We start from the raw sequence: 69,676 nt of genomic DNA on the forward strand, positions 1-69,676 counted from the left end.
GGGTTCTCTGTCATTCTCTGCTTCTTCCCTGTGCATTTTCTTAAGAACAGCAGGTTGAGGAGAGAGGAAGGGTCAGTCCCAGGCTCAGCTGTGGTCTTTGGTCAGCTGCAGATCAATTTCATGGGTAATTCAGGGGGGAACAAAAATGACTTGCTTTGTGACAGCCAGATCAAAACTCAGGATGACGTAGTGCTACCACCATAACCCCAGAATGTAACATAATTTTCGTAATTGGGAATTAGTGCTCAAGACACTAAAGTTAGAAACAGCCCCAACGAGTCGCTTTGCATCAGATTTACTGGGAAAATAATTTTTCATGATTCCTCAGTGGTCCCAGCAGTTACCTCCATTGAAAGTACGGTATTAATATAGTGGGGTCTTCAGCACAGAAGCGAAAATACCCTTAGCTTTGTCTTCTTTTTTACGGTTAGAGGTTTGCAAATTTTGATCAACAGGCAGAGATAGTAAGACTGCTTTAAATGAACTTTCAACAAAATGCACTGATATATTTTATCGATGCTCATTTAATGCATTATCGTTTTAGGAAATGATTCCAGCTCTATTTTCTGGTATCTGTGGCAACGAATGTGTGGATATAGCAGAAATAGTATTCGTTTGTATTAAAATATATTCCCCCCGCCTTTCGATTCCTCCCTGATGGAGCAGGCGTTTTGCACGTTGATATGTATATGGAATAACAATTTGTCCATTCTAGTAACAAAACCTTCCAAAGCCTTCCTTCTGCTCCCCTTATTTTCCAACTTGTACCCTTAGTACATAGTTTGTAAACATTATCGTCGAGGATTTAGGTGCTTTTACTGGGCCATCTAAAAGGATGGACAAAATTAACTATGTCCAAGTGACCACAGCAAGTCTATTTGCTCCCTTGGAAAATTACCAAGATGCTTGCCTTTCAGTACATTAGATCTGCAGCCACGTTTGTTGTCTCTGTGTCTTTAGATTTTGCAAAAGGGAACTGAAATCCAGCAAGTCGTATGAGGAGCCCATTCAAAAAATGAACAAAAAAGCAAATGAAAACAACCCAGAACGAGGTGGTGTATTTTTCACTTTGCGTTTTGTAGGCGTAAGTCCCTTCGTTATAATTTGCAATTTTTTCTGAGAGGTGGTGGATTTTCACTTCAGAGGCAAACAAAATCATGACAAGACAACCGCAGGAGCCTGCAACAAAAGGAACAAACAACATGTTGGGACAAATATTTCCTGATTGTAAGGAACAGGGAGGAGAGTTAATGTGCAAACTAAAGAAAGCCTTTGACCATCATCCTCATTTGCATTCTCCTGCAAAAATATACCATTTCAAATTAGTAATCATGAGCCTGATTCTCTACTCCATAGGTGGTAATGCCTAGGTTATGGCTCTAAGTGAGAGATTGTGGGGGGTAGGATCAAGCTGCTCTTTTAAAGACTGGGAGATGTTCCTCTTTGCATGATGAGAAGGCTGAATTGCTCGGCACCTTAAAAGCACAACGGTGGGATCAGGCTACAAAGCCGCCACTACTATGATGCAGCTTCAAGAGAACAAATTTCTCTGAACAAATTTCTCAAAATACTTCATAGGCCATGCAGGATAAATGCCATGATACAACCCTGTGTGGAAGGCCCTAGGGCATCTTTTAGAGAGTTACATGGCTCCTCCTCCACTCCAGCTCCCACCTGGCCACAGCTGCCCAGAGAAGTCTGAGCAAAGGGGGTCGTAGATAAGGTATTGAGGCAGAAAGTATCTGCTCTCCTGTTTGTAACTCGGAAGTTTTACCTGAACGTATGGCTACCTTGAATAAAGGCTGCATTGTTTGGCTGAGAGTGGCTGGGATACAGGGTAGAAAAGTCCCTTCATGTATGCATGTATTAGGGACCTGCCCTCTCTTTCCCCCTTTTTCCTGCAGCTGAAATATGGATACCAAGAATGGAGCTCCAAGGGACATTTCGGATCAGGCGGCCTCAGAAATGGAAGCCATGTATTATGGATAAACAAAAAGGGGGAATCTGCGTCCCAGACACCAGATCAACCCTGGACTTCTGCCTCTAGGTTTTTATGTGAGAAAAATGGAAACATCTATTTTATTTAATCCACTATTATTATTTTTGCCCCGTTTATCACTTGTTAGTATCCTGATCTAATTTTAACCGGTACAGCTGTGATCTGGGTGGAACCTCTGCAGGACAAGGCATCCATACTGATTGGTGCCTAGAAATACTGAGGATGGAGAATGGGGGACCCCCAGGTGGATGGATGGCAATGGGGCAGGAGCAGGGGCACAGGGGGTGGCTGGGATTCCCAGTGCTTCCACAGCTGGTGCTGTATCGCAGGCTACCATAAGCGGTGCCAGTTCATACAAGACCTACTGAGATGGTTTTCTGACTTAGGTCCAACCAATTCGAGTTCATAACCTGATCTCACCACTTGCTATGTGAAACTAGGCTGTTTTAATCACCAAATCTCGATTTCTTCATCTATAAAATGTGGACAGTAGAGATGATGCATGATTAGCCCTTGGCATTAGAATTGACACACATAAATGCTTACTAACTGGTAACTGTTCCTATGGTTTTTACGTATTCCTTTCTTCTTGAAAGTCCTTACCGTAATCTGTTACCCCACGAGACACCAAGAAAACCTGACTAGATCAGGTAGACCACCCAAAAGAATGTATTAGTGCCTTGTTCCTCCAAATACTCTCCCATTAGGCAGGTGACTCCTTAGGCAGGGGTAAGTGCTTTTTGTTCTTCAATTATAGTTCATTCAACTACCCTGGGAGCAGCAACATAGCGGCTTAAGTTTCCATTCATTAATTCACTCATTCATTTATTTAATTAGATTGATTACATGCTGAGCACAGGGATAGTGATGGAGATTTAAACATTAAAGAAAATGCGTGTGGTTTCTGCTCTAACACAGAGTATAACTGGGCAGGGAACACAGACACAGCTCAAACAATGATAAACTGGTCACAGTGAGTGTAAGGGAGGTACAGGTGGCTGTTACCGAGGGGGTGGACAGCATCATGGAAGGTGTCTGGGGAATAGCTGGGGCAAGCAAAAGAAGGCTGGACTGTGTGAGGAGAGCATGGGGGGTGGGGGGGAAGCAAACACAGGCCCCCATTCCTTTTCCAGAGGCCAGGTTTGTGCTGGGGTGAAGGTAGATCATGTGGGGTGGGGGACGGGAGTGAGCAGGAAAGGGGAAATCACATTTCTCTATTAGAATTTCACCCAGGACTGGCCCCATCCGCTGGATCATCATAATACACCCCCAAATAATCAAATGATGAAACCACTTCCCACAAGCCTCGGAGCGGTAGTTGAGAATATGCCTTTGTAAATTCTGTCAGCCTATTTTTGTATTCTGAGCTCTCCCCTGGCAAAAATGTATTATTCCTTTATTGTTAGATCCAACAAAAAAGGCTGCAATACTGTTTGCTCTGTATCTTTTATTTGAAAATTGTGGCGAAAATACCATTGCTTTTACCTTAAGAGCTTTCTTTGTCTGAGGAGGAGGTGAATTTCAGACAGAAGAGAAACACTGTACTTCCTTAGTGCTTGAAAGGAAAATTCAAGCTTGGTTTCCTTTTCAGGTTGTTAAATATTTTAAAGGTACTACTTTGTTAAGGAGACAGTGTTGTAGTGAGACTGCATTTCAAATTCCTAAAGTAGAAGTTTCCTGGGGTGTCTGAAACTCACAGCCTTTTGCCACAGCTAATACTTTCAGCGCACAAGCTCTCGAATCAGAGTGCGTGGTCTAGTCATTGAGAGGATGGTCCAAGATTCTGCTCTGGATTCTGGGCTTGGCCATGAGGTCCATTTTGTCATTTCCGAGTCAGAGCATAGAAACCCAGCCTGAATCTCTGCCAACACTGCTAAGAGATATGAAGGGAAACAATTCAGTGTGAATTTAGGATACTTTTGCTTTTCTCTGTAGATGGCTCTGAAAGAGACGTGAGAGCAGTATAACAGTTTATGACTGATAGGCCAAAAGAGACACACAAAGAGTTTGTTTTGGTGGCCTGGCTGCTGGGGACATGGGGAGAGGTGTGTAAGGGAGGTAAGTGACGGTGAGAACAGGGCTTAGCCCATTTCTAGTGTGGCCCTTCAACTCCAGCAAGGGGGCTTCTGCTATTGGTCCTACACTCAGAGGGTCCTGCTCTCTCTTCGGGAGAGCCCTCTCCCCATGGCGTGAGGAATCCTTGAAGTCCATGGGGCAGGCCCATCTGGAGTCCCTGACTCACATTCTAGATGTATTCCTAGGACCCAAACAGCCTGAGTGCTTTCCAGGGTCACACAGGTACCTTCCTTGGGCCAGCCCTCCCAAGGGCAGACTTCATAGCTGGTACACAGCCCGGAGGCCTGAAGGTGACCAAGGCACAGCTGTTTGGGGATGTGGTCAGAGCTCAGATACACAATGGAGTGTCCACGTATGTATGTATATGAGGGGGTCTTTTACAGAGTGGAACCAGGAGCGGGAAGGAAAGAGGACAGACGGGGCAGCTCTCCTCCCATCACCACATTCAAGGGTAGAATTCCCTGAGCTCAAGAATTCTAAATTTGCCTCTGGCCTTCCAGGTCCTGAGGGAGAGATGTTTGTCAAGGTAGCAGGGCAGAACATGGCTCTGTGAATAGCCTAAAAGTTATTAGAGTCTAACTTTTAACTGTTTAGACACAGAGCATGTGCCCTTTCATTAATACTCTTGCCCAAGGCCTTACAAATGTTAGGATCGGGCCTGCATGCTTCCCTCTTCCTTTGTCCAGTTTTCCTTGAATACCAAGAGCCCAAACTCAGCTGGGGCCATTTAGACAGATTGCCCACATGTCTGTCCATCGGACCAACACTGCTCCTGCTCACAAGAAAGGTTAGAGGACACGAGACCTAGGAAAGCGTGCCAAGCCTTGCTCAAGCCAAAATTTGGAATATCACCAAACCTAGGACTCAGGTTTTTCTGCCCAGTGTTTTACTCAAAGACCGGCAATTTTTCCTTCATGTTTTGATTTCCCCACCATCTGGCTGGTACGGTAGTATTTTTTCTTTTTTCTTTTAAGGACTTTGATTACTGAGTTAATTTTTGAGTGAATAGGATTGCTGAGTTAACAGGCTGTCACACCATGAATTATGTCAATTATCAAACATTTGTAATGTGCTAGACACGGCACACTCTTGACTCTCGCAGGCAGCTGTCTGGGGCTGCAGAACTGGGTACCTCTCTCCTCCGGTCCTTACAACATAGGAAACTAAGGTCACAGCCAACATGACAACTGCTTCTTCCTCGCTGGTTGGCCCCTGAGCGTGATTGTGCTTTCCTGGGTGGGAACCTCTTGCCAGGATCTGTCGGAGTCCAGGGTACCATGGTCTTGGTAGAAATGTGTCCTCAAAGGCGAGGAAAAAAAAAAAAGACGCTGAAACAATCTCCCATTATCACTGAGATTGTATTTGGGAAATCATAAATTAGTATTTCAGTCTCATTTAAAGTAAGGACCAACATTTACATTTCCAGAAAGCTAACACCACATTATCTTTAAACTCTCTTATAGGTGACAAATGTTAGAGGCATTCCATTTCCTCTACAGAATGATAAATCAATAATTTTCTTCTTTAAAGAGTCTTGAGAGATGATAAGTGGGGCTGGGAAAGCCACAACTTTGCAGGTGTCAGTGCTAATTTTCTGTGAAATGATGCAATCTCACTACAAAGTCATTTATTGGAGGTGAGATAACCTGCAGACTTCTTTCCCAAATGGAAGAGGTTCAGGCTTCCCACGGCTTTAGAGATCAATGTCTACCATCTAGAAAAGGGACAGAAGGACAGTAAAGCAAACTAATAACTATGCATAGACTGCGAGGTCGGAATGGAGAGCTATTTGGTCATGTGTTTCCAAAGAGCAGGTGTGGATGAAGGATTAACACCAGTTGGGTTCAACTTTTTCTCTTCCTCTTCTGTAAAGGACAGTGGAAGAGCCCGCATTTAAAGCCCGCTTTACAAGTGTCATGTTAGTGACAGGAGTTATTTGTGCGAAGAAGAAATGGTCTAAAAACACGCTCTTTTCTAATTTGAATTGATTTTTCAGAAAAGGAGAATGTCATTTGTTACCAGGAAATACGCAAAGCTGCTCCTACTGTTTGCTTACTTAACAAATATTTATGGGGTGCTCACTGCACTGTGGTGGACACGGGGAGGGACAGCACTGAACAAAACAGACAGAAACCTCTCTCTTCATGGAGCTCTCAGTGGTGGAGGCAGTGGAGAGAGGGGCAATAACAAGTAAGTGCATTCTATAGTTTAGTGGAGTGTAATATGCACTAAGGAGAATAAAATAAAGCAGGGACGGGGGATGACTTGGGGAGGCCCCAGAGAGAAGACGACATTTTAGTGCCCCTGGAAGGAAGTCAGAGAGTGAGAGAGTAGATATTTGAGTAGAGCATTTCAGGCTGAGAGAACAGCATGTGCAAAGGAACCAGGGGGTGAGAGCGCAGAGAGGAAGAGAGCCAGGCAGAGAGGAGTAAGTGGTGAGTCGTGTGTGTGGGTTTCAGGGGTGGGCACATCAAGTGCTGCTTTGAGGTCATAGCAAGGACTTGGGCTGTGACTCTAAATGAAACAGAAGGGAAGACACACGTGCACATTCTGAGCAGAGAAGGAGTCTCTTTGCAATTGTTGTAACAGAACAAAGTTGAGCATCTCCTTGTGTAAGGTCATGGCTGGGCCCTTTGCACAGTGAGTTAAACAGTCCTCCTACTGCATCCTTTGTCGTATGTGAGTGACCTAGAGTGCGGTCCTCTCACTACACTCCTGCCCCTTCAGCCGCTGCCTGCCTATCAAAACAAAATTCCTTGCCATTGCCATCGCGGGCTGGCTAATATTACTTCTTCTTCCCTTCTGTGGCCTCCTTTCTAGAGTCTGTGCTCTTCCTCTTCTGTGCTGAGAAACTATGAGAATATTTTCATTGCTGATTTTTCCTACCACAGATCCTTATCCTTCTTCAGGCTCCGTGGCTTTGATGCCGGGACACCCCTAGATCTCTGTCTTGGACTCTGAACAACAGCTCCTCCGTAAGGATTGAAGTGAGACAAGTTACAGACAGTTTTTCACCATCAGTTGCAGCATAATGTGCCCTAGACATATCACAGAGGCCATTATTGATACTAAAGCTGATATACCATATAAGCATTCTTCTATTTTTGTACTGCTCTTTATTTTCCTGTCTGCACGTTTCATATATGACTCTGCTAATGTATATTCCCTGCCACAGTTGTAATTATCATAATTAATTAGACCCATATTAGGAGCGTCCCCCTTTTGAAGGAAGGCAGTCATTTATTTGTTTGCCTTGCTTGGCATAACTCATAACATAATGCTTTATGTAAGAGAAGACATAATAAGTGTAATTTGCAATAGGTCCACATTTTGGACTTTTTCATCACCTCCAAAAAGCTTGAGCCAACACATTGCATATCACCCTCAGACGGTCTTCACTGAGCTATCTAGAATGTTCTACTGTTGACTCATGGCAAGTCTTCCACCTAGGCTGTTCTCTTTTACATGCAGGTCTGGGACCCTGCCATCAACTGGGAACCTTCTAGAATGGAAGATATAAAGGCATACACTCATATATCAGTGCTCCAGTGTGAAACTGTGCATCCAGTTGCTTCTATACTCAGCTCCCTCTTTTTTGGCTCTCTCTCTTTTTCCACCTCTTTAATTTGTGTGTGTTTCTCTCTTTCCCTTACTGGATTATAAATCTCAAGGGAAGTGTTTTTGACCCTATTTTCCACATTCTGCCTCCCCCTGCCACCTCCCTCCCTCCCCCCATTTACTCTCCCATTGACTCACAGACCTCAGTGTTGACTGGTACTCATGAAACATCCCCTCCTGCAGCATCTGGAATGCCGCAGCCTCCTGGTTTCCTTGCTCCCCTTCTGGACACAGCTAATCATTGTCCTCTGCTGGCTCCCTCTTCTCCTCAACCCAAAATTAACTGACGGTGTTCTTCAGGGATTGGTCCTAGGCCAAGTTTTCTCTATCTACGTTCTCTCCTTAGATGATCTCATCCATTGTCATTGCTTTAAATAATATCTATTTCCTGACTACTCCTAAATGTATGTCTTTCATCTCGACCTCTTCTTTGAACTCTAGACTCATATAGCCTACTGTCTACTGACATCTCCACTTGAACATCTCACAGGCTCTCAGACTGCCCCAAATAGAACTCCTGATTTCTAGTGCGAAGCTCCTCTCTCCACCTCTTTGTTGCCCTTTACTCTAAGCCGGTTGCTCCCCTGTCTTACTCATCTTGCTTAATGTCACCACTGCCTACTAAGTGCTCAAGCTACTTGCACAATATTTTAGACTTACTTTCAAGATGTTTTGAGTCTATTCATCTCTCTCCATCTCCAATGCAATAGCCTAGTCTTTCACCAGACATTTCTTAGAAGGTACATCATCCACATGACATCTCCTTAAAGTCTTCCACAAGCTTCTCGTTGCGATTAGAATCAATTCTAAAAGACTTACCATGGCTTTTGAGGTCGGACATTAACTGGCATCCACTGATCTGTCTAATCTGATATTTTCCCATTTCCCCCTCACCGCCTACTCCCTGGCCACATGGGCTTGCTTTCAGTTCCTGCTTTCCCCAGAGTCTTCAGGTGTGCTTCTCTCCTTGGAAAGTTCTCTGAGGGTCCTCAGATCTTCTGTATCTGTAGAACTCAGCTACTCGAGCGGCCTTCGCTGACCACCATGTCAGAACCCCGTCTCCTTCTCCCCTTCCTTCTCTTTCATAGGAGCCTCTTTATCACCCTAACTGTAGTTATTGTTTTATGTCATTATTTGTGTACACTTTTGTTTGACTCTCCCACTCTCTTGGGGGCTCTATCGGGACTGCGTGCCTGATACACCGTGGTATCACCAGTGCCTATTATAGGGGCACACAATGGGCATGAACTCAGGGTTTGTTGAATAAATGAAATGTATGCCCCTGGGACAGTGGTTCTCAACACTGGTCACACATTAGAATGACCTGAGAGAGCTTAAAAACATATGTACACCAGGGCCCAGGCTCCACCCCCTGAGACTCCAACTTAATTAGTGTAGCGTGGCACCTGGCATCAGTATTTTTAGACAGCTCTTCAGGTGATTCTAATGCACAGCCTGGAAAGAGAATCACTGCTGCAAATGAACTGCAGGGAATCATTAAGATATTACTAAAATCCTAACTAAGGGAACAATTTTTCAGACCTAGTTTATAATTAACCGGATAAGAAAGAGCAAATCGACTTGCCTGGATTTCATGGAACAATGATAGCGGTCAGACATGGTACACAGAGAAGACTGAGGAATATGATGAGCCAAACTGGAGGCCATGGAAAAAGCAAGGACCGTCTGGTCCAGGAGCGACAGTGTATGAGCAAGCTGTGGTAACTGAAGGCATTGGTGGCCGAATCCAAAGCATTGTTCCCTCTCTTTTCTACCTCCAGCGTCTGGCTGGCACCTTCTCAGGAGACATAAGGAGGTGCTCACAGCATTGTTATTCTGGGTAGTGTGAGAGGACTGGGGTACACAACACAAAGACCTCTCTTCCCTTCCTTTCTTTCGGTCTTGCTGCCTCAGGACGCCAAGCCTTGGGTCCCCATCCAGTAGGGGGGTAGACAGCTGAAGAAATGACCCTGGAAGGATATCAGCACAAGAAAAGGCAGACTCTAGGGGGTGAGTGAGAGAAGAAGAAAATGAGATCAAGGAGGAAGGAGTTTTCTCTGCCGATTGTGAGGGAGGCCACCTGGGCAGAGACACAGAGAAGGAAAGCCAGTAGAAGTGAGCTGCTCCCTGGGGACTTTCTCACAGTGGAAATAAAGGACCTCCTAATACAGGTTGTGGTCTGAGTGTGTGACTTATTCGCTCACACTTAGAGTGTTTGTGATAAGGGCTGTAAAGCCCCCACCCTTCTACCGTTAAGGTTTAGAACTACAGTTTTCATGAATATTACAACTTCAAATAAACATTTCCAAAACTCCAGGGGCTTCTGCGGACTGTCTATAGATTGAAGGGGGATGAGACAGTCTGTGATTCAGTAGCGACCTATTTACCTCTAAAGGTCACAAACTGTCAGTCCATCTGACCCTCAAAAATGTTTTATCGTCCTGCACAGATTTTTTTTAAAAAGTATTGAAAATTTTGGTATTTAAAAATAAGGATTTGGGACTTTAAACAACAACAACAAAAAAAAGCAGATGATCTAGAAACACTAGGCCTTTATCCTCTGCAAGACACAGATCTGGAGCTGGCTCCTTCTTTTTCTTTCTTCCCTTCTCTTCCTTCCCTCACCCGCAAACCTTTACTGAGCACCTTCTTTTGCAAGAAGTTCAAAGATAAATAAGCTATAGTGTAAGCACAAGGTCTGTGTGTTTCCACATATATTCCGTGCTCAGGTTTTCTTTGCGTTAGACTTGGCCAAAAGCCGAGCTAAGATCTGGGACTTGGATTAAATACTGCATTGTCTGAGTCACCTTGCTTTTCAAATCCCGTTAGTTTGGTCGTCCGTTAAAACTGTCAAATAATTTGTCTTCCAAATGGGCTGTTCTTCTGCATTTCATTCAGAAGCTGGAGTGTGAGATGGCTGTGCCAGCTAATAAGCTGTTGTGTCTTGGCTTCAAACCAGCTCTTCTTTCTCTGCTCTGTGATGCTGGGTCAAGACTCCCCAGACTCTTGCTTTGCCTTGTCAGCTGCTTCCCATTAGGCTCTGCCAATAGAGAGCCCTGGAGAGGGGGAGAGGCCAGGGGAAAGTCCGCTCCTTCCATTTGGCTGCAGAAAGAGCACTTCTCCCCACCGGTGTCAGCAGTGGGGAGTTCCCAAGCCCCTTCCACAATCCTAGAGCCGCCTCATGGGGTCCTGACAGTGCCATCTCCTCAAGGTACAGTGCCATCTCCTCAGTGGGCTGAGATCCAGCGCCCCAGGCCTTTCCTTAAGTCTCTAGGTTCTGGTAACCCCAGACTTCCCTTGGTTCTCTAAGCCCTGGCGACGGGAGCTGCTTTCTGATACTACTACTGTCTCTGAGTTTCCTCAGCGTCTCCTGTTTAATCAGTTCCCTATAACCCTGGTTCTCAAACTTGAGCTTGCATCAGAATCACCTGAACAGCCTTTAAAAACAGACGGTCAGGCCTAACGCGCAGGGTTTCAGATTCGGTAGGTCTAGAGTGGGGCCTGAGAATTTGCTTTTCTGTCAAGTTCCCAGGTTGATGTAGATGCTGCTGGCCTGGGGGCCCCACCTTAAGAACCACTGCTGAATGCTTTATTCCCTGTTAAAATAGCTTGTGTTCTGTTTTCTAGCTGACCCGACTGCTTCAGTGCCCCTCACTAAAATAGCACACGGTCCAGTTTGGTTTGGTATGTTGGGTGGGGGAAACCGTGGCAAAACCCACTTGTAACCTGGACCTTCCCGTGCGATTGGATCTCTGTCTCGGTCTGTCTGTCCACACCTGGTACCTGAGCTCTTGCTCTGCTGCCCTGACTGCAAAGCCCTTGGCCTTCCTTTACGATATTCCGTCCATCTCTCTCTGGCTCACGTCCCACCACCTCTGTGGGCCTGCTCTGCTGGTAGTTGTAAACCATTTAAATTCTGATTTCTCTAACCTCTACTGTACTAAGTGACCAAGTTAACGTCTCCTTCTGGGCTTGCTTTTTCCAGTCCACAATACATATTGAACTGTCCACTGTGTGCCGAGCCTCATGCTGGATGCTTTGGCTAGAGGTGCAAAGATGAGAAAGACTTGGACCCTGCCCTCATAGGGTAGTCACTGCTACACAGTTGAAAACAGTATTATCTGCTTGTGAAAGATCTGGAAAAAATATTAGCAGAACCCCCACTAGAGAGACAACTGCTTTGGATGGATGAGTCACTTGGTTGGCAAGATGTGCATGGGTTAAGGCCTGAAGGAGTGAGCTAGGGCAATAACCGCTACAGGCTTGAGTGCCTTCTCTGAGAGCGAGCCGCTTGGTTTCGTAGAGAAGGAGCCTATGCAAGTGTGTGGATGGGGTTGAATTATACCTAGGGAAGGGAGTGGTGTCAAGAACAAGAAGGGGCCTGGGGCCTGGTGACAGTCAAAGGGCAACTTCAAAGGAGAATAGAACATAGGAGAACGGGGATTTTCAATTCACTGTTGGCTGGTGTGAGTTGTAATCTCTCATGTCTCCATGAAATCTTTACTAAAACTGCTTGCTTCCTGGGAACATGACACAGTACTGAGTCTTCCTGCAAGTTTAGAGTGGGATCAAATCAAAGACGTTCTATAGAACAATGGCTACATATGAGTGATATACACAGTTTTTTATTTTCTCATCTTTTGCCTCCTTGTAAATATTTCCTAAGCACCCTATGGCCCTGATTGGATTTTATATTCTTTTCCATCAGCTCTGGTTATGAGTAGCACGTGTTTGTTGATGAACTAATTTCTGGGTTTAGAATTTATCCTTGCCCAGATCCACCTACCATTAGGCTACACAAAGTACCTACAGGCCTGAATATGGCAACTCATAAGGGTGGATGGAACACTGGCGCTTTGCTTGTTTTGATGGTTTTTATTTACTTATTTTTTGTTATGAGTAAATGCAAATAGTAAACACTTGTGAATATTAAAAACTATGAGAAAAAATGAAAATCACCCATAATTTCACTGCTCAGAGGTAACTGCTACTAACAGAATACTCTCTCTCTCTGTGTGTCTATATATATGCATATATATATAGATAGATAATCCTACATATATATAATCCTATATATGTATATATATAATCATACATATATAATCATATACATATATATATAATCCTACATATATATATGTAATCCTACATATATATGTATATTCCAATTAGGTCGATGTTTATAAAATCTTATATACTACTTTTCTTCACTTAACTTTTTGATACAAGCATTAATCCTTTTGATTATATCATCTTCAAAAATATAATTGAATGCAGCGTCACAGTCATTCACATAAACTACCACACATATTGATTGAATTCCCTACTGTTGGATAACTATATTTTCCTTCACTTTTTGCTGTCATTTATAATGCTACTGAGCATTTCTATATACACACTGTACTTTTGTATTTGGGTAGCACCTGTTTTTGGACACACTGAAACATCTGTCTGGGGTGGAATTCTGTCCTCACCTGAAATGAAGCTCAGCAGATACAGTCCGAGGGGACCGTGCAGAGTTTCGAAGGGCTTGCCGAAAGCATTGTACATGAAGAAAGCTGTCCCCACCATGGTCAGGACCACAAGGATTATGGAGAAGAGAATGACGTTGACGTGGATGCTCACTGGGATCGCTTTCAGCAAATTCGGGAAAACTGAAGACGAAACAAACATTAAAAGAAATTTAATTAGCCGTCATCTGCAAGCGTAAATTTAAGAATTAAATCCCTCTTTTTTTTAACTTGAAAAATTGCTAAAATCCCTCTGATGAACACAGTCTCACTTACTAATTTACAAGGGATTTATAAAATGATTTAGACACGAGACTATTTTATAGTAAAAACTGGCAAAGGGGAGATTTGAGGGAATGTTTTTTCTGCTTTTGGTCATATATAATTACTTAAATAAACAAGTGCTGGCTTTATAACCAAAAACTATACATATTTATGACCAAACTTTTAATGACATTTCTCAGTCATTATATATATATATATATATATATATATATATATGTATATATGTGTGTGTGTATGTATATATATATATATATATAAAATCTATCTTAACTTGTAATGACATTTTCAGTTTGGGGATCTCCAGAAAGGTTCAAATATCAGTAGGTTTTTATATTTCCTTTGCTACAAAAAAGAAAAACAAAAACTATTTCTATCCTACACCAATGTAAAGAATGGGATATCTGCAGTCAACTTCAATATTTTGATGTAGCACAAGCTGTGGGAAAATAATTTCTGGTGGTACAAGACATATTTTCCATTTGGAAAACACGCCAAATCTATTTCTAGATTTTGTGTTCAGGATAAGTTTTCTTGTTTGCAGAGGAAATAAAATCCTTTATAAATGTAGGATTTCTCTTATCTGGTGAGGCATCACCACGTTTAACATCAGCAAATCTGGCAAAACCAATCTGGGGAAGCTTAGTCCAGTCTGTTTTAGGTCCCCAAACACTTATCATGTGGTTAATTTATTTATTGACCACCTACTATGTGCCAGGCATTGTTCTAGGTGCTGGCAATAGAGCCATAAAACAAGATAGACATGGCCCCTGTTGTTTCATGGGGCTTACAACCTAATGGGATTAGATAGCCAATAACAAATAAACAAACAAATAAATGTGAGACTTTATTGGCCAAGATGGCCACCATCAATTCCTCCCCTCCTTTCTTTTACACACATGTCACTTCCCCTTTAAGAGGTAGAATTTATTCCACAGTCCCCCTGAACCTGGGATGGCCTATGGTTGTTTGACCACCTGAATATGGCAGCAGAGGACACCGTGCCAGTTTCAGGCCTAGGCTGTTAGAGGGCCAGCAGTTTCCACTTCATCACTTTTGGAGGCTTGAGCTGCCATGCAGGAATTCCAGGCTCTCTGTTGGAGAAAGAGGCCACCTGGAGGAACAACTGACTGGGAGGGAAGAGTGTTGGACGTCTGGCCCAGCCAAGTCCCCAGAAGATGTTAATCCCAGCTGCTATTTAACTGCCACAGCAGGAGAGACTCAATCAAGAAGCGTCCAGTTGAACTAATCCAATTTGTCTTAAGCCCCTGAGCTGTGGGGGATTATTATGCAGTGATAGCAATAAGACATTTTCAGATGATGAAACGTCTGTGGAGAAATAAAGCAGGGTAATGAGATTGGGAGTGCGTGGGGGTGGTCAGGAAAGTGACACCTGCACTGACAGCTGAATGTTGAGAAGGAAGTGGCTGTGGAAGGATCTGGGGAAGCGCATGCCAGGGGAGGAGTGAGCGGTGGCTGAGCCAGGTGGATGAGGGGAGGTGGAAGTAAGATTGCCGTGCTGGGGGAAGGTGATCATCCCGCTAGATCCTGGTCTATTGATCTGGGTAAGGAGTCTGATTTTAATTCTAAATTCATCTGGAAGCCCCTGGGGGGTTTAAGTAAGAGAGTGACACAATCTCTATGATGTCAAAATATCACTCTAGCTACTGAGCAGTGAGTATAAGGGGAAAAGGGGAGCCCAGGGTCGGCGGTGGGGGCAGCTATATACAGTGCAAGAGACGGCCTGGCCGAAGGGGGTAGCGTAGATGTGGGAAGAGGTTGTCAAATTTGGAATATATTTTGGAGATAGAAGACAGGACTTGTTGAAAGAAAGGAATCAGGCTAACTCTTGAATTTTCGGCCTGAGCAACAGAATAAACGGTGATAGTATCATCCGAGATAGAAGCAGAAAGAGCAGGTCTGGGCATGGGAGGGAGACGTGATGCAAGAGTCCTGTTTTAGATATTTTAGGTTTGAGTTGCATTTAAGGCCTCCAAGTAGAGATGTCAAATAGCACGTATGTGTCTGGAGGTCCAGGGAGAAGGCAGGTGTGTGTAGTGAGGTGGGACTAGGGTTGAGGCAAGAAGGTGCCTAGGGTATAAAACTAAGGAGACAGTCACTCTCCAGGGCCAACCCTGCACTTGCAGAGCCTAGGAGTGAATGTCTCCTTAAATTTTATGTCCTAGCTGCCTCTGTGGCCTCACCCTAGTCCTGGCCCTGGTACTTAAAGCCATGGAATGGATATTCCTATGGACAAGCTGTAGTTAGAGGAGAGAAGGGCCAGCAAGGAGCCCTGGGGCTCCCCTATGTTTTCCCACACAGAAGGGAGGAGAAGTCAGCCAAGGAGATGAGAAAGAGAGCTTGTGAGTTAGGAGCAAATCCATGAGAGGGATTTGCTCAGGGAAGACAACGGTGCAAGGAGGAGAAAGTGGTCAGCCGTGCAAATGCATGTCCTATAGCGACTGGGTGTCAGGAAGGGACCAGGTGAGGGAGTCGCACTGGCTCAGAACAAGCCCTTTGCTGCAGCTAGATAGAACTAATTACATATGTCCATACATAAAATGTACTGAGCGCTGTCGGACAGGGAGCACCCTCTTCATGAATACAGACAAGGTCGTTTGCATCCGGCTGGTGTTCACTCGGGGTTCTCACTCAGGAGTCACGGGCAGGTCATTGGAATGTGAGTTTTAGTTGCACCATATTTCCTTTATCTTCTCACCATAGGAGAAATGCACATTATAAATCTATGAGATACCATTTTGCACAAATTATATTTATAAAGATCAAAATATTTAGCAATGTCCAGGGAGCTGAAGTGTACGGAAATGGGGACCTTTGTGTATTTTTCTTGGGAGTATAAATTGGTACAACTTCTTTAGAGGCAGTTGGGCAATACCTATAAAGCATTAAAATACGCGTATGCTTTAGTTCAACAATTTTATTTCCAGGAGTTCATCCTATGAATATTTCTGCACGTTAATCCAATAAAATATTGCAAGCATATTCATTGCAGTATTTGTTTGTTTTTCATAAAAGCAAAAGGTGAGAAATAACTTACATGTCTATCAACATGGCAGCCATACAATGGAATAAAAGTCAATGACTACAAGTAATGAAAATAATCTATAAGAATAGGTATGGAATTATCATCGAAGTATGAATTTAGATGGAAAAAATCAAACAAATAAAGGGAAATATGTATCATTCTATCATTTAGGGGCAAGCCAAAAGTAGAATGTATATAATAACAAATAGTTATTTAAGTACTTATCTGATTTAATTCTCTCAAAACCCCCATAAGATATGACTATTATCAGTCCCACTTACCAGAGGGAAAAACTGGGGCTTAGGGGTGATATTTGGGGAAAAAAAATTTACTGCTCTGCAAGCCTTATCTACTTAATGAATATATAAATACTTTTTAAAAATAACTTAAAAAATTGAAGACATAAAACATTCCTATCACTATTCTAGATTAAAAGAGACTTGAGACATATTAACCAAATGCATATTAACCAAATGGATATTGAACGAACAATTTATAAGAGATATTATGAGATAACCAGGGAAAATTGAACATGGACTGGGCATTAGACGACATTACATAAATATTATTCTGTTGCTAATGTTAAGGGTATTGTGGTTGTATTTTTAAAAGTCCTTATCAATTAGAAATTATATGGTTGGAGAGAAAGAGATGGAGATGGAGATGGAGATGGAGAGAGAGAGAGGCTGGGAAGGAGAAAGAGTAAGAAAAGTCTTCAGCTCTTTCAGGAAGAACGGGTAGTGGCAATGTGGGTGTTAAGCTCGCAGGTGCTGAGTCAGTGACTGCAGTGATCCACTGTACTCTGTTCTGGGGGTGCACAGTGAACCAGCTAGTCTTGTATTACAATCGCCTGCCCTCTGGAGCTTCCCACTCCTGAGACAGCTCCATCAACCTAACCCGCTGTTCTTGCACTCGATCAACTGTTGGCGTGGCTTGTACTAGCAGTTACAAAAAAAAAACACAACACAAAAAACAACACGCGGGCCTCCTTCTATCTCCCCACCTGTAAAAGAGGTAGCAACCTCTTCATCTCCGATAGGGTAGCTAGGTGAAGACTATTTGAAAATTGAGGGTTGTTACCATATTGAAAACAATGCAGAAAGAAGTTGCCCTGATTTGCCTCCTGGAAAGAAAAGCCAGAAACTAAAATAAATTGTCATGTGGAGCATTTTAATTCTTATGAAGTCTCTTAAAATTCCCACCTTTGTGAGAAAGTTATTCAGCGGGGCACTGATCCCTATGGGTTACACTTACATTCTATCCAGTTTCTGTTTTGGACGAAAATTCCCTGAGTCTGTAAGGACCGTCCAGAACTCTGGTACCAGCCCTCCATTCTCTGACCAAAACTAACATGGCTTTCCCTTGGCCGAAGCTGGGAGCAAACTATTTGAATAAATATTGGAAGGTGTCACCTTGACGGTGTTGGATATTATGTAGCTGGGAGGTAGAGTTGTTTGGCCCTTCTTTTCTTTTAGGTTTAGGATTACAACACAGGAAAATGATTTGAACGTTTTATTCTGTGAAGCGAAGCGGTTGTCATTAATCCAGCAAGTCATTTGGGGCCTCCCAGAAATTACTTGATTAGCTGTTGACAAGTGAAATGGAGTTAGTTCTTAGAACGGGCAGCTGATGCCACATTCATAGCAGAAGATTGGGCCGTGCGTTCAGAATTCACGCTCCCCCTCTTTCATTCTCTTATCACTGATTTCTTCCATTTTGTGTATGAGTCAGTGTGTCTAGGTCTCTCCTTCTTAAACCATCCCAAGCCCGTGATGTCCTTCTTTTCTCTCCATTATTTCATAACCAAAGTTCTTCAAGAGCAATATGCAAGAAATAAGAATAAGAATAAAAATAACAGCCAATAAATATGCAGGATTTCTATGTTCCAGGTACTTTGCACAAATCAACACATTAAATTCTTACAGCAACATAAGGAAGGTACGATTTTATCCTCAATGCACAGATTTTTAAAAGTTAAGGCACAGAGACGTTAAGTAACTTGCCTAAAGTCACATAATAGCATTGCTGCCTTTGATTTTACTTGTTCCCCTTTTTAAGATTAAAGTAAAATTAACACAGTAAAAAATTCTTCCTCTGTAGTGTATAGTTCTGTGAGTTTTGACAAACTCATACAGCTGTGTAACCATCACCACAATCAAAATATAGAAGAACTCCTCCTTTCCCAAAGCTTCCCATTTCCCCTTCCTTGTCAACCCATCCCCCACCCTCAGCTCCTGTATGTGTGACTTTACAAGGAACTGTCAAGTTTTCCAAAGTGGCTATAACACATCACCCTCCCACCAGCAATGTACAAGAGTCCCAAGTGTTCCACATTCTTGCTGGCACTTTGGCAGTTTTTTAAAAAATTGTTACCGTTTAATGTGTACATTATTTCATTATAGTTTTCGTTTGCATTTGCCAAATGACTAATTTCATGGAGCATCATTTTGGTGAGGTTTTTTGGCTTCCATATATCTTTTTTAGTGAAGGGCCTGGTCATATCTTTTGTGCATTTTTTTGTTGGATTGTATTACTATTATTATTGAGTTTTGAGAATTCTATAAGCATGTTTGGCCCTTTATCAGATAAGCAATTCACAAACATTTTCTCTAAGGCTGTGGCTTGTCTTTTCATTCTCTTATCAGTGTCTTTTAAAGTATGCTTTCTATTTGTATGAATTCCAGTGTATGAATTTTTTTTCTTTTATGTATCATTTTTTGGATGTCAAATATAAGAAGTCTTTGCCTAATGTAAGGCCACCATTTTTGCTTATGTATTTTTCTAGAAGTTTTTTAGTTTTAGGTTTATATTTAAGGCTAGGATCCATTTGAGTAAAGGTTGTATAGGGCCAACGTTAGGGTTTGTTTGTTTTTTTTTTCCACATATGGATATCCAAAGCTGAACATGGATTTAACGTAAGACTCAGCAATACCATTTCTAGATATTTGCCTAAAAGAATGAAAAACATATGTCTACGCAAAACTCTGCATGCAAATGTTTGAAGTGGCTTTATTCATGCTCACCAAAACTGGAAACCACCTAAATAATCATCAACTAGTGAAAAGATAGATATGCTGTGGCCCATCCGTGTGGTACAATACTACTGAGTACTAAAAGGAACAGATTACTGGCACACACAGTAACGTGGATAACTTGGAAATACATCATATAAAGTGAAAGAAACTGGACTCAAAAAGCTGCATATTGTGGTTCTATGTATTTCACATTCTGAAAAAAGCAAAATGATAAGGACAGAAAACAAATCAGTGTTTGCCCAGGGTTGGGTATGGGGAAGGAAACTGACCACAGAAGGATACAAGGGAAATTTAGAAGGTGGTAGAAATGTCCTATATCTTGATTGTGGTGGCATTTACGTGCTTTTATGTGTTAGTCAAAATTCATAGACCCGTACACCTCAAAAGGGTGAATTTCACTATATGTAAGATTTTCCTAGAAGCACTCTCAAGCAGATACCACAATAAACCGGACTGCAAACAAAAAAGAGCAGGAGGAACAAATTCTGGAATGAGTGGGGTCTCCCAGATGGGAGAAAGAGCCTCAGCAAAGGGACCCCTTGGCATGGGGGAGGGAGAGCTTGGGAAAAGCAAAGGAGCATGAGGCCGAGAGTCAAGCACCCCAGGTTCGAGTCCACTGTGCAACTTTGAGCAGGTGAACGGTTCTGTTTCCCTCCCTGTATAAGGAGGGTGTTCCATGGGGCCACCTGGGAAAGGGCCAGGCATTTGAAATTAGACAGAAGAGGCTCCCAAGCCAGATTATTTTCTAACTCTGCGATCTCCCTTAAACCTTGATTTCCTTACCGGAAATATAAGATTAATTCTACCTTGCTCTCAGATTTGTGAGGATGCAGTGACATCCGCATAGGAAGGACTAGCGCGTGGTAAGTGCCTGGCCGAGGTTCGCTGGTAGAGGTTTGGCCCATGTACGGCCCATTCCCCCGTCCCTTCTCACCTCCTCAGAGACACTGCTGAGGAACTCCCTCTTCTCTCTGCCACATGATTGGTTTCCCCCGCTCTCCTGGATCCGTCCCATCAGCACAAAAACATGCTGTCATTCATTTTTTTCCCCCATTTGTGGGGATGGAAGAGAAAGAAAAGGTGAAAAATAAAATCCATATGCTGAATATAAAAAAAAAAAAAAAAAAAAGAAATCTCAGAAAAGTCCTCCTCCAGCTGTTGCTCTTGAACACACTGCACCATATAACATTTCCCAAGGCACCAGAGAGCTTCCAGCTGCTCAACCCAGAGGCCAGTTCTTCGTCCTCATCCTTTCTGGTCCACACGCGACACAGCAGCTTGCTCCCTCCTCCTGGAAACACTGTCTTCCCTGGGTTGAGACCACCAGACTCTCGGTTTTGCTGCCACATCACCAGCTGCTATCTTGATGTACTTTGTCAGTTCATCGTCATCTGAGCCATCTCAGTTCTGATGTGTCTTCTCTTCTCGCTTGTCCCTTGCTCCCTTGGCGCTCTACCCAGTGTCATGGCTTCTCCTAGAAGCACTCTGAAACAGGTATTCCCAGCCCAGACTTCTCCCTGAATCCAACACTTGTATGTCTTCTAATTACCTGTTACGTATCTTGACAGGGATATTGAATAGGCGTCTCAATGTGTCCCAAACTGAACTTATATTCTTCCCTTCCTCATACTTGCTTCCTTTAGCCTCTTCAGCTCAGTTGCTGGCAGTTCTGTTCTCCCTTGATATCATCCTTGATGCTTCTCTTTCTCTCACATTTCACGTTCACCGCATCAGAAACCCCTGTTGGCACTACCTTCAGAAGCTGGTTATTTCTCTGCATCTCCACTGTTCCACCCTGGTGTAAGCGGCCAGCAGGTCTCACTTGCATGACTGCAAGGGCTTCCTAACTGGGCTCCCTGCTTCCACGCCTCTGTCCTACAGTCTATTGTCAACCCAGCAGCCAGAGGGATCTTTCAAAAATGAATGGGTTTATATCACTGCCCTGCTCAAACCCGTCCACTGGACTCTAATCTCACGGAGTATAAGTCAAATCATTACAATGGCCAACAAGGCCACATATGATTGAACTCCTTGCCAGACCCCTGACTTCCTCTGCTACCCATTTCCTTACTTAGTGTGCTCCAGCCACCGGTCTCCTTACGGTATTTAAGAAATGGCAAGAATACTCCTATCTCAGGCCTTTGCACTTACTATTCCCTCTGCCTGGATATTCCCCTAGACACCCTTCTGGCTTGCTCTGTGACCTCCGCATCTTTATTTAAATGCCACTTTCTCAGGGAAGCTTTCTTTAACCGCCTTATCTAAAGTTGCAGCCTCCTGTCCAGTCACTTCCCCACTCCCGAACCCCTTTCCTTCTTTCATTGTTCTACACAGCCATTACCACCATTGACAAAGTCTATATTTTTACTTATTTGTTTATTATTTATTTCCCCCATCACACGAGGGCAGGTGTGTAGATTTGCCTCTGCTAAGGACCCCCTGCTGTGTTCCTCGCACAGAGGGGTGCCTGGAACAGTGTACATCAGTATTTCTCAACTTTTGTTTTTCATTGTTGCTCCTCACCCCAGAACTCTCTGTGGACATTTTTCCTAACTACTCTCCCCGCACCAGGAAATTTTAATACCACAAGTATACTATATATTGGTTTCTGTATTGTATTTATATCTGTGCTTTCTATACGTATACACTTTTAAAGAGTAAGGGTTTGGGTTTTTTTTCTCCTCCAAGAACCAATTTTTTATCCCCTTGGGGGAATTCTTGCTGTTGTTGAGAATACATGACATACCTGTTGGACACACGTATGTCGGGTGGATATGTGTTGCTTCGAGTATGATGCAGGAATGGAGTCTGAGGTGGTTAGCAGGTCTGAGGTTTCTTGGGGGAAGACACTGGCTCAGACTGAAAGGGCTTAGCACCATATTGGCAAGGAAGGAAGAAGAAGAGCAGACAGACCAGTTAGCAACACACGGCCAGAGGGAAGTGGGGGGTGGTGGGAGGTGGTGGTGGCAGGTGTTGAATGCGAAGGCAATTTCTGGTTAAGAACCAGAATTTGTCCACGGACTCAGGCAGTCCTGTTGACCTTGATTTAAGCTGTTTCTGGGGGCTGTAGTAACAGAAGCTGGATTGAAAAGAGTTTTTGGAGAGAAATCTGGGGCAATGGAGATAAAATAAAGTAGTCATCAGAGGGGTGATAGAATCCAGTATGATATTTGGGTTTTTTAAAGAAGTTAAAAGACCTTGTTGGCAACTGGAATGGAATTCCAAATCTCTTTATTAAAGAAAAACTTTAATCCAACATACTGGGTGATTGTCAACATGTTACACGGAAACTGACTGGTGTTTAGCAACAGGTTTATAACGTTTGGATTTGGTAGAAGAATTCATCTAAAACTTGAACGTGCCAAACTCTTTTGTTAGCAGGGCCAGAGGACGGGAAGGAAGATAGACTTGCTTCTCACCATGTTTCTGTTAGTTTGTCCAAAGGTCCAACTGTTATGAAGGAACTTTTTTTTAAATAAACAACATTATGACAGTGAAATGGAAATTAAGACAAAATTTCACCCACAATCCTACCGACATAAATAGCAAGATTTTGCTTTATTTTTGTCCCTGTCAACTCTTGCCCATCTTAATATTTATTTCCTATATTCTGTAATCATAATACAGTTTTGAGGTCACGTTCTGTTCTTTTTACTTGGGATATAAGCATGTTCCATGCCGTACATGTTGTCTTCTAAACTATCATTGAAATAACTACATGGATTTTTCCATTAAACTGGTGTGCTGCTGTCCGTTGAGTTGCCTTCCATTGTTTCATGATGATGGCTGATGCTTTCATGAACCACTTCAAGCACATACCTTTTTCTTTCTTATTATGAAGGTGAATGACGAAGAGAATCACCTTTGTGGATGAATTCCCAGGAAAGGAATTACTTGGGTCAGAGTACTTTCTAAAAGAATGCCGTATGTATATGTATAGATACAAGGTAACCTAATGAACGTGAGTTAGGGTTTAGTAACCTCCATATTAAACTCCAATGTTTCAACCCTGGTTCAAAGCTCAATTCCTCCTCCCTAAAGTCTGGAAAGCAGGGATTTCTGACAAGATATCTAGTCAGAAACAGAACTGGAAGAAACTGGTGATTGGCTTTACTTTCCTACTAGCAGAATAGAAGACACCAGAGTCATAGAAGGGAGGGGAAAAAAGGAAACCTGCATTGCGTAACTTGCTCAGCGCGCAGAGAATGGCTGTCATGCTCTCATTGCTATAGTCTGCTATCATAGGAAACCGAGCAGAGTAAGTCATAAGTTAATGACTTGGAGTGAAAACGCAGTCCCCAGGACGCTCTCTGCAGGAAATTTATCCTTCCGCCATCATTTGTTGGGGGGCTCTATTCTTTGCACTGTGTCCCCTGCCTCTGCACCCCCACTCTCCTGGTTACATGGTGACTGCTTGAGCCTCTGATCTGTGGTCCCCCCGTTCTACAAAGCCTTTACCAATCTTTTTATCTTCTATCCCTTTTCAGATATGCCAAACCTTCCCCACTCATTTTTAAATTTATTTTTATTTTTTGTCAGTTTCAGGTGCACAAGACAATGTAATAGTTAGATATTTATCATTTCTATCCCTCACACAGTGACAACCCCCCTTCCCCCCATCCACTACCCCTCTGACATCGCACACAGCCATTACATATCCGCTGTCTCTATTCCTAATGCTGTACTCCGCTTCTTGTAACTATATGTGTGTGTGTGTGTGTGTATATATGTATGTATATATATGTGTATGTGTATATATATGTGTATGTATATATATATCTATACATACACATATATATATACTATATATAAATAAAATTATAGTTGACATTCATTACTGTTCAGCTTCAGCTTCAGGTGTACAGTGCCGTGATCAGGCATCTACATCACCCCTGAGGTGGTCTCCCTAATGAGACAAGTGTCCATCGGATACCCTACAAAATCTTTACAACATTGTTGATTACATTTTTCCCAAATTGACTTTTCCTTTCCCCATGGCCATCTTGTGGTTACTGACTGTGCTTTCTAATCCCCTCAGCTTCCCCCTTATCCCCACCCCCCACGCTTAAGCACCTTTCACACCCCCGCCTCCATTTGCCTTAGTCTTACATGTGTACCTGGCTTGCAAAAGGATCAGAAATATGTAGTGAACTGAACTCTTCCATTTCACAGAAAACGGGCTATCAGGGGAATTCTCTCAGCTTTTCAGTCTCCCATTGCCACCCACCTACACCTTCTCTTTGGTCCATGCCCATTTTAGTGAAAAAAATGTTCTCTCTTGTCCAAGGCTTGGACTTCTCCATGTGCTCTACACCCACCCTTCCCACCTTGTGGGGTCCTTTCTAGATCCATTACCTACCTAGCTGCTTCACCTCCCCGAGGGCGAGCAGAGAATAGGCGCAAGAGCGGCCCATGGAAACACACACACACGCACACCACGCACACACACCAAAGACACACACACACACCACACACACACACACCCCACACACACACACACCACACACATGCACACCCCACACCACACACACACCCACACCCCACACACACACACACACACACACACACCACACACACACCACACACACACCACACACCACACACACACCAACACACACCACCACACCACACACACACACCACACACACAACCACACACACACCACACACCACACCACCACACACACACCACACACCACACACACACCACACACCCACACACACACACACCACACACACACACACCACCAAACCCACACACACACACCCACACACACACCCCACACCACACACACACACCACACCACCACACACACACCACACCACACCACACCAACCACACTACACACACACACACACCACACACACCACACACACACACACACACCCCACCCACCACACACCCACCCACACACCCACACACCCACACACACACACCCCACACACCACCCCACACACACACCACACACACACACAATACACACACACATACCACACATACACCCCACACCACACACACACATACACACACACCACACACACCACCCACACACCACACCACACACACCACACCACACACACACATACACACACACCACACACACCACACCACACACTCACACACACACTCCCTTAACCTGGCCTTAGGTTTCCTCTAGCTGCTCCCCGACCTCAGTCTTTCCTGGGTCCTCCCCTCCCATTCCTCCTCAGCTCCTACACGCACCCCCGACCCTTCCCCACCAGTCCATCAAGACTGCTTTAGAAAATGTCCCTTGTGGCCTTCAAGTAAAATTCAAGGATGTTTGCATTGTCTATCGCTTGACATCTCCGTGGGTGTTTGGGATGATTGGCTATTACTTCCCTGTGGAAGGGTTCTCCTCCTTGTGTTTCCCCCAGCTGATCTTCCGCTCCCTGGTCCCTCCTCCTCTCCGCATACATAGCGGTGTTTCCTAGAACTCATCTTGTCCACTTTCCCATTCGATTCCCCTCCCTGGCAACCTCAGCTTCCGTTACAAAAGCTCCAACTACCACCTCTAATGTGCTGATGCGTCTTTTCTAGCTCTACCCCAGGTCCCGCTCACGACCTCTAGCTCTGCCTAACTAATGGGCATCTCTTGTTGCTGGCCCATAAGTGGAACCTCATTAAACGTAACCAAAAATAATTTCATCTTCCCTCTAACCTTCCTCCTTTTTTCATTTCTTATCTTGATGAACTATACAGCTATCTTGTCCAGCAGAAATCTGGGATTTATCCTGTCACCAAGTTCTGTTCATTTTTGCGTCTGACTATTTGGGAAAGATTTCCCCTCCTTTTCATCCCTCTGACAATGCTTTGGTTTGGGACCCAAACCAAATATGGAGGAATCTCCTAACTGGTCTCCCCACCTCTCTCTGGATCTTCTTTCAATCCATCTGCTGTCCTGTCACATACTGCTTCACGTCCTTAAAGGGCTTTGCCTACAGGATAAAATCTACTGCTTCAGTCCAGCGAGCGAAGTCTCCCACGTTCTGGCCACTGCCTTCCTCTCCAGCCTTATTTCTCCTCCTCTTTTCTCTCACAGTCTCTGTACTCTGGCCACAGTGGACTCTTCATACCTTTGCTCACACTGTTCCTTTGCTCAGAGTGGCTTCTTCAATGCCCTCTAGTGAACTTATCCTTAAGAACTCTTCGATTTCCTGGTGCCTGGCCCTGAGAGGAAACTCTTCGATTCTTGAGCGTTTCTGAAGACAACACAATAATTGTGACAGTAATGAGTGCTATTCAACCACCTCCACTTCGGTTTTTTCCCCATCTTGGCTCATGGTAAGATTGTACGTCTTGGCTCCTCTGAAGTGAGGCATGGCTGGGTAATAGGCCTTGGCCAATAAAATATGAGTGGATGTGGCATATGTCAGTTCTGGGTCTCTAGAGAGAATTTAGTTACCAGTGTGAAAGTTTCCACAACCCTTTTTCTCTGTTACAACAACTGGCAATCTGCCAGATGGTAGCTTCATCCTGGACTAGACCTATAGCTGATCTCTGAAGAAAATGTACCATGAGCAAAAAATAATTCTTTGTTGATTTAAATCTGTGACATTTGGACTGTTTATTAAAATATAACCTACCCCATTCTGACCGATATGCCTGTATAGTTTTTTACAAGCAGTTGGTTATTTAGGAACACTTCTGCTAGAAACAAACTCATAGATACACAGAACAAACAGATGGTTTCCAGATGGGAGGGGCATTAAGGTGCTGAGTGAAAAGGGGGAAGAGATTCAGAAGTACAAATTGGTAGTTTCAAAATAGTCACAAAGATGTAATGTACAGCATAGAGAATATAGTCAATAATTTTGTAATAACTACATATGGTGTCAAGTGGGTAGTAGACTTATCAGGCGGATGACTTTGTAAGTTATATACTCATAAATGTCTAACCACTATGCTGTACATCCAAAACTAATATGATATTGAATGTCTTCTGTCACTGAAAATAAATAAATAAAATTATAAATAAATACATTTAAAGGTTATTCTCTAATTGAGTAATAAATTAGGAACATTTTTGGAAACTATTAAGTGACATATATGTAGGGACAAAATAATTTAGTGCCCTGGAAGAAATGAAAAAGAAAAGAAAATCACTTTTGTTAGATTCTGAGTTGTTTGTGAACAAGTAAGTACCCGATCTCATTCCCTTCATAGTCTCAGAGTCTAGAAAAATGCTTAGGCATGTAATAGCACCCTGGTAATCTTTTCGTTATTGGTTGGGGGGCATATATACTTTTTAACTTATGAAGAATTTGTGTCTTGCATGCAAGTCATGGATGGTTTCCAATAGATCATTGGAGGGATAATAAGCATAAATTTAAAAAACTATTTGTTTTTACTAATTGCTAAGTATGTTCCTTTATTGCTTGCCATTAATCCATGTTTTATTTGATACCTCTAAATATATGGCTTTCATTTCGTTGCCTTAAAAATTTAGTTTTATTTCTATCTGCTGGGGTTCTTCTGTTACAATTTTACCCTGAAACTTTGTTCTCCTTTTATATATTACTGATTTCACTGTAACAGTCATAGATCTTTTATCTTACAATTCTTACAATAGGAATTAGTAAGGCCAATCGAAACCTATAATTAACCAAGAGTATTAGGCAGTGGGATCATGCACCACCAAGCAAGAATATTGGAGGAACTTGTGGGAAGGGAGACAAATAGCCAGGCATTAACTGAAAAGTAACATTGAGCTTGGAAAAAGCATAACTTTTGAAGTTAGGAAAATTTGGAATTAATCCGGTTTTGTGACTTACTACGCTGTAGGTCTCTGTATGCCTTGGTTCCCTTATCTGTAAATGTGGATTGTAATAGAAATAATCATAGAGCTTTTGAGAGTTACAAGTGAGATCATCTATGTGAACCTCTTTGTAAATTTTAATTGCCTAATATTTTTTTTACTATGATGAGAATGGCAGGAGAGTTGTATATCCGTTGAGAAGAGTGGGAGGTATGAGAGCACAGTGCAGGGAGAATGTCTGCATTTTTCAAGTCTCGGGACCCATCATGGAGGGTGTGGTGGTAGTTATTTGGCCTACAGGTGGTCAGAGTACATATCTGTACAGTGGACCAAAATACCCCCATGGAGTCCTTAGATTACATGGAATTCAGGAGAACTTCCTGTCTTGTAGCTCAGATATTTTTTTTCCTGAGTAGGTGGGTGATTGTTGTAAATAATCCAGGAACTTTGGATTTGTAGTTAATTGCTTATTTGATATCTGTCACACAACCTCCCTCAGGATCTGATTTATTGTTCCCATTCTTGTTTCTTTCCCCTTGTGCAGTTCCTTGGACATTCTCTGGTTTGTCTCAAATGACGTTTGGGCTTACAGCACACCTCTAAGAGGACCCCTGTTTGGGCTGATGACACATCTCTACCGTGTTTCCCCGAAAATAAGACCTCCCCCGAAAATAAGCTGCAGTTAAGATCGTCAGCCAGACAGATGCATTTAGTACATTATGACGATGTTCCAGAAGAAGGTGACATGACTACATTTGAATAAATGTAGATTGTGTACATGAAAAAAAGAAGACATCCCCTGACAATATGTCCTAATGCGTCTTTTGGAGCAAAAATTAATATAAGATCTGGTCTTACTTTCGGGGAAATATGGTATAAGACCTGATCTTATTTTGGGGAAACACAGTAAGAGAACCCTGTTAGTCTCCTTGGAAGGAGCAGAGCTTTCCACAGGCAACGGCAGATGGAGGGCAAAATGTCAGCTGTACTTCTGATAAAACAGCTGGAGAACATGGTTACATCATCCACCAGGTTCTGCTGAATAGGCAGCCTCGGCCTCGGGAGAGCAGGGCTGGACCGCTGAGGGCTTCCCGCCCAGGGCAGAGCTGGCTCCTTCATCCTGACCAGGTGGAGAACAGGCTCCTGTCTTTGGTGGGCAGCTATGGAAAGAGGGAAGCCTTGGGGGCTGGAAGCCAAGTATGTTCAATTTCTTACTGCAAACTCATCAGTTAGAGCACTCATTCCCTGTGGGGCCAGGTGGGTGTGGATAAAAAACGCGAGACCCTTCATAGAACAGCAAAAAGGAATGAAGCCAAGGATCCCAGCTTGAGTCTGACCAGAAAACTTCCTAAACTGTGTGGAAATAGTGCTAAATCCGGCTTCTCCTCCCACCTTCCCCCACCCCCTCTGTGGCGCCCCCCCATCCCTAACATTAAGGGCTTCTGACTTTTGACCCACCTGATTTAACCTGTCCTGGACACCGTCCACCTCAGTAGTTCTCAACTTTGGCTGCACCTTAGAATCACCCGGGGAGCTTCCAAAACCTTCCCAGTGCTCAGGCCCTGCCTGCAGAGAGCCTGATTCCCTTGGTCTAGGATGGAGCCTTGACATCTGTAGTTGAAAGACTCCCCGGGTTAATTCTAAAGCACAGCCAGGGTTACGGACCACTGGTCTAATGGTTCGGGTCTCATCAACCCCTTTTCACCTTCATCTGGCCAGATGTAAAATGCAGGTGATACCATCTGTGAAGCTCTCAGAATGATGTCAGCCTCTGAGAACGATGTTGGCAATGGAGCAGCAACTGCTTCCTAGATTAAAGCCGTAATGGTAGCTTCAGAGGTCCTGTTTTCCTTCTCAGCTGGTCCTTCTTCACATAAAAGCCATGTAAAAAAAGAAGTTGTATTTGGCCCCTTGGTGCTTGGCTGTTCATTTTCTTGAAAGGGAATAAGAGGGAAGATTTCTTTCTTCGTACAGAAAATGCTCTTGATCTGACTTTCCCCTCAGCCCATCGGCAGCCATCATTAATGAAAATCCAGTAAAAGAAATTCCCTGACATAAGCTCAACGCATTCATCTCCTTTAATATCACCATAATACTCACACCCAGGTCCTGAGCCAGGCTTCTAATGGCTGTGTGGCCAGGGAGAATGAAATCCATGACCCCAGCACTTAAAAGGAGGAGCCTTGATGGTGTCATAGAACCATTTAAATACAATTTCCTCACTACCCTCGCCTGAATTTCTCTCAGCTGAAGTGTTTCTACCTGACTCAAGCCGATTCGGAGGCAAGCCCCATCAATGAGTCTTAATCACCCACGGTGCGTAGGGACGACAGCTGCTTTGGCACATATGTGTCTTTGATAACAGAACCCGTTTAACTGCTCCTAATCCACAGGGTATGATTATGTCGGGGTAATAACTCCGAGAATGGCTTTGCCACAGTTCTAACATGCTGGGAGTGAGCGAAATATGAATCCTGGCATAAATTAGTCTGCCAGGTAACAGTTTGCTAGTAGTCAGATTCTATCATACCTATAATTAAAACTGCATCATACCACAACCATGTTTAGCGGCGTGACTAGGTGAACGGCAAATTTGTCATTGTTTAATGTGATGAGTTTTGTTGGCTAAAAATGTGCCTTTAACTTTATGAAATCCCTGATAGAGCTGAGAGATAAAAATGAGCTTTTGTTTTTCTTTTTTTTTTTTTAAAATCAGATTTTAATTTATGCTCTAATTCTCCACTGGCTCTTAATACAATTTTTTGGAAAATTTTGACAGTGAATCAAATGCTATATTATATACCTGCTTTTCTTTTTGACCCTGTCCTCTGTGTTGAAACTGTTCAGGTCACCCCAGGAAAGAGCCTGCCATTTTGGTAATTGCTGTGGTGAAATAATTGTTGTAGTCAAAGTAACTAACTTTGAGAGATTGGTACCATGAAGATTTCATTGACAGTGATCTTCAGTCAGCTAACCACATACGCAATCAAATATCTCTGTCTTTAACATAGTCAACATCATGGTAATAACATAATTAAGAAACCAAAAGATTAGCTGTAACCATGTGACCTGCTCAAATAGGCGTGGCTTTACTATTTTCACTGAAATTGTGAACACAAGAAACAATGAATGACATCAAGTCTTAAGGCCAAATAGTATCACATAGATATATGAAAACTAGCTCTTGTGAAGTACCATATCATTTTTAAATAGATGGTGAAACTGAAGGCTGCCCTTACATTTTTTGTCATCTCTTTATATCCCCTTTTGCATATCGTAAGGAGACAGAACGTGGCAGAGGAATGAGCAGGACCTATAATATGCCTCTGAATTTCAATTCCAGGTCTGCTCCTACCAGCTCTATGACTTTGGGAAGTTTTTGTGATCTCTCTGAGTTTCCAATTTCTATATTTGTTCAAGAGAAGTAGTATCCTAACACCTCTGTGGAAGGGTTGGAGATAATATATGCAAAATGCCTGGCACTTATAAGGCACATTAGCTGGGCAGCTGAAATAAATATTTTTTTCTTCCGGGTTGTCTGAACATCCCTGGGGAAGATGAGTTACCCTCTGACGTTAGGAGAGAAAAGAGAGCAGCAAATTATGAGAACAATTTTGGAGTCATTCTCCAAAAAGTTAAAGCTCACAAACCAGGGGTTAGTTCCAGAAGTTCCACTTAGCTGCCATGCAGCTTCAGAAGCAGTCCTGTCAGCCTCTATTTCCTCTCTCAGGTAAGCCCAGGTCAACTACTTTACTGGCTGTTAGGGTGGAGGGTAATTTAACCATCCACCACTCTGCCTTCAGATAGGTGAATTCAAACCATTTACATGTAGAGTGATTATTGATACATAAGGACGTGCTGCTGCCAGGTTAGTTATTTGCCTTCTGGATGTTTTGAAGTGGAGGATAATTTAAAAGGAAGGAAGGTGTGTGTGTGTGTGTGTCCTGCATGTGTGCACATGCACATACATGTGCAAAATTATAATTCTCAAGGCTTGATTCTGTGGAATATTTTTTTCTGGTAAGGATATTAGAGGTATTTGTTAGGAAGGAGGGGAGAAATAAAGGTTCTTTCCTGGACTACAAAAGGAGAATCAGAAGTTCCTTCCTCAAAAGCATTTTCCCGATATTTCTCACCAATTTGAGGATAATTTCATTTAAGTTCTGCCTTTGGGGAAATAATACCTTTGAAGTGTCAACATACTGGTCATTCCTAAATTCTTGCCATTATCTGTTTAAAGAAATCAGATTTTGGCAAGGGGAATATTTTTTTTTAGTGAGGATGGACGAGGATTTTCTTGGGAAAATGGAGAAAGAAAAAATTGGAAGAAGTAGGAGGTCAGGCTGTCCCTGTCTTTTGACCTTCCTTTTTTGCTTTCTCAGTAATACCTTCTAAATTGAGTGTTTATGGCTGCTCCTGCTCTTGGAGCCCATTAACCCATCTCCCTAGATTTCCAAAGCATCTCATTCATTTTCTCGCTCTTTAACCTGTAATTTTCTACACAAAAGCTTGTGACAGACAGGAAGAAAAGAAGCATTCACTTTGATGATGAAATTTCACTAAGGCCCTTGTCTTGGCATAGAATTAACCCCTGGTCCTTCGCAGAATGTAAAAAGAATTTTACGAGACTCTACGAGAGTAAGACAATGTATTGAAAGTCAAAAGAGAGAGAGAGAGATTCCTGTTTGGAACTGGCAGAAGTTTTGCAGGGCAGTCTGATGGAGACAGCTGTGGAGCCAGAGAGGCAAGAGAGAGATACTGGCAAATGGAGTGGTGCCAGGGCAGAGTCCCGTGGGGGACAGCTACACCGATAAGAAGGCGTGCTGGGGTTTTATATTTTTCCATGCAGGGTGCAAGATGCTTGTCAGCTTGCAGGGGGGCTGCCATTACAATCGTCTTCTCCTGAGAATTGTCCATTCCCATCTATGATGGATGTCATCATAGTTTGCAGAGCGCTGCTGCTGAGATTGGGAACCATCTGTTCCCATCTATGATGGGTGATTGTTAGTCTGTAGGGGGTTGCCATTGCGATTGGGAACTACTTTGTTTCCACCTACGATAACGTAAGGTGCTTGTCAGCCTGCGGAGCTGTGCTGGCCAGGCGAGTCAGAGCCGCGTGGTTAATGTTTAGCTCATTCCTGTTAGCCTACAAGCTCGCTTTTGTTAACTCTTTGCCTGTCCCATCCTGCCAGCTTACAAAGCCCACTCCTGTTAACTGCTTGCTTGTCTCATCAGCCCTGACAAATGGTAGCTCTTTCAGAATAATTTCAGAATCCTGAACTTTGAGGACCAAAGAGTAACGGCACACAAAACTCACCACTTCTGATGATGGGCTGAAATTTGTCCGCAGTAGGCTTTATGAGACTGAGACTAGACAGGTCATGCAGTTTTAAAGCAGGAAAGAGTTTTCCTAGAACAGCCATAGAGATCATAGAGAGTTTGAACTGGAAGAGATGCTGGAAATCACCTAGTTTTACTTCCCATTTTACAGATACAGAACCAAAAACCAATGAAGTGATGTGATCTGCTCAAGGTCTAATCCCCAGTGAGTGGCAGATATCTGCCTCAATCCTCAGCTGCTTAATGTCAAAAGTGTCAGTTTACCAAACGTTTACTAAGTACTTCTTGGGGGTGTGCACTGTGCTAGGTCCGGTTGGAGAGAGAGCTCAGGATCTCCTTGCCAGACAAAATACGTATTCTCAAATACTTGTAATACCAGGTGATTTGAAATAATAGAGCAAAACATCAAGGTCTGGGAATGACAAAGGAAGAAAAAGTTATTTGGCTGAGAGAAATTGAGAAATTTTCCTTCACACTGGTGCTTCTTAAACATTACTCTCCTCTCTCCCACTAATCAGTTTTTTACAATGGGAAGAAAAACAGAATCTCTATTTGTTGGACTGTTTTAATGAATGAGTGAGAGTAGACAGTAGTCCTCCTGCACACACACAGCTAAATGGCAGGACTGCGCATGCGTGCTAGGTGAAATGGTCAAGTGGCTTCCTTCCCCCACCCCTCCCACCAGTAGTCTGCCCAGGTGAACTCCCAGGTTTCCCTCCCTCTCCCACCATGCCTGCTTCCACACCGGCCACACACTAGAAAAGGAGAAGAGACAGGCACTTTTAACAGAAGAGGGTTGGTCAGAGACCTTTCCAGCTCTGCTATGGTTGGCAGATGACAGGAGAGGTGCAGGTGTGCAGGACAGTGACCAGTAGATCACCTGGGGCAGGTGGGGTTAGCAGGAGACAGGAGTCTCGCTTGCAGGGCATGTGGAGACAGAGCGTCAGAGGTCACAGAGATCCCGAATCCTAACTCATCTACCCCAAAATCTGTTTGAGAAGCCACCTGCTTGCTCATAGAAGTAATTTCAACATCCCGTCTACAATCTGGATCACATGCTTTATTTGGTAAAGAGACTCTGCTTTTCTAAAATATGAAATAAGCTAAACCTCTGTTAAGCTTTTTACAAATTTTCAATCATAAGGTACAAATTGAAATGCTTTTTAAAGTAAGGCTCAAATTGCAAGCTGTGACACATGATTGGTTCATTTTTATTTTTCACATTAAAAAAAAAAAAGATTCCATGAGTTTTCACTGGCTCATTGAATGTGTTGGCAATGAATAGATCAGCATACCTAGGAATGATTGATACCATTGATTCTTGGATATTGTATTTTCATGATGCTCTGCAGTGTTTCAAACCACCAAAACAGAAACCTACCCACACACACTGAGAGCAAAACTAGCAGTTTTTGTCTTGATAGCACACTTAGAGTTTAAAACATCATCATTAAAATTTTACAGGTGGCACATCAGGAAAAATTAAGCCCACCAGTTGTGTTGCCTTGCAAAGAAAACAGTTCTTCAGTATAATGAATGAAATTGTGTGCTACATATGAACGCCAGTGACCTCTAGAAAATGAACCACTGACCCATAAATGGATGAGAACCACCGGAGTAAATGAGGCAGAAATTTTCCAGCATAACTGTGCATGCTGGCAGGGAAGATTCTTGTTATAATTAAAAGAGATAGAGTATCAACAGGGACGTTCAATAGGAACAAAAATGACAACCTAGCCTAACTCTTTTTCTGGTCCATTCTTCATCCTCATGTTACACCACATATCTGGGTTTTAAAAGTGACACATACATTGCACATAAAAATAACACACATAAGATTGTAGACAACCAAGCAAAATTCATTTAGAATATGGATACCATCAATGCCCAATTTATTCAGAGTAAATCTCCATCTAGATTTTCACTGTCCAGTATGGTAGGTATTATCCACATTGAATGGCTAGTGGACACTTGAAATGTGGTTAGTCTGAACTGAGATTTGCTATAAGTACAAAATACACACCAGACTTCAAAGACTTAGCACCCCTCCCCCCCCCAAAAAAAAGTTAAAATATCTCAATACTTTTTATATATTATATCTTGTGTTAAAGAAAATGTCTCGAAAAATTATTTCACTTGTTCCTATTACTTTTTTTTTTTCTAATATGACTACTAGAACATTTAAAATTACACACGTGCCTTTGTGTGGCTAGCATTATAATTTCTGTTTGCCAATGCTGATGGAAACCAAAAGTTTGGTCAGTGAGGTAGCATTTAGCAATCCAGCAGAATTGGAATGTAAATACATCTTAACAGAAGGTAACATGACAACGTGAATGAAACTGACCACGAAATGACTGATACTTTGATGAGTTACCTTTTGCATTCCTTTTATACTGGAAAGCTTCTGCAAATCCAAGCATTTGCTTAATAACTTTCTAAGGGAAAATGCGAAAGAGGGAAGTTCTGGGAAATGAGTTGTACTCTAAGTATAAATTGGACTCTGGAAGAAACAGAAAAGAATCATCCACTCAGAGCTTTTGGAGGCTTGAATTTCACTTGAAGGAAGCCACCGGTTGAGAAGATAGGGTTAGGTCGCCCTATGGTATCTCCACTTCACTGTAGAAAAAGCAAAGGCTCCAGCAAAGTCACTGGATGCTCCCTGCTTTTGTCAAATTCATTGTGCGAAGCTTTCTCATGCTTTAGCTGCCAGTGACTTATGGTTAAATCCTTCACTTATCTGTTTTCCCTTTTTATTTTTTAATACAGTTGCAAATCATGTGACATTCTGCTTTGTTCTCGCCTACTCCACACCCCTGCCCCAGTGAAAGCTAAACAACTCTACCAGCCCCATTACTCTAGTAAATTAAAACCATTCAACAAAAAGAGTTGGTATCCACTTCATCAAATCTAGTGGATGATAATATCTTGAAAAGCTGAAGACTAATTCTTGGTGAATTTCTGGCACCTTATGAAAATTCGTAACACTTATGAACTTATGTGAGTTGAAAGTTTGGTGTCCAATAACTACTAAAAAGATACAAGGAATGTTGCAGAAATATAATAGGCCAGCATTGAAATTTAATTAGACACTGCATGTTAATAATAAATTCAATTAATTTAGTCTTCTACCTATGCTAGAGAAAAAAATATCCAGGCAAAATAATAATTCATTTTAAATGCCTCAATTGGTAAGCTCCTTTCCTGAAGAGTGATTTATGCACTAATTTACTGGCTGTGTCTTCATAGATTGTTCCACACCAGCCCTTTTGAAATAATAATAATTTCTGAATGTGTGCTGAGAGAGATATAACAATGACTTCTTATTAATTTTCATTTAATGAGTTGCCTATTCACATGGTAACTTTTAAAAAATTCTCTTCTTAAGATAAACAGGTTATAAATACTGCGGATGATACTTCCATTTCATAAAAATCGCAACAGGAAAACTGTCTCACGTTCTCTACCTGATTTGAAAATCAATGAGTTGCAAATTTCTGTACTAAATAGGCAACTATTTCTTTCCCAGTTAGTGCAGCTGATTGTTTTCAATTGCTATAGCTAAGTGATTCCAAATTGGTTTGAAACAAGAGAATACTTATCATCAGGAAAAGTCCTAGCAAGGGTAAAAGGGAAGCAGACCCGAAACAGAGCAAGGTGAGCACGGTGGAAAATCAGCTGGGGTTGGTTATGGAGACCACAACAGTGACCCTTTAAAAAAAACACAAGGAAACCCACGGCTTGCTGCTTTCCTGTTTCTCTAAGTCCCTCCTTTTTTAAAAGACCCCCGAATTTCTTATGTAATATTAATATTTAAGAAGAATTTTAATTACTTATCTTTTGAAGAAATTTAACTCCCTAGCAACTCATTAACTATATGCTGTCATAATAATGTCATAATAATAATAGCAAGGATGAAATAATTAATAATATAAACACAAAATCATAAAAACTAGGAAGAAGAGATGGCTCAGAAGAGCCATAGGTGTTTCAAATGGTTCACAGCTATTTAAAAAATCCTGCATTAGACAGGACAAGACTCTTAAAAATAATTCCATGCAACAAGTGTGCCTCAAGTATTAAGGAATTGCAATGCATTTGTTACTTACATGAGAACCGAAAGGGCCTCGCTCCTAATCCACAACTGCCTCACGCCCTCTTCCGTGGAAAAGCCCGTACTGCATCTCACCCATGAACTTATCCAGCTCTTGGCCTGAGGCGTTGACGAGCAGAGCCCCAGTTTTGCAGAAGAAAGTGGCTTTGATCCACAAGGGTGTCCCCAGGGCTGTCACCACTCCGAGGGCGCACACGAAGCTTAACAACCCAGCCATGCAAAAAATGACTTTCTTCTGTTGGCTTGGCATGATGAGAAATGGCTTTTGTGAGGGTGACGTTCAAAAGCAAGACCTTTGTGAGTGTCGAGAAGCGACTGCCCCTTGACTGCATTTATTATAGAAGCTGAATGGCCAGATCCCAGCTGAAAAGGCAAGTTCACTATCGACGGAGGTTCTGGCCAGGTTAAATGTCAGTAGAACGCCAGGGTGAAGGCTTCTTCTGCTTCTATTTCTCTCTAATTTGAATCTTTGGACTAAGAATCTGTAAAATAAAACTCTTTCAAACTGCCTTCGAGTGTCTCCTCTTGTGTTACTTGGTAACAAAGTTCTAAGATAACAGATGGAGTCCTCTGTGTAACTTGATAGATGCCTCCCCTTTCCTCAGCCTTTTGTCTGATTGGATGAGTTGAACTTTCAGAAACAGACTTGGCTCCTATGGTAAATTTTCAGCAACTTGAGAAGTTCATCTATTGATGTGTTTTATTTTTGTGGGTTGTTTTTTTGTGTGTTTGGGGGCGGGTAGAAGAGGAATTTTGGCAGTTAGAAAAAACATGTCTGTTTATTGATATTAATTGATTCTGAAAAATGTTAATTGTACCGGGACAAAAGATGGGACTGAAGTGGGTCCTGCATGGATGTGAAGTGCCTTAGACCAGGGGTGTCAAAACTGCGGCCCGCAATCCATTGTTAATTGGCCCGCAGCAAATTCCAAGAATATATTTAGTTTACTTAAATAAACCAGGTGAGGCAACATGTACTTCACCTCGAGTGAGTGGCCCGGCTGTTTGTGTGTTTTACCGCATATGGCCCTTGGTAAAAAACGTTGAAAAAAGTTTGGACACCCCTGTTTTAGACCAACCACCGGGACTTGTCTTCCTCACTTCTTTTCTCCTAGATCTGTGATTTAGAACCAATGTATCAATAGAGCATATGATTCAAATTTTTCCTGGCAAACAAAAACTATGGAGATGCAGGTATAATATCTAGATTTCTAAATGTTTCCCTTTAAAACATTTGGCTGCTTCTGGACAATTACAAGGGAATGTTGTTCTGGGTCTGAGAGGTACCATGATCTGGAAGATCTGGCATTGTCATGGGAAAAGGAACTGTGGTCAGATAGAAAGATCCAAGAATTTGCCATAGAAAAGCAGGGTCCCAGCCGAGATGATGGGTTAGGAGAACAACAGACAAGTCATGAGCAAGATAAGTAACAAAGGGAGTTTGGTTAAATTGTCAAGATCTGAAAACCAAAGTTCGGAATTCAGTGATACCATTTCCATTCTGCATTTCCAATGAGATTCCTCCTCCTGCAAACAGATATAGGGCTGGTGTGTGTGTGTGTGTGTGTGTGTGTGTGTGTGTGTGTTTACTGAATATCTATTGTATGCCTGTTGTACTAGGCTCTGATCTACAAAGAGTTCTTAACTTTTAGAACAAAAGTTCTCAACTTTTAGTAAGAACTGAGTATGTCTGGCACCTTGCTAAGTATTTTACCTGAATTCTTATTTAATGTCACAATACCATATAAAGTAATGATGAAAATGATGATGGTATGATGGTGAATATGATGATGATATCCCCATTTTAAAGGTAAAGAAACTGAGGCTCAGAGAGATCAAGCAATTTGCCCAAGAATGTAGTGAGGCTGACTTCAAATCCAGGTCTTTTCTAATTATGAGGTTTATGTGTGTTCTAGGCAGCCCTTGACCTGAAGAGACGACAAGCTCTTCAGTTTGGGCGGGGTTGAACTGGGGGTAACAAGGACAGAGTAACCCACTGTTAGTGATACATCTTGGTGCTTGAAACACCCAAGAGAACATCTGCAAATAGAATTTTTCCAGTTGGTCAAAAGCACATGTTTGTGCTAGCTTCTATTCTCTTGATCTTACCTTTCAGTATGGCAGCTTAAAGAAATGAATAAAGAAGATTTATTTTACATCATTGTCAGCATAGATGAGGTCTCTAGGTTGTGTGTACTTTGAGGGGAATATAGACTTGGAATTTTGGCACAGCTGTTCTCTCTTAGTAGTTGCCAGGGGCTGTCTTGTTAAAGAGACAACTACACCTAGCACTGACTCAAGAATTGCCAGGATCTCACTGGGGGCAGAGGCGGGCAATATAAGCCAGGGCCTCGAAAGAATGGGGCATACACAAGATTCAAAAGAGGCACTCTAAATTAGGTTTACGATATCAGTAAGTCTTTTTAGTTCAGATTACTGACACACCCAATAAACAACTAATTACAGGTTATTTGGCCTCCCAATGAATTCTCGGCTGGATTCAGAGTAATTGCCATCATTGTCCACTAGCAAAACAAGGGGGCACAAGTGCCACAAAAAGTGGTTTCCTGGGGGTATGTGTGCCACACCCATTCCAGGAAACGTAGTTTACGATGTCTAAGGAGAGTTCTGCTAACTAAATCAATATATTCCGTAATTGGAAGAGACAGAACACTTTCCAAGCCTGGGAGCAGAAATTACCTACAACATAATCAATATTATTAATACCTCTACAGAAAAGGATGTGGTAAGAGAAGGGTAGGTGACATAAAACAGTGGTTAATGAACAACACCCTAGCCAAATATATCTAGAACTATCCAAGAAGAGCCCTGCTATGGATGCAGAGAGCAATTAGATGGCACCAGTTCTTAGTTGCACCAGTCTATAACGAAAATTTCCCTGATCTGTAGAAACATGAGAAAAGTAGTTACAACATAGTGAGTTAACCTTTGATCCTGATCTTTGTGGTTAAGATTTCCTTTCTTATAAATCATGTAGTTGAATTTTTAATGTTCTTACTTGGCAAATTAAAAAAATTGGCAAAACTTATATCTGTTTTCCAATTTACAAACAAAACAAACCCCAATGGTCTACAAAATGCAAGAGTGTGACTCCCTACGTGGAAGGATGAGCGCTAAGGACTGGACTCACGGGGGCCCTGGGTGGTGACCTCTGCTCTGACCCCGGGGTCTCAGCCTGGACTGCTCACTGGCATCACGTGAGGAGAGGGTGGTAAGCTATTGATGTCTCGGGTCCTAATAACTAAGATTTAGATTTATTGGATTAGAGTGGCTTCTAGTGTTAAAGCGCCCCAGGTGATTGCATTGTGCAGCCCAGGCCTGAGAACGAGGGGTACCCCCATTCTCACACGGCTGCCTTGTGATTCCTGAAGAGGCTTTGCAGCTGCTTGGAACTGGAATGCATGCAGACACAAACAGCAGGTCACTAGAGGGAATATTCTAATTGTAATTAATAAATCTATAACCATTTATAGCGCACACTTTCCTGAATTTTTTTCAGCCCCAAGAGCATGATCTTGTTGAAATGTCCTGAGGTGTTAGGTTTCATCATATTCAATGCTAAAGACCCCAAGCCACCATGGGAATGTCGCGGCGATGTCTCCTGGTCGTGAAGCAGCCACCCTCAGGTCACACGCCCACCTCACCTCCTCTCTGTGCCTGTGCAGCTTCTTTTCAAACTAATCTTCACCTCCCACAGGCTGCATAGTAGTGTGTGATCCGCCCTCTCGGAATGATATAATAGAACCTGGCAGTCATTATGCCTGACAGCCTTCTTTTGAAATTTCATCTTAAATGCCTTGAATGACAGCGATGACACCATTTTCCTTGCAGTCTCTCTGAGAATTTGAGTCATTAATGTCAGCAAGTTTTCACCAAGTAGCCTACTGAAATCTTTACTTCTCTCAATCTTAACAGCAATGCATTTGGTGACATAAGGAAATGGAACTAGGCGTTTGCATGCTCCCCCGTGGCCCCTTTCAGGTTCTGGATGATATAATCCTTCAGCGTGACTCCGAAGAATATAGGGAAACGAGTACAATTGCAGACTCTGTCTTCGCTTTCTGTATAACATTTATGCCTCTTCTCACACTAATTTGGCTTCCTTATTTTTCCTTATAGTCATTCAAAAACAAAAACAAAAAAAGTCCCAAATCCAAAGGCCTGGGAATTCTCTCCTGATTTACTCTCTCTGTGTAAGAGACAGTGTGGCACGGTGTGGAAAGACGACTGAGAGGAAGATGTGGTCCAGGGCCTGGGTTCAGGTCCAAGTCCATCACTAAACTAAGAATTCCTTAATTTTTCTGGCATTCGTTTTACTCATGTATGAAAAGTGATCTCGGCCTACATAGGCGATTCTGAATTTTTTTTAACCAGTGAAACCATTTCCTCAACTGAACTCTTGGGTGAAATAAGGAATAAAAATGGAGCTTCTGTACTGGAAAGGATGGGATCAAGGAGTTCTGCCACTGGGCTCCCCTCACTCTTTATTCTCAAAGACCTCCCCTCACTCCCAACCCTAAAATCAGCTCTGAGAAGCAGTTGATCCTTCAGTTCTCTTCTAACTAAAAACAGTTCTTTGTGTGTTATGGAATTAAAATGAGTCCATTTGCTAGATTATTTCTCTTTTTCTTCCTTTGCTGTACTAACCTGTTAGCTATTATAGAATATGGCATTGCCTAGAGATTATTCCAATGATTAATTTTTAGATTATTTAATGAGGGTTTCTGGGTTTTGTCTGATTTGTCATTGGTAATACTGATTTTGATTTTCTTCCAAATGGATCATTATATGCTAAAGCCTCTCCAAGAGAGATGCAACAAGGGCTTATCAAGCTTCCTATTCTAACACAAGAGGCCTTTGTGAATCTATCCCATTTTTCTCATCTTTAAAGCAAAATCTGGCAAATTTGATTGACGTTTCTTGACTAATTCAAGTTGCTGGGGATCCTCAAGTAGCATTGTAATTCTCTAATGACTGTAAGGGGGAAAAACACTCCACAGAAAGAATTGATTGATTTATTAGGGGGAAAATTACCACATGTGCTAGACCTTGATTGCAGCTAATATTTGTAGAGCTAATTGCTTGAACTAGAGGATTAAAAGGGTTGAGGGAAGGGAAGAAAAAGAAAACAAAGTTCTCTTGGAATACAGATGAACCCACAGTGGGTTTGGACTGCGGGAGAATTCAGTGCAGGGATTTTCAGGGTTGATGATGGTTATGGGGATAGTTAGAGTAAGTGCAAGAGTTGAGCTTCTTTGACAGAGCAGCTATAGAGCGAGAGTCAGAAGGGGAGGAAAATTGCTGCTGGTATGATCTGTCAAATAAGATATGTGTGACACCCTTTGGTTTTTCTGGGTTTCTCGTTGGTATCTTATATCAAGACTATGTTGGTACTTAAACCTCAACCCAGCAGAATGTCTGAGCTATTACAGGAAGGAGGAAAAAGTTAGTTAACCTAAAGAAGTGAAGAGGAAAGCCACAGTTTGAAACACGTTAACAATAATAGGTGAACCAGATTCCTAGTCCAGGGAAATTGGTAGTCATTTTCCTCCCTGCTGTAACCTGGGGTAGATGTATCGAGATGGCAAACTTTGAAGTTGTTTGACTCTGTCATTACCAATTATTATTGTTGTGTAAATGTTTTCCTTTGGGTGGGTGGGTGACATTTAAGATAATGACAATTTCCGTGATGACATGCTTCAAAGTAATAGCAGCAGTATTAACAAAAATTTAATACATATGGGGACTTACTCTGTCTTACCTCTATTCTAAGTGCTTTCTGCATATCAATTTATTTCTTTTCAGACACACTGGGGCAATTATTAAATTTCCTACCCTTCTTCTGTTAAGATGTTTCAGGTAGTAGGATAGCTTACTTTTCAGTCGTACAGATCACAAAGTCTCCAAAACCCTTCTCGTGGTGAAGAACTGGATAATAGCACACTCAGGTGAATGGATAGTTTGTCAAATCTCCGAAAACAAGGGAGTGATGCTAACTGGAGAGATCTTTGGACTAATTCCCCCGGACGTTTTCATCAGTGACTTGCTTAGAAACACAGCCTATATGTCATCCAAAATGTTAGCTTTATATCCAACCTTTATTTGAGCACTGACTCTGGGCAGACAGCTATACATAAGAGATACTAAATGGAGATTCAAGATTATCTTCATAGTTTATAAGAACGAGACCAAAGCAACAAGATGTCTTTAGGTTGAAAAATGTAATTGCCTGGGGAAATCTGGGCTGGCAGGCTGTCTGTGAAAAGACAATTAGCTAGACAATGCATTCACAAGAGCCAATAGTGACAGGACTATTACAAGTGCTGTGATAGTATAACATACACTTTGGGGTGTCTCCACAGCCCTCGACCCTTTCTTTGAGAAATTCCTTCAATACCCATTGGTATAAACTCTGTAGCATCCACATTTATACTATGTGACCCACCCTTTCTAGTGTGCTTTGATTACGAATAGACATCTGGACCAATCAGATCGTGTCTCCTGGAAATCTAGTCATGGTGCTGAGAGAACAAGTCACAGCGCTGGGAGCCATGCTGCAGAAAGAGAGAAGACAGCAGAATCTTTTTCCATAAAGAAGATCTTGAATTGGCCTCTACTGCCCAAGCTGGCGGCTCCATTTTTCTACCAGCTGTCACCCTTCTCCCTCCAAGAAGTCAAATGTAGGTCTATGCTTTCAAAGTTTTCTTAGTCTTTTACCTGTTTATTTCTAAAGAAAGCTCCTGGCCGGTTCTTGGTGCAGTACACCGGGTGAAACTGACTGCAATGCCCAGCGGAGTGAAGGATGACTGCCGTGGGCCCCAGGTGTGGTGCGGGAGCATGTGTGTGAGGGCTGCCCGTGCCCCATCACAGGGCCTGTCTCACACAGCCCTAGCTCAGGAGATTTCAAGCAGGCTGGTCTTGTCTGGTCCCTCCTTCATCAAGGATGAGCCCTCCCTTTTCATGCTGTCACTACCCCCATCGGTGTCCAGGGTCCCATCCTTCAATCCTAGAGGAACCACAGGGTCCTGTGCTGATGAACTTCCTGGGATTGACTTCCTGGGATTTTCCTCAGGAGAGGAAAAGAAGAGTTGCGGAGGGCTGAACTGAGTCTGAGAGCACAGACAGGCAGCACTGCTGTGGGTGGGCTGTGGCTGTGCTGGCCGCTGTCCAGCAAGCAGCCTCAGTAGGTGACCACGACGAGGCCTGGATTACAGTTCAGTTAGATAGATAATCAGGGACTCCCCTTCCACTTTCAGCCCCTCGCTGCAGCTCAGGCCCCCTACCCAACCTCTTTTGAATGTGAGATGCCTTCTTCCTCTTTACTTTCTCAGACTATTGTGTCCTTCAGCAAATCTGCCTGCATCCATGCGTGCTCTGCAAAGAACTCTGATTTGGTTCTTTCTGTCCAGCTTTAGGGTAGCTCGCACATGAATTAATCTTTCAAATAGCTTTCCTTCTACTTCTCTCTCTCTCTCTCTCTCTCTCTCTCTCTCTCTCTCTCTCTCTCTCTCTCTCTCTCTCTCTCTCCCCTCCCTCTCTTTCTCAGTTTAATTAGTATATATATATATATATATATATATGTACATATATATATATGTATGTATGTATGTTCCACCCGTGAGAAGATCCTGAATGAACTGCCTATTGATGCCTCTTACAAAAACTAGACCATACTGTCCCCGTGGATGGTGAAACACAGGCTGGTCACTACGGCAGTGACGTGTTAAAGCCAAACATTTAAACCTAGTGGCCTACACAGTTTCATTAAGCACTTGGAAAGCAAGGCAAATTTTCTAGGTTAAGAGTCCCTTGCCAGGAAATTCAGATTGAAATTCATATAAAATCTTTATTAATTTTCTGACCGCTCTGTGTGTATTCTCTGTGCATAGTTCTTATTTGGAAAATAATAAAGGCAAATTGTAGACCAAGCAACCTAGAGGGCTATAAATGCCTTACCTTTAAAGTCTCTCTCCAAGATGAGCAGCCAAAGACAGGTAACAGGGTGGTGAGTACTGAGAAACCCAAGCTAGCCTGGCAACAGCCTATGGAATTACCATACTTGGGAGCCAAAACTCTGTGACTTTTCATGTGCTGAAAATCACCAGCAAGGCGGATCAGACATTACGCTGTGTTTTTAAATGGTGTAAAATGCCTGGGCACTGAGCCATGGGCCCTCTGAGAAGAGATGTAAATTCAGTGAACCTGGGCTCCTTATGAAAGAGAACCAAGCTTCACTTCAGCTTTCGCTTCTCTTGGAATGAAGGCTAGCCAATGACTTTGTCATATTATTGACACAAGACATGTTTTACCATTATGAGAAAGATTATCTTAACAAAGATGTTAGAAAGGAAAAAGCATACCCTATTCAAAAATTAATTAGAAGTATATTTATAGATCTACATGTAAAGCCTAAAATACGAAAAACTTCGAAGAGAAAATCTTTGTGACCTTGGGTTGGTAAAGATTTCTTAGAGAAAGAAAATATGAACCCTAAAATTATAAACAAACTGATAAATTTTTTAAGATTCTAGTCTCTGAAGGGCACTATAATAAAAAATGAAAAGGAGAGCCACAGACTGGGAGGAAATATGTGAAAAATATATATCTGATGAAGGGCTTGTGTACAGAATATATAAAGACCCCTCAAAAGTCAACAATAAGAAAACAACTATCCCAAGAAAAAAAGCGTGGGCAAACTATTTTAACGACACTTCATCAGGGAAGAGAGAGGGGTGGCAAGTAAGCCCACGCAAAGATGCCGAATATCATTAGTCAAAACCACAGTGGGATGCCACAACCCACTCATTCAAATGACTAAAAGAACAAACAGGCAAAAACCTGACAATACAGAGGATGTATTGACAAAGATGCAGAACAACTGGAACTCACGTATCTTGGTGGGAATGGGGTATGGCACCCTCTTTGGGAAACACTTTAGCAGTTCCTTCAAAAGTTAAACATACACTTTCAAGATGGCCCCACTCCAGATATTTATCAAAGAGCAATGAAAGTATATGGCCACATAAAAACTTGTACACAAATATTTACAGTGGTTTTATTCATAATCAACCCAAATGTCCACCAACTGTGCATGGCTAAGTAAACTGGGGCACACCTATATAATGAGATACTTCTTAGGAGCAAAAAAAGGAACAGACTACTCACACATGCACCAAAATGGATGAGTCTCAAATGTTTTTTGTCAAGTAAAAAAGTCAGATGCTGTTGAATGATTTCATTCACGTGATATCTGGAAAAGGGAAAACTGTTGGGACAAAAATTATATCAATGATGGTCACGGGCTAATGGAGGGGAAAGGTATTGATTATGAAAAGGCAAGAGGGAACTTTGCAGAGTCACGATCATGGTGGGGTTACATGCCTAAAAACATGTGTCGGGCGGCCGATGGCTCCGTTGATTACAGCGCGGGCCTGAATGACAAGGTTGCTGGTTCAATTCCCGCATGGGATGGTGGGCTGCACTCCCTGCAACTAAAGATTGAAAACGGTGACTGGACTTGGAGCTGAGCTGCTCCCTCCACAACCAGATTGAAGGACAACAACTTGGAGCTGATGGGTCCTGGGGAAACACACTCTTCCTCAATATTCCCCAATTTAAAAAAAAAATTAATCTTTTAATTAAAATTTAAAAATTGTCAAAATTTCTAGAACTGTACACCTAAAACGGGAGAATTCTATTAAATGTAAATTGTACCTAATTAAATTACACCTAAAAGAAAGAAAAACAGGTAAATAATTAAAATATCTTGAAATGCCACCACTCAGCGTATTGCTCTCTAGACATTTTCTCATGTAATAAGTTAAATGTGAATTAACCTCTTTCTCAGAATAGAAAAACAGGGTATTCTAATCAATTCAATATTTGGTTTAACAGAGTTATATATACTGTTACATACAGAGACCACGGCTTCCAAACGAACTATAATTCAAGAACTACTTCTTCCAAAATTGGTTCTACTATAAGCATTCAGCATGTTTTAGAAGAAGTGGCGAAGCCAGGAGACCCGGCCTCCATGATCGGTCTTGGCACTAACTTAGCCATTACCACAGACGTGCCTTTCCTCTTTGACTTTTAGTTTTTGCTATTTCACACTGGTGGATCTGACAAGATTGGTGGTTCTCAACCTTTCTCTGCCCAGGCAGCAGATACGGAACACTGTCACTGGCAAGAGCTGTCATCACAGTGGGTTGGGAGAAGCAGCCAAGGAAGAAAAAAACCCCAGGGGATCATTTTAGTATCTTTGGGGGGTGGTGGGGCATTTTGAAAGTTACCACACATCTGAAATTCTTGGGGGAGTCACCCCCAACTTGTTTGAAAAATTATTGAATTAAATAATCTCTGTGAAACGTTTCAGTTCATTCTGGTATTCTGCCTAGGGCGTAAAACGTGTAAGGCAGTGTCTACCTAACACTGACCTTCTGCTGCACACAGGTTCATCTTTCTGTGATAGTTCAGAAGGCACTAATACTCTACAATGGTCTGGGTCCACTTGGACCATCAGCTCTTGTCAGGCAGGGCAGAAGGTGCAGATGGTATAGAGGATTAGGCTGAAACTGTATTGACCCTATGACACCCTGGAAGTTCTGTATTTATTTTTTTTAAAAATAACTCCACTTTGGTTTATTTGTCATGTGTTTCTTTTTCATAAAATAGAAAGAAGGAAAAATTCAGTTATTTGAGTTTTCTGGCTCCTTGTATTATGGGGCTGGGGGAAGGAACAGGAGTTCTAAGAATAAGAATGTGAGCTGAGTCTCCTCTAGAACTCTGAGAGATGAATCATGAAACTGTGGTGATTGGATAAATCATTTACCAAGAACAAAACACAGCTCCTATTCCCCCTGCCATCTTGAGCCTTTTCCGTCCATCAGTGGCACTCCTGTCCCACCTCAGCTCAGGCCAAAACCCAAAGAGCTGTCCTCGATTTATTCCACCACCCCCTACCCTGCTGCATTCAGTGTATCAACACATTCTTCCTGCTGCCCCCTGACCACAGGTCACTATTTCCCCTGCTGTCACCCTGCTCTTAGTCCCCATGGTCTCTGGCCTGGGATCTAGCGATCGCCTTTTAACGTCTCTCCCTGTACAAGTCACTCTTGATTCAGCAGGCCATCGTCCTCTCCTGATAAATGTAAGTGTAAGTCAGGTCCCACCACACTCCTGAGACACATTCTGGTGACTTCCTATTGCACTTACAACACCACTGCACACTCATGTGGCCTGCAAATCCCTCTGTGGTCCTGCTCGTCTACCCCCTGACATCTCCTCTTATCCTCTCTCCCAGGGCTCAGCACACGAGCCTGCCTGCTGTTCCTAGGACACTTGATGCTTGTGTCAGCCTCAGGGACTTGACCCTGGCCGTTCCCTGTGCTGGCAGTGGTTGTCCCTCAGACCTTCCAAAAGCTGGTCCCTTCTCTCCATGCAGATCTCAGCTCAAATATTACCTTCTCAGAGGGTTCCTTCTGGACCACTCCACCTAAGCAGCATGCCTTGACCTGCCAATCTCTATCCCATTGCTGTTTTATTGTCTTCCGATTGCCACCTAAATTGTATTATAGGATTTATTTGTTGGTCAGCCTGATCATTGTCTGTTTGTCCACTACAATGTGAGCTCCATGAGGACAGGGAAATTTTCCTGTTCCCCATTATATCTCCAGGGCATAGAACAAATATCTCCTGACACGGAGTGGCCCCTCAATAAATACCATTAACTGTGGAATAAATGGGTGTACCTGTGTGCAAATGAAACCCTAAAAGCAAAATGTTTCTCCAGATCAGAAGTGGGAAGAGCAAATAAAGTCTGGCTATAGTAGCCTGTCTAAAGCCATTGCAGAATAAATGGTATTAACATGTCTAAAGAGAAAATGTGTCAATCAGAAGTATCAGCCAAGAAAATTTAAAAGAGAATGTCAGGGAGAGAAAAGTTAGCAATGTGCCGTCAGTTGCTGGCAGAGGGAGATTTTGCTCCTTGAATCTAATGTGTTGGGTTCCCGATACAGGGTCATCCTGGCAATGGACGTGGACACAAAAAGATGATGACGCTTGAGCCTTTACAGGAGACTCACCGAACCCTACTACCTGACCCCAGCTGTCTGCTCCCAGGTGTCATCTGGCTTTACATGGGGGTTCCTCTGCCAGGATGAAGGTGCTGTCCAGAGCGGGTGAGTGCCCGTCCCTTCGGAAGTTCCAGCTTTTGCTTTAAATAAGGAAACAGGTGTTTTGATTTATTCTTCAGATTTTGTGACCTTAGTTAGTGAGAGTCTACCCCCAGGAAGAGAACTATTCTCTGAGCGCTAGGAAAATCGAGTTAAAGCATCTGCAAAGCTGAGGGCCAGACTCTGGAATGTGGGGCCCCAGGCAAGCAGCACCTCTACACCACCCTTCTTCAAACGTATTTTCTTCTGGTTCTCTCCTCTCTCTCTCTCTCCTCTCTCTCTCTCTCTCTCTCTCTCTCTCCTTTCTTTCCCTTCCCCACTTCCCTCCCTCCCTCCCTCCCTCCCTCCGTTCCTTTCCTTCACTCTCTCTTATTTATCTCTATTTCTTTCTATTCACCTACTTTCTAAACAGATGATCATATCCCATGCAAACATCGGGCTTTTTTCATTTAATAAAATGCCTTTGTAAGCATTCGAATGTAACATATATATGATTGTTTTGGTTGTTTGGGCTGTCTGATTATTTTGACAGCAACAAATTCTACCATTAATAAGTCTGTTTGGGGTGGGCTCTCATTGACACTGGGGGTGCCCTTGTCTGTGCCTGTCTCCACCGTCACCCACTGCAGCTCCCCGAGACATACACACCCTCTCCTTAATTCGAGATCTGGAAGCAGTTCCTTTCTGCATTCACATTGGACACCCTATCCTGACAACCACTAGTGCAAGATGCAAAAGGGTAATGTTTCTGAGTTTGGATGATGTGAGTACCCGCGGTGGAAGCAGGAGCTTATGTTCCACTTTATTCTGTACCCGACTCTCAGCTATGAAGCAGATCCAAATAGCAGATTTGGACAAGGCTTCCTCTCACAAATGTTGAAACCTCATTGAATGTTCTGTCATCCCAAAGCAACCCCTTGGTGAAGCAGCCCTTGAGTTTATAATACCCAGTACTAAATGTGGGATAATAATGGCTTGCAAGGATAAAATGCAATAATAATATAAGCACCTTGAAATAGTGCCTGGCACATAATAAATGCTCGATAAAGTCTAGTTATACTTTATAATAATTACTATTGTTCATATTATAATTACTTTCTGAACTGGGGAGATGCCTCACTTCAAACAGTTAAAATATTAAGCACATTTTAAGAAAACCAATGAATCAAGAATTAACACTTACTACATATTAGTTTCTATTTTCATATCAAGTTAAAAATATTAAACATGAGACTTAAAGTTTTGACAAATTTAGGCTTAAATTTTTTCTTACCTAATGTCCCATATGCATAGTTACCATCCTAATATATCTTTTGATACAGGTTCTTTCTGAAACAAAACTTTGGAAAGATTTAGAGTTCTCAAATGGGGCTATTTTATTCCATTTATAGTCCTTGATAGTGTCTCCCAACCAGTGAATTCCCTATGGGAATGTGCACAATTTAGTGTGTGCAATATGATTTATTTTAGCTCTATAAAAAAAGGTAGACTTTATTTTCCTCTGAAAATCAAGTGATTTTTTAATATTGTGTGTGTGTGTGTGTGTGTGTGTGTGTGTGTGTGTATGAAAGAGAGATCCCACTTAACTGCAGTTGCATATGCCATCAAAGTCAGCTCTTTACATCCTTATGACATTTGCCTTATTTTTAATTTGTAGAAGTAATATTATCCAGGTCACAGGAGAAAGAAAAATGTCCATATCTAATTCTCCAATTGAAAGCCGATGTACATACAAACAGTCCTGTTGGGATTTCCAGGGCATTGAATACCAAAGAGAATGTATTTTATATTTAACTTTGGAGATGGATGTACCTGTACTACAGGAGAATTGTTCATTAAGAAGGTTTATCGATTTCGTGAAGGCTGTGTTACTCTTGGGCATTGTGCAGCCATTTTTTGGGCTTATGAATGACTGTGCTATAACAAGGGCTGAACCGATGACAGCCCGAAATGAACTCCCAGAGATGGGCTCTCCCCCCGCACCCCCACGAAACTTTGACCAACACAGTGCTACCCATGGTGGACTGCAAACAATCTCTCGAGAAACTTGAACGATCTGCCAGTATGTCTTTGTAGCAGAAGTGCTCTTTGTGTTTAAAAAATTAACTGAGTTTGACACGGGCATAGAAAAACATCTGAAGGAATTGACCAAAATGTTAACAGTGGCTTCACCTTGGGGAGTGACACTGGAGGTGAAGGAGGATGAGGACCAGGGGGCTTTCACTGTTACTTCTTGGGCTTGGCATTATTGAATTGTCTACACCCTGCCTGTACTGTGGAAAAGAAGTGGAAAGCTTTACCATCCATTCTGTCGTGCAGCTCAGAAACCAGGGAGGCAGACTTGCCTCTTTTTGCTCTTCTCACACTCCAGACCTGATCCCTGACCAAGCCCTGCGTGTTTCCGTTCAGATGCACCCTTGCTCCCCCTCTCTGCAGCCCTGCCTAAGGCAGGTTCTCATGAGCTCTCTTCTGACTAATGCAATGGCCTCTGAACCTGACTCCTACCACCCCATTCATTTTCCTCCCAGCTCCTCAGAGGTACCCCCATCTCACCCCTGCAGCAAATCTGACCTGATGGTTTCCATACTTAAAATCCCTCACCCAGCACACCTCCACAGCTCTATCCCCTTCTCCACAGACTTTTAAATTTTTAATTTGTTTCCAATTGCAAATCTGACCAAGAACACCCATGACCCCAAAAAAGAACTATTCCTCGCCTGGCATAAGAAATGCTTACTACCCTGTCTGCCCATCTTCCTGTCCCCAATTCCTGCGACCAGACCCTGGCAATTCCCCAGGCACGTCACCTGCATCTCATACCTGGTCTCACCTTCTCTCCCTGATCGTTCTTCCCTGCTTTGGCTTCCTTAGAAAGTTCCTGCTCTTTCTCCCTTGTGAAGACTTCCTGGTACCCCCCCCAACACACACACACACACAGAGTTGGCTCCTCCCTGTAAGTGGCTGATTGGTGCGTTATTGCACTTTACGGTAATGATTCAACACCTTTTCTCCAACACTATTGTTTCTCTGAGAACAAAGAGCTTATTTGTTTTGCTTATAGGTTTATGTTTTTAATTTTGGCATCCCCAACATTTTCCATGTGTAGTAAATCAACATTTTCTATGGAATGTTTACACTGGATAAATGAAGGAGTGAATGAATGAATGAATGCAGAGAGCGCAGACTGGAAAGTATTAGATGTGTGGTCTAGTTTTATTTCTGATATTCTGGCTAGATCTCATTTTTCTCTTATTTCAATGGCACATTGGATAATCCCAAGTTCGGTGATTCTAAAATAATAATTTTTCAGTCTTGATTTCATTAGATACCAAGTTGTGATTCCTGGGGCCTAAGAGGAGCCCTGGAGGCCAGTTCCACCTGGTGCCCATATAGATTTTTTGCTCCGTAGTTTTCTTCTGTTTAGTAACCGTGCCACTTTGAACAAGTTACTTAACTTCCCTGCACCTTAATTTCCTCAGCTGTGATATGAGATTTAAAATGTGGGTACCTCCTAGAGTGTCAGTGAGGATTACATCAGGTAAGGTATATATAGTTCTTAGAAAAATGCCTAGCGTATGGAACACATAATACGTGTTCAGTAAAGATTGGTCATGGTGATTTTTCATTGATGTTTCTGAGGGCAGTTTGCACTTTTTCGAATAGGAGGTGGGTAAACTACAAGACCTACTGTGAATTGCTGCATTCTATAATGATTAATAAAGTACTGGACCATTGTGTTTTTGATCAATACAGAGCTATATAGGCATAGACAAATTCATTTGTCTGCCATGAGTTAGTCTGCACTTCAAACACAGTGCAGGGAACCAAGGCAATTTAACATTTTATTTAAGTGACTACTCACATGTGTCTAAAAAATTCCAGCACTAGAAATTTTATTCATGATTAAGACACTTCGTCCCCTTTTAAAATGTAGATATTTTAACAAGTATGAGTCAAGTAAACCTTAGCGTGAATGAATTAGTTAAAGCTTTCCCTGAGAGCAGTGTTGAAGGGAAGAAGAGAATTGGTGCTGTGAGCCTAAGGAATGGAGGGAGAGGAAGGGAAGAGCATAACCTGCAAAGATCTCTCAGATGAGATAGGTTTGGAGACTGCAGCAATTCTTGCAAGCTGGCCAACTGTTTGAATTGCAGGCTGGCCTTCCCCAGGGATCAGCCTCTGCTCAAGGGCATCGTCGTGCGGTGGCTGAAAGCTCAGGCCCAGGACGGCTGCCTGGGTCTGGCTGCCTGGTCACCCTCTCTTTGAAAAGCTGTCTTGTTTCCTAAATCAGCTGGGATCTTGGTTGCAAATAACCAAATGTCAACCGAAACTGGTTTAGGCATAAAGGGAATTGTTTGGGCTCATATAACTGAAAAGATCAGGAGTAGTGATGGTTTCAGGGCTCAGAGGAAATCATCACCATGTTCCGTATCACTCCATCTCCTGTCTCAGCCTTTAACTGTGTTGACATCCATCTCAGGCTTCATGGGTTGATGGTGGACAACCGCTTCAGTCTCTGCATGCCCTCAGTGCAAAGCACATGGGAATAGAGCTTGCTTTTGCTTCAGAAATCTAAAGAAACTCTCCCTTTGTCTCCTTGGCGCTGTGAAGGGGCGAATGTGCCCGTCTCTGAAGAAATGACTGTGGCTAGGGGAAATGTAAGCTCTGATGGCGCCACAAATAAAATAAATAGACAACCTGTGTTCATGGATTGAAAGACCTAATATATTAAGCTGTTCACACTACTCAAATGATCTACAGATTTAATATAATTGCTATCAAATCCCAATGGCCATTTTTTTTTTCGACATAGAAAAATTCATCCTGAAATGTCTGTAGAATCTCAAGGGACCCTAAATAGCCCAAACAATTTTGAAAACAAACAAACCAAAGTTGGAGGACTCACACTTCCTGATATGACACCAATTACAGTAATCCAAGCAGTGTGAAACTAGCATAAAGACGGATATATAGACCAGTGGGACAAAAATAAACCCTTGCTTATATGGTCAAATGATCTTTGACAAGGGTACCAAGACCACTCAGTGGAGAAAGGAAAATCTCTTTAACAAATGGTGTTGGGAAAATTAAATATCCATATGCAAAATAATAATAATAAAGTTGGACCCTTATTGTACCCCACATACAAAAGCCACCCAAAGTAGATTAAAGACCTAAATGTAAGAACCAAAGCTATAAAACTCCTCGAAGAAAACATAGGGGAAAACTTTAATGACATTGGATTTGGCAATGGTTTCTTGGTTATGACATTAAAAGCACAGATAAAAAAAGCAAAAATAGACAAATGGAAATATTCCAAACTTAAAACTTTTGTTCATCAAAGGACACAATCAACAGAGTGAAAAAGCAATCCATGGAATGGGAGAAAATATTTGCAAGTCACATATCTGATGAGGGATTAATATCCAGAATATATAAAGAACTCCTATGGGGTGGCCGGTTGGCTCAGTTGAGTAGAGTGTGCTGCTAATAACACCAATGTTGCCGGTTCAATCCCTGCATGGGCCACTGTGAGCTGTGCCCTCCTTATAAAAAACAAAAACAAAAACAAAAAACAAAAAAGAACCCCAACAACTCAACAACAGCAACAACAACAATAAAAAATCAAATAACCTGATTTGAAAAATGGCTAAAGGATTTGAATATGTATTTCTCCAAAGATGACGTAAATGGTCAACAGGCATATGAAAAGATGCTCAATATCACTAATCATCAGAGAAATTCAAATCAAAATCACAATGAGATATCACAGTCATTCCTCATACCCATTAGAATGGTTATTATAAGACAAACAAACAAAAATCCTAGAAAATAGCCAGTGTTTACAAGGATGTGGAGAAATTGGAACCACTGCACACTGTTGATGGGAAGTAAAATGGTGCAGCCACTATGGAAAACAGTATGGAGGTTCCTCAAAATATTAAAAACAAAACTACCATATGATCCAGCATTCCCACTTCTAGGTATATATCCAAAAGAATCCAAAATAGGGTTTGAAGAGATACTTACATGCCCGTGTTTCTAGCAGCATTATTCACAATAGCCAAGAGATGGAAGCAAACCAAATGTCTATCAAAAGATGAAGGGATAAACAAAATGTGGCATATATGAAGGTGCGACAATTAAGTTTGCCAACTTGTTGCAACGATGTTGCTAACCTTTTTTGATGTCAGAGGGATTATTCATTATGAATTTGTACCAACTGGACAAACAGTTAACCAAGTTTACTATTGGAAATGCTGAAAAGGCTGCATGAGAAAGTTAGACAACCTGAACTTTTCGCCAACAATTCATGGCTCTTGCATCACGCCAATATACCAGCTCACACTGTACTGTCTGTGAGGGAGGTTTTAGCCAGTAAACAACTGTATTGGAACACCCTCCCTACTCACCTGATCTGGCCCCCATTGACTTCTTTCTTTACCCAAAGATAAAGGAAATATTGAAAGGAAGACATTTTGATGACATTCAGGACATCAAGGGTAATACAACAAAAGCTCCGATGGCCACTCCAGAAAAAGAGTTCCAAAATTGCTCTGAAGGGTAGACTAGGTGCTGGCATCAGTGCATAGCTTCCCAAGGGGAGTGCTTCAAAGGTGACCAAGTGATATTCAGCAATGAGCTATGTGGTACTTTTTCTAGGATGTGTTTGCGATTTTGACTGTCAGACCTCGTAAATACAATGGAATATTATTCAGCCTTAAAAAGGAAGGAAATCCTGTCACATACTACGACTTGGCTGAATTTTGAAAATATTACACTAAGTGAAATAGGCTAGTCACAAAAAGACAAGTACCGTATGATTCCACTTAAATAAAATATCTAAAGTAGTCAGATTGATGGAGATAGAGGTCAGATGGTGGTTACCAGGGTCTGGGGCGAGGGGCAATGGGGAAGTTATTGTTTAATGGGTGCAGAGTTCAGATTTGAAGATAAAAAGTGCTGGAGATCTGTCTCATAAAAATGCGAATATACTTAACACTACTAAATTTGTACACTTAAAAATGGTTATGCTGGAAATTTATATGTTTTTTTATCACAATTTAAAAAAAATACCCACCCCAAATCCCATACCAGATAAAGTAAATCAGGTGGAATGGGGCTAGGACTTCAATATTATTTAAAAGCTCCCTGGATTATTTTATGGCACAATCAGGCTTGCACGTAACTGCACTACTCTCTCTCGAATCTTAAATCTAATCTGTCTACCTAATTCTTCCTCCTTAGCCAGTTACTCCAGGGGGCAGGCCCTTAACCCTTTCACACAGAGCAGTATGGAGTCAGAAATTTACTGAGCCCTTCCTTCAGAGCTGGGTTGGGGTACAGACTCTATATGGGCCACCAAATCATTCAATACATTAGTCAGGGCCTTAGTGAACTCTGTTTTCCATACACAACCCTTTGTGTAACTTCTAGGCAGGCAAAAATAGGAGAGGCCTAGCATAGCTCAGGGTGAGGTCCCAGGCAGAGCTGTGCATTCTGCTAACAAGGACTAGTTAGCACAAAGAAAAGGGCAAGGCACAGGGGAAAGAGATGCAGTGGTAGCTCAGGTACTGCCCAAGGAACGGAACATCACTGGGCTGCAGGAGGAAAGGGGTCACCTCAGATGGGATGGTTGGGGTAAAGACAGAGAGGAAGTCCCAGAAGCCAGAAGGTGAGAGCTGAAAAAAGGAAGAAAGGGAAACAATATAATTTTTGTGTGTCTAGACCTGGACCCATTTAATTTGTTTTAAAAATAAAATAAAAACTGCCGGGGGAAAAACATCATTCTTTATTAGGAAGAGATTTGGGAGCAGGTAGTAAGAGTTTTTATACATGGAATAGTAATCAACATTCAAAATCTTACTTCTTAATACATGGATGGATTGAATTCAGGCTTCAGCATAATTTAATTAAATGGACTATTGTTTTTCTTTCTCGCTGGTTTTAGTGAGAGCGTTGCCAGTGTGAGGTGAGCAGGATTAGGTTCTAATTGAAGCAGATCTATCTGCCTCAGAGCCAAGTAGTCCTGTATAAACAGACTGAAATGGCTTTTATGTAAATTCATATTCAGAAGGCTGTGGGTGCACAGATGGAAACACGTTACCTCCGTGGTTTCCACTTTTAGAAAGCAGAGGGGAAATGCTGGGTAAGTTCAAAAATTTCTTAAGTTACAATTGGGTTTCTTCATAAAGCGTAGTAGCTAGGTGTTGTTGGAACAGCACTATGTATTGTGCTTCTGCAACACTTTCCTCCAGAAAATGTGTTTAGATTTTTTTTTCATTTAAAAGGGGAACCAATATTTAAGTGCCTGTCATGTAGTAGCAGGCTAGGAGTTTTAAATGTACTACCTAACTTAATTTCCTCAATAACACTCATTTTACAGTTGAGAAAACTGAAGCTGGGGGAGATTTTATAACAATTTTCAAGGTCACTTAGCTAATAAATAGCAGAACTGGGATTTGAAGCCAGTGATTTTGGCCCCAAAGCTAATATTCTTTCTGTTAGTTAACCCAGATTTTGAAAGAGGTGACGCTAAGGTGTATAATTCCTTTGATTTTGTTTTCACAGAGTTAAACTTAGATAACAGATATAAATATTAGTCCTCAAACTCACAAGTCCAAAAAAATTTATTTCTTTAATTTTTATAAATCAACTTCATCATAATTTTAGGTTTCTATCCTGCTAGATGTCCTCATTTCTGCTGAAGTGTTCACTGTCCCAGCCCAAGTGTTTCCTTCAAGTCTGCATGTAGCTATTTCCATACCATGCTTTGGCCTTGCTCATCATGGTTACAAAAGCCTGCCAGCCATCCACTGTGGTCTGCTCCAGTCCTTGGAGCTTTATTTTGAGAAAAGTCTTTCTTTGATCATGTTTCCCGGAAAAGTATTCATCTCTCACCTCAAATTTTTGTGTCAACAATGGGTTTAGACTTTTGAAAATAAAAGCCAGAAAAAGAAAAACAATAATACCTACCTCAAAAGGTTGTGAAGATTAAATGAATTATCTGTAAAGTATTTAACACATTGCCAGACACATAACACATGCTCTGTAAATATCAGCTATTATTACATTATTTTAGAATATATTTACATAGATGTGTTTCTCTAGTTTTGATTATGTGACTTACAAGATCTATCATAAGGTACAGAATTTATAATAGCTTGCATATAAGCAGTGCTGATAATTGGTTTATGCCCAACTGGCACAGGAATTCTACCATTCCATTTCACACAATTCTCATCAAAAAAGTGGAGCGGGGTAGTACAATGCTCTAAGATACAATTATAGGCTCTGAACTATACAGTATGTTCTTGCCAAGACAGAACTTCTGTTTTGTCTAGACATCAATGAGAATTCAATCCACCCCTTACAATTTTACACATCTGATGATTGGAAAAAATTTTCAGAGACTAGCTTCTGGCTCGGGTTCTTTCAAATCTTGTTTCTCTTGCACAGCCACATATCCAGCATGATATGCTTTGGTCACTTTCATAGCATGATGTGATCCCTGGCTCTGAAGCTTTGTTTCATGATGAATCTGCACAGTGGACAGAGGGAGCATTCCTGGAAGCCATCTCTACACCAGGGTGATTATAAACCACCTAAAAATATCCCATTGAACCCAATTAAGTATAATCCCAATTCCTCATTAACCAGATCCAAAAAATTCCCACAGGCGCTCTGTGTGACCTGACAAGAAGGGAAAGCTGATGGTAGGGAAGTCTGAATGGAAAGAGACGGCCATCTTAATTACTTAATGTAAACATGGCTTACATCTACAAATTGTCAAAAAATATGACTACATAAACTAGTTTTTTAGAGTCCCTCTAAGATGTCTGTAAAAGTGAGAGGCTCTGAAGCTTCACTTGGTTAGTTTTGTGGTAAATCACTTCCTGAGGGTGAAGTGTGATTCTTCATGGAAAGGACGTAGGCCTGTGCCTAACACATTCAACAGGGGCCAACCACTGGTGGCAGATGCCTGGCAGTGAGAGCAGCGGCGCTCACTTGTGCTGACTTTTGTCCACATGCCCTCCAGCTTGCCTACCCGCTCTCTGCCCTTCTCTGGCTTGCTCCGTGCCTTCTGTACTCTTCTGTCTTACACAAACTTCCTTGCGCCAGGCTTCCTGTTGCCTTGGGGCAGTAGGAAGCATAAGCAGGATATTGGTGAGTAGGAAGGAAGAGAGGTTGGGATACTTATCAGCCCCTGTCCCTTCTTCGCACAGTTTTCTCCTGGTTCTGAGCCTGTCCGCCTACATCTCCAGGTCCTGATGGGTGGCTCGTCTGAAACTACAGAGATTGCTGGTTCCAGTAACACCACTTGTGTCCTTTGTTCTCATCAGGCCTCAAACTCGTATAAGCTTCCTGCAGTCCTTAGTCCTTGGGTACCCACTATCCCTTGTTAGTTCCCATAACCTGTCCACACCTCTGTCACTAGTCCCTTTATGAAACCCTTTCAGCCAGTCCGTTTGAGTGGGCTGCTTCCTGCTGCATCCACAACTGATACATCATTCTGACCCCAAACACTATGCCCTGCAGTCATTTATGGATGTATTACCTTTCTTTTATTCTGGTATCCTAAGATAAAAGGTATTGATCATTTTATTCTTCACAGAGTGAGTCATGAAAAATGTGTACCTAAAGTCATTTCCTCCCCCCGTAGTACAGTCATAAAACTGTATGAGATCCACGTGTAACTTGGAAGAGAGTTCTGCTTGTTGACCCAGCTGTTAATTTCCCCGGAGGTGACATGTCCCTTCGAGTATTTAGCCTCTCTTTAAAAGTTCTAAGTCTCCGTATGTGTTTATGTAACCACTTAGCTCTGTCCTATGTAGCTCTAGGGAAATTTGCTACACTCATTGAAAGTTGAATTGTCCCATCATATTACATAAGATGGAAACCTGACCCCATTCAACTGCCAGAGCAATAGCTGGAGGAGACATTAAGTGTGAACTGATTTTCAGTCCAGAGATCCCTTTCCATTCATGAGTCCTTCAGGGTTTCTCCAAGCTGCACAGATGGTTGTTTTTCAAAAGGAATATCGTTTTTTCTACCCTTAGGAAATACTTAATCTGGACATTAGAAATATTTCTGAGAGTGGGGAGAAACACAGCACCAACTTTATCTTTAATAAGAGAAAGGAAAAGACATAAGCAGATACAGAACATTCTTATGTTTTCTTCATACAGCTGCAGGTGAGAACTCCGGAGACTGACTTTAGAATTGCACCAGACCAGGAATCTCGATCAAAATACTTCCTTTAAAAAGCACTCCTCAGGCCCTAGTCCCATCTTATCATCAGGGCTACCCAGGAAGGAGTTAGTTGTGTTCCCTGAGGATTCCAGGGAAGCTCCCGCCTGAATCTGCCCAAGGCTGAACTGCTGGCCTCCTCTTTCCTTTCTTCAGCCAGTGTTTGTCGAATACCATCTATGATGGGAGAAACCCTGTTCCCGGTGCTAAAGGAACTACAGTAAATGTGACAAAGTCCTAACACACATGAGCTACATTCTACTAGGAGAGGCAGAAATCAAACAACTAGGCAACTGAATACATACAGATGTATGTAATATATTATAATGTTAGTGGTAAGTGCTCCTAGGTGATATTACAAAATCAATGTGTTATAACCAATAAATATCTTAATTACATTGTGCAGAAACTAATGTGCTTGGAAAGGCTGCTGGCAAGATTGGCCACTGGCCTGTGTCTGGGAGTTTGAATGGTGAACAGTTCTCTACACTGATAGATAATGAAGTGATGAGAATGCCAAAACCATCCGAACACCTGCTTTCCCTCTGGGAGTCTGGAATTTTGGTATGTGTTAGGCAGAGGGTCTCTATGTGACCAGCCTCCAGTAAAAACCCTGGGGTACTAAATAAAAACCCTGGGCACTGAATCTCTAATGAGCTTCCCTAGTGGACAACTTTTCACACTTGATGTCACAATGCATTGTGGGAAGAATTGAGCACATGCTGTGTGACTCTGTTGGGAGAGGACTCTTGGAAGCCTGTGCCGGCTTCCCCCACACTTCACCCCAGGAGCCTTTTCCCTTTGCTGACTTTGCTTTGTACCTTTCACCGTAATCATCCCTTGCCATGAGTCTCACAAGTCCTAGCGAACACCAAACCTGGGGGTAGTCTATGACAGAGTGGGGAACTCCAGAATTTCTAGAAAGAGGGGATTAAGTAGGCAATCCAATTGGAAAACAGTGGTGGTGTAGTTTACAACATCACATAAAAAATGAAGGTGGGTCTCAATAAAGCTGTTATTTAAAACAAATAAAAAATAAATACAAAATAACAACAGCAAAAACCTGGGATAACACCTAAGGGATATTTTGGGGATGCTAATAGCCCCTCAGATAAGAGCCACCTTGGCATTGGCAATACCCCCCAAAACTGTTTCCCCAAAAATTAATATTTTGCTCCAAAAGACACATTAGGGCTTATGTTTAGGGAATGTCATCCTGAAAAATAATGCTCGGGCTTATTTTCCAGTTAGGTCTTATTTTCTGGGAAACACGGTATGTGTTTTCCCTCTGCTAGTCAGTAAGCTCCTTGAGGACGGGGTTTTGCAAGATATTTGTACCTTCATACTCAGAGAAGGTCATTTTATAGAATGATGAGATGAATGGATCCTTATTTACAAATTTTTAAAAATTTACATAGGCTCAGATTGCTTAAGTGGAGGACCGATGCTTGTATAACAAGGTGAGGCCTGAAGAAAGTTTTAAACCTCTCAATTTATTTTACCTTTTGTCTTTTCAGCAAAATAGACCTAATTGTGAGGCTTAGTGGCACCCTATTATGTTTACATGGAGACTAAACAATTAAAAAGGGAAGAAATTTCTGCCAAGTTATATTCTTATAGCTTCTCCCAGACACCACTGTCCATTTAATTGACATACACCTCTTAAAACAGAAAGGCCTGGACTCTCAGCAGCAGGATAGAGGATGTGGGTGGGAACAGGTGTGTCCCCAGTGTTTGTGGTACCAACAAGGAGAGACTCACAGGTGGGGCCCCAGGCCCAGCTCCCAAGGCAGTTGGGAAGGTCTGATTCCCAGGCAGGCTTCTTAGTTCCAGAGTTGGGATTATCCTTTTTTCTTGCTTTATTCCTCACTTTTCTTTCTTTCTTTCTTTCTTTCTTTCTTTTTTTTTTTAAAAGATTTTATTGGGCAAGGGGAACAGGACTTTATTGGGGAACAGTGTGTACTTCCAGGACTTTTTTTCCAAGTCAAGTTGTTGTCCTTTCAGTCTTAGTTGTGGAGGGTGCAGCTCAGCTCCAGGTCCAGTTGCTGCCGCTAGTTGCAGAGGGCGCTGCCCACCATCCCTTGCAGGAGTCGAACCAGCAACCTTGTGGTTGAGAGGACACGTTCCAACCAACTGAGCCATCTGGGAGGCAGCTCAGCTCAAGGTGCCGTGTTCAATTTTAATTGCAGGGGGCACAACCCACCATCCCTTGCAGGAGTCGAAACTGGCAACCTTGGGTTGAGAGCCCAGGCTCCAACAAACAACTGAGCCATCCGGGAGGCAGCTCAGCTCAAGGTGCCGTGTTCAACTTTAGTTGCAGGGGCAGAGCCCACCAACCCTTGCCGGACTCGAGGAATTGAACTGGCAACCTTGTGGTTGAGAGCCCACTGGCCCATGTGAGAATCGAACCGGCAGCCTTCATAGTTAGGAGCACAGCTCCAACTGCCTCAGCCACCGGGCTAGCACCTCACTTTTCTTTTTTAGTGCTTCTCTTTCTCTCTGTCTCTATACTTCCAACTTCTCCCTTCCTCTCTTCTTTCTCTCTTTTCTTAATTCCCTTCCTTTTGTTCCCCTCTGGCCCTGACTCCCACCCCCCTCCAGGCTTTGCCCCTAAATTCTTGCTGCCTTGTCGCTGCCTCTTTCTTGAAAGCATCTTCTCAATTCGCGTTTTAACCCTCCCCTTGGCTAGGCTCTGGCCTCTACCTCTGTCTTGTGCTTTGAACTTCTGTGACACACAATCAAGTTAGTCTGGACCAGAATGAGGACTTTTCAGTGAGCTGAAAACTGGGAAAAGCAATTATGATGAGAGCCTTTTTGAGCCAAGTACTGCCTTCCTCCTGCTGCTAAAACTTGGGAAATGTGTAAAAGATGACCCCAAGAGTTCATCCGAAGTCGCTAGAACATTGATGCTTTAAAGATGACAGTGACACATGCTTTTTCACTAGGTCTGTATTTTTAGCCATAGTGTTTGCCACCCCTAAAGATAGTATTGCCATGTACTGTAGTAAATACACTACATATCTGCGTTTACATCTAAGGGGCTAGAGAAAATCACTCAACCATTCAGACTGGCGTCACTGAGAATTCTCAGCCTCCAGCCGTGCCTGGATCCTTGCAGCCATTCAACAACCCTTGTGGTGGTCCTCAAAGAACCCCTGCTCCCCTTCCTACCCAGGAGCTCTGGCGACCCTTCACCATTCTCCATGGGAACTTTATTTCCTGTCTGCAGTTCTCACATTTAGCAGATGACCCTCCCTCTACTTTATCAAGAAAGTGATCAGACATAGGATTTGACTTTACAAACTTGCCGTTTCCCATCATCTTTTCCTCTCCTCCATTCATGGGAATAAAGAGTTCCTTCTTCAGTTCAAAGTCAGCCCCTTTGTCTTTACTCTTGACCTCATGCCTCCCATTTCTGGCACCTTCTTCTATGTATCATCATCTCTGTATATCACCAATTTTCTCCTTTCTACTGGCTCTTTGCATACAATCCCCAGATATTTTCAGAGCCTTCCTTCTAGAAAAGAACAATCTCTTTTGGCCCTTTTACCTCCCAATGCCTATGGCTACTGCCCAGATTTCTGCTTCTCTTTCTAGCCAAGTATCTGGAAAGAGGGAAATTACCTTGTTTCTCCATTTGCTCAGCTCCCATTCACTCCTCACATCTCTGAGATCTCACTTCCATTATCCATCCCTCTGTTGAAAATGATTCTGGCAGAGATCTCTAACATTCTTCATGTTGAAAACCCAATGGGCACTTTTCAATCCTTATCTTATTAGTTCTTGCTCCAGTGCTTAACACTACTGGACTTCTCATTCTGGAAATTTCTTGGCAACAGGGATATTTCTCTCCTGGTTTCTTTCCATTTCTTTGACTGTGTGCCTGTTGGTCTCTCTCAGTAGGATCCTCTTACTTTATTCACCTCTTAAGCCGGGAATTAAAAATTAAAGTATCTACCAGGGCCAGACAAGTATTACAAATAAATGAATCAAGTATATGAAATAGCAGCACCATAGTAATGGAATGGAAGTTGGCATTAGACTTGGTGTTAGGAAGCGGGGAGTAGAAGAGGCTGTAAAAAATTGGAGAACATGTATCCCATTTTCCAGGGAAAGCTGCTACTCAGTTTGGGGATGTGAAAATGCGACTTATGCATCTGAATGTCAGTGGGTCCAGAAACCCGGATTTTCAGAGAATCTGGAAAGTCTAATTTTCAGGTAAAATTTCCTGATTTTTAAATATTGGCAACAAAATCAAATTTGGCAGTGTCAACCAAAGAAAACATGTCTGAATTTGCTTGTAAAATCTGCCTTAAATATTCGTGCATCTCACAGTCGTATACTGGGTCCATGGCTATTTCTTTACATATTCTTCTTGTACTGGCTCATTCATTCTCACGATTTTAACTCCCACTAAGGAACTGAGAACTCCCATCTCCCAGCCTGGTCTCTCCTGTGACATTCAGATGCATAAGTCCCATTATTTTTTGGACATTATAATTGTATAGTCAATAAGTCATTCAAGTTCTACATGTCCAAACTTGAATTCGTGGTTCCTCAGCCATCTCCTCTACCTTCTCAGCTAGTTGTATCACCATCTTCCTAGCCAGTCAACCCAGATCTCTGGGAGTTAATCTGGATTTTTTGTTATTGTTGTTCTCTGTCATTCGCAGTTATCTATAAGCAGGGCTTGCCAATCATACCCATTATATTGCTGGATCCATCCCATCCTGCTACCACTCTCTTCATAACACCTTCAACCTCTCCTGATTGACCTAACACATTAGACCCCTGAATAGTCCCGACCCATTTGTCTGCCTCCAGGTTAGCCCTTTTAAAATCCATTTTTCCTACTGAGGCCAGACTGATTAAGGCAAATCTGATTACTTTCCCATCTTCTTAAAACATTTCCGGGCTCCCAATGCCTACTGAGTGATGCCGGAGGCAGCGAGTGAGGTTTTCAGGGACCTCACCCCTCCTTGTCTGCTACCTGATGCTCTGTCTAGTTCTGTAACCTGCAGCTCCTCTCATACCCCGCCATGCTTCCTGCCTCCTTGACTTCGCTCTGTCTTTTCTGTCTCCCACATTCTTCTCAGGACCCTCTAATTCTTACTTACTATTCAAATTACTTCTCTTTCTGGGAAACCTTCCCTGAATTTCCAGTTTGGGCCCAGAGTCCCTCATCTGGGTCCCCAGAACCCCTGCATTTATTTGTTTCAGTTCTTCCTATATCACACTGTAATGGTGTGTTTATGTGAGTGTCTTCTCCCTCCAGCCAGCAAGTTGCCCTGAGGTAGAAATCATACCCTAAGCCACTTGTATTCTCTCTCCCCACCTAACATCTAATACACCTCACGGCACATGGCATGACTCAATAAATATTGCTAAACTAAACTGAACTAATACCTCATTCAGGAAAATGGGAGCAGCAATCATGGCAGTTAATTGGTGATAAGAAATTTCCCAGGGATCCGAAAGAGGTATGGGATTCAGCCCAAGACTTCAGAGAGGGAGAATTCAGGACAAGTTTCATGTATACTATAGCTACAAAACCATAAGACAGAGCTAAGTGGTAGTACACTGAAATCCCAGAAGATGGGGTTATAGCCTCATCAGACTTAAGAGACGAACGCAGGCTTGGGCTATCGTGGTTGTATCATGGGTGCCCAGTTTAGGGGAGGTTATCGTTTCATGTCCTTCGTCCTGGTCAGCCTATATCCTCAATGCTGTGTCCAGATCTGGGTACCTCATGCTTGTAGGACCAACTGAGCAATGAAGACCAGCATGGTGAAGAGTCCAAAGTCATGCACTGAAGGGGAAGTTAAAGAACTGGGGGTGTTCGGTCTCAAAAAAGGGGAGGGGAGTATTAATGGAAACCTGAGAGGAGCATTGCAACATCGAAAGGATCCTCATTTGAGAAAGAAAATTATGTCTACCTCATGAAGCACCAGAGAACAAAATTGGGACAAATAAATGAAAGCTATGGGGAAGGGCATGACAATCCCGTGACAGAGACAGTTGTCTAGGAATCAGGTCTGTCCAGAAAGTAGTGAACTGCTTCACCAAATAATGAACTCCCATCCCTGTGAGTGTTTGGGGAGAATCCAAAAAGCCAGCTGCCAAGCCTGTTTCAGAAGTGCCTGCTGCTTCACGTAAAAGCCTGGACTAGAAGACCAGTGGATGACCTTCCAATGCTAACAGCCTTGAATTCTGTGGGACTAGAGAAACCATCTTTCAAAAGAGTTCTTTTCTCAAGTGAAGATGTGGAGAGACAAAAGAGCTATTATTTGATTTCAGCAGTTCAGAAATTCTCATGACACTGTTCCTTCCACTTGAAAGACTTCATATTTGGCATTCTTGGTGTTCTCCAATCACATCCTTCTCCTTTCTTCGGACGTGGTTCTCCATCCATAATAGATCCTTCAATCCTCACAATTTGCCTACCTCCCCGCCCCGCCACCTTCCGATGGGGCTGCAGGAGCATGGGGAACTGCCCCATGAACCAACGATGACTCTGGAAGGCCACAGAAATGTCAATGACCATCCTCTGACAAGAGTTTGGCTAATTCTGCATCAGTGCCTCTGCTGGTTGGAACTAGTAGAGGGAATTTCTTACCAGGGATACCAGCATGTCCTGCTTCTAAGTGAAAACCCTCCCATAGGGGAGGGGAGGTTTGAAGAGCCCCACTCTTAAAAATACAAGAATAAGAGACAAAGTATGAAAGTAAGAGAGAACATGTCAATGCAGTAGGATTAGACTTAACCCCTCAGAAGTGGTCTAGGATCTGGATATAAAGTTTTATTACATAGGAATTTCACTAGAACCGGAGCTAGGCCAACTTCTTCATGGCCGTGATTCCCATTGTTCCTTGTCTGTTGTCTTTTGGGAAAACTCATCTACCACTGGAATCCTAGTGTGTATCTTGTAGGGATAATGGACCCAGGAGGAGAAGGAGCCTGGCCCCAGGGGGCTTAGTCATAGAGGGTTGATTCTCTGAATGCTCTTCCTGCCTGGCCTGGATTCTAGTCAGCTCCTTCTACCTGGTCATCATGGGTACTCCTGACTCCATCCCATGGCCATCACCAACCCTGTATTATCCATGTCCTGTAGCTTAGTTTCCACTCCGAGGCCCTGAACTTCTGCTGTGGAAACTTTGGAAATCTGCAGCTCTGAATCACGACAAGTTTTATCATGCTACCAGCTGAACCAGCTTTCTTCAGCCCTTGTACGTCCTCACACTAGTTGTTTCCAATCTAAACCACTCAGTATGGCCCCAATCCCCTCACCCCGAGGACCTCACCCCCCCACTTGAATGAGGCCATTATATAATACTTCAGCTGTTCTGTCTGCACACACCTCCACTTCAGACACCCCATTTATAGAGAGAGTATTTCTCTCAGATCTAAGAAGAAACTTTTCCCTAAGCTGTCAACTTACACTCCTCACATCTTCTTGCTCCTTCAATCATCCTCCTCAAATCTAGTCTGTACGTCTAATTGCCTCCAGGACATGTGTGCTGAGTGTCATCACATCACCAAGTCCCCTGACTCAACATGCCCCAAACAGAACCTGTCATTCATCACAACCCTCCTCCAACAGCACCATTCCCAACACATTTCCTCACGTTCCTCCTTCCCTCAGAGCCATCTGGGTACCGTGAAATGATGAATAGAAGAGAAATGCAAGAAGCACAGCAGAGATGTGGCCCCTTATGGTCCAATCCCCGAACCACGGGCAGCAGACTTCTGGTGATTGGGCAAAAATCAAACGGCAGTTTGAGTCAGTGTAATTTTGGTATTCTTTTACTTGAACTAAGTGCATTCAAAACTGGTATACCAATTCCAATCAACTTCAGAGCCAGTATTTTTTCTGGTATAGCTCACTGAGACATATCACCAGAATTTAGAACAGCTCTTGGTACATGACCTGCATGCAAATATTGGTTAAATGAATGAATGAATGAATGAATGAATGAATGAATGAATGACTAAATTTGACATCATGTTTTAAAACAAATATTAACCATTAGAAACCTCATGAGTAGATTCAAAGTTTAATTTTATGTTTCATGGAGAGTGCCTAGGAGATTTCCAGTCTGCTAAATTTAAATATAAATAATCTTATGGGATTTTTTTTTCTTTATGAGTAGAGGCACTGATGAACAAATTTTGATTAGACTAATACTTTTTTTTTTAAGGCAGCACAGTTGCAGCTACAATAGTTTGGGAATTTTCTTGTCTGTCACAGTGGATTGTTAGGATTGGGTCTAAAACCCTTTTGTAAACCCAGGGATTACTAATCAGCACTTGTGGGTTTCTTTGGCCCTTGTTAACTGCTCATTTGGCAAGATGCCAACATGGTTAATCACATCTTGGCTTCCAAAATCTCTGTTTTTAACAAGAGCCTTCATTTCCTAGGCTAAGCTGCTCCAAAGTGTT

At 42.4% G+C, this 69,676-nt stretch overlaps 1 protein-coding gene across 1 annotated transcript; it reads right to left on the reverse strand.

The window, feature by feature from the left end:
* Positions 1–597: 597 nt before the first annotated feature.
* CLRN1 (clarin 1) lies at positions 598–38,304 on the reverse strand. Its single transcript, XM_033135703.1, is given in 4 exon segments — positions 598–1,179; positions 13,168–13,347; positions 37,792–37,828; positions 37,831–38,304. Coding segments are annotated over 4 exon segments (699 nt in total). The 5' UTR covers positions 38,047–38,304; the 3' UTR covers positions 598–913.
* Positions 38,305–69,676: the final 31,372 nt, after the last annotated feature.

This window comes from Rhinolophus ferrumequinum, chromosome 2, assembly GCF_004115265.2.
Source record: "Rhinolophus ferrumequinum isolate MPI-CBG mRhiFer1 chromosome 2, mRhiFer1_v1.p, whole genome shotgun sequence".
Taxonomy (NCBI): Eukaryota; Metazoa; Chordata; class Mammalia; order Chiroptera; family Rhinolophidae; genus Rhinolophus; species Rhinolophus ferrumequinum.